The sequence below is a fragment of the Adiantum capillus-veneris genome, chromosome 11 (assembly GCF_014529385.1).
Source record: "Adiantum capillus-veneris isolate H3 chromosome 11, ASM1452938v2, whole genome shotgun sequence".
NCBI lineage: Eukaryota > Viridiplantae > Streptophyta > Polypodiopsida > Polypodiales > Pteridaceae > Adiantum > Adiantum capillus-veneris.
The window spans coordinates 112,501,994-112,574,082 of NC_140941.1; the positions used below are offsets into that span (position 1 = coordinate 112,501,994).

At 40.8% G+C, this 72,089-nt stretch overlaps 1 protein-coding gene across 2 annotated transcripts; it reads right to left on the reverse strand.

The window, feature by feature from the left end:
- Positions 1-20,118: 20,118 nt before the first annotated feature.
- Positions 20,119-35,180, reverse strand: LSM2 (Small nuclear ribonucleoprotein family protein). Of its 2 annotated transcripts, XM_086523645.1 has the most exons (5): positions 35,001-35,180; positions 21,679-21,749; positions 21,424-21,582; positions 20,734-20,893; positions 20,119-20,645 (listed from the first exon to the last, which is right to left on the reverse strand). In XM_086523645.1, the coding sequence occupies exons 2-4, from the start codon at positions 21,679-21,681 to the stop codon at positions 20,774-20,776; spliced, it is 282 nt and encodes a 93-aa protein (XP_086379771.1). In that variant the 5' UTR covers positions 21,682-21,749; positions 35,001-35,180; the 3' UTR covers positions 20,119-20,645; positions 20,734-20,773. The 2 variants fall into 2 exon arrangements, with proteins under 2 accessions (XP_086379771.1, XP_086379770.1); XM_086523644.1 differs by having other exon boundaries at positions 20,119-20,893; positions 35,001-35,178.
- Between the last annotated feature and the right edge of the window lie 36,909 nt (positions 35,181-72,089).

A 72,089-nucleotide genomic window follows, 5' to 3' on the forward strand; every position in this document is an offset into this window, starting at 1 on the left:
CAAGGAGTGCCCTCGATCAAAAATTGAAACTGAAGGAAAACAATCAGAATGAACTCCTAGACTGTGTACAAACTTTAAAATAACCAAAATTTCCTTTAAAAAAAAGTTATTGCTAAAAATTTGAAAATAGACCACCCTTAGACTTCCCACAATGATAGAAATCAAAAGGTTCAAGGAGAGGTCTGGTGTCACAAGTGCATGGTAGGAATCTAATCGAGGCTTATTCCGTCAAGATCTCTTATACTTTATTATGTCTTCTCATGTACAATCTTACCAAACAAAAACAAACTTACACTTTAAATGACAAAAAAAAAAATATTTAACTTATCAAACAATCTAAAATATGGTAGACCTAGAGTGCTCTTACACATCAACAAACAAAAAAGTCCAAATTTCTTCTCATTAACTTTGATAAACATACATCTGTGAACACTTTACAAGGAGTAGTGTGGTCATAGTTCTTACATCCATTCCATGACATGGTATGCTCCTGGAGTGACCTATCACATAAAAATATCTTTGGTAGGAGTGCCCTCATGTTAGGAAAGAGTGTGTTGCTGCTGATGAAAAGTTTTTGCATTGTCCTACTAGGGATCTCTTCATGTCAGCATAATGATTTTTGGTGTAGTGGGAGCCACATTGCCGCTGAGGAGAGCTTTGTGCCACCGTAAAAGCTTCATGTTATGCCAGTTCCTTGAGCCATTCTTGCAAACAACGCCACTCAACTAGCATAGCAAGAGGTCACCTTGTAACAAAAACATGTATGAATTCAACATTTGCCAGCTATATAATGAAGACACTTGTTAAGTATATGTTGTACAAATTTGCAAGTATTTCTATCTAGCTGGGAATAAACAATATAAAAATATACATTAGGATGAGACTACCACCCCTAATAAGCATGGATTTGAAGCACCTACCTGCAAGATGTAACAAAGAAGACTGTTTTAGAGGAAAAGTGGTGACACTTGGCCTCTCTAACCTGCAGCCTTTCACTATTTGTGCATAAAAGAAACCTTTGTGCCAAGCACTACAAAACAAGTAGAGGCAACACCTTAGACTTCAAAGTTTATGATAAGAAGAACACAATCAAAAGTAAGAAGTATATTGTTACCTTGCATAAAGGGGTGTTTTATTCAAATATGTGATGATATTGGCAAGATATTGAAGAATCGTCAACATTCATCTCACTGATGCTACGACGTTCCTGAGATGACCTCTGCTCACCCTCACATGCGGCCTTCGATGCAAACGTTGCGAACAAGCAAATATGTATGTATACGATTTGTGATGTCCTTGAGCACCATGGTAGTTGTTGTATGAGGAAGCAAAGGATGAAAAGAGAGAGGGGGGAGGGAGAGAGAGGAACATGGGAGAAGACAAGGGGGTAGTGGGGGAGAGAGAGAGAGAGAGAGAGAGAGAGTGGAGAAGGAGGAGAGAAGGGGGCAGGGAGGGAGAGGGAGGAACATGGGAGGAGAGAAGGGGACAGTGGGAGAGAGGGAGAGAGGGGAGGAGGAGGAGAGAAGGGGCAAGGAGGGAGAGGAGAGAGAGAAAGGAGGGAGAAGGAAGAGGGAAGAAAGGTTTTTTTTTTTTGGGGGAGTTTTTTTTAAAAAAAAATTGGACTTTTAGTGCTTGTAAGTTTTAAAAAAATGTCAAAAAATACTTTTTTGATATGGATATATGTTGGGGGGGAGTTTTAAGTCAAAAATAAGTAAAAATAAATTTTTTTTAAAAAAGTCAAATTTTGGCTCTTAGTGATCCACGTTTTTGATGATATGGCCACACCTCTTTACTCCCTTCACTTTCAAAAAGCTAGAGAGAGAAGGTGACCTCTTAGGTCCACATCCTACATGTGTCTAAAAAAAAAGCTAGAAAAGCCTACTCAAAACTAGCTTCTTGAATGCCCTTGTCCCCTTAACCCTACACACCATTAGCCTTAATCCCTAAAAATTAGGATTCCTTACAAAGCCCATGCAAGGTTCATATTTCTCCTAATGTCGCATTGACTCTTTGTCGTCCAAGTTGCTTCACTGAGTAAAAAAGTCTATGAAAGATTAGAGGTTGAGAACAAAGTTCCACCCGTGCAGCGTGCACGGATTGTTGATGATTGAAAGAAGGAACGTGAGCTTGAAGTGGATGCTCTTCTCGAGCCAATGCCTGAACTTGAAGATGAGCGATCAAATACTGAGAAGATATAGAGATGGATGGAGCCGTGGAGTTTGATGACAAAGATACCAAAGTTCACATAGATATAGATGTATTTGGTGCATCATCTCTCATAGAAGATGCCAAAGTTCACATAGATATAGATGTATTTGGTGCATCATCTCTCATAGAAGATGAGAGATTGACTAGTGAAATTTGTTAAGAACTCTCTTGTAATGTCTACTTTTGATTAATGGATTTTAGTTACTGTCCAAGAGTGAATTCCTAGTAATGAACTGTGGTTTATTTGTGTTGCTTGAGATGTTTATTTATGTTTAAGTGAACTAATGTATTGTATATATGTTTCCAAATTAGTTTTTCCAATCACGGCAGATGACGAGGAGCCATACTCGTCGAGTTTTAGTTTTCCAATTACTCTAGCCGGCATGTCACCGGAGTAGATGCGTACTTTCTTCTCAAAGTTTTTCCGAAAGTAGTGTGCATACGCATAGCAGTTTAGGCAGCATGTCCTTCTAGACTAGCTACAAATCCAACCCCTCAGACGAGAGTCACACCTCACACTAGCATCCCAGTTACATCATTGGAGACTGCTCTCTCTTGTCGTTTAGGTGGTGGTGTGGTGGTGGCTATTGTGGTAGTGGTGCTATTGATGCATCCACACCTCCATGAGAGCATCCACCTCTCTCTTCAGTAGATAGCTCACCCACAAGTATACCAAGTACATCTTGGGGATCACGTATACAAGACCAGGGGATGGGACACCAATTATGGATAGGGCAAGAAAATCCATGCATCAGAGGGTTCGCCAGCTTTGTACAATGCAGTTTGGGCACTCTGATGGAGCGTTGGGATGCTCAAGATATGTGGAGAGAACGAATTACATCATTGATGCCATTCACAGAGAGTACATACTAGTAGAGGAATATGATCCAATCTCTAGTGACTGGATCATGGACATGGCTATGCAATGATGTCACATTGTCGATCTGAAGCATGAGACAAATACAAATCTGGCAAGCCAAAGCCAGCATGGTTGGATGGAGAGGAGTGAGCCAAAGCCACCATGGTTGGATGGAGAGAAGTGGGAGCGAGATGCAGCAAGAGCATACCAGGAGTGGAGGATCTTCTCATCTTGGGAATGGAGGCTACGAGACTCTTTGACATGAGTTTGTAAATGTCATATGCTATTTAAATATATATATGTTTTTCTAATGTTTATCTTATGGTTAAGTGTTTATATTACAAGAGCTTGTCATGAAGTGTCCTCCGACGGGTAGAGAGGAGAAGCATGGACTATCAGTTCTTCTTTTGCAGCTTCAGGATGAGGAAGAGGCCATCGATTGGGAGGCCTTGCCTTGATCAATATGGTCAATGATGTATAGCTAGTTATGTTTTGGTTCATATATACTTTTATACGACAGCCATGGTTTTAGATAGATTCATGTATGTTCAAGTTTGGTATAATATGGTCAATGTATTCATTTTTACATGTTGATGTATAGCTAGTTATGTTTTGGTTCATATATACTTTTATATGACAGCCACGGTTTTAGATATATTCATGTATGTTCAGTTTTGGTTATGGTTATGGTTATGGTTATGGTTATGGTTTGGTAATCTGGTCAACGTTATGGTTATGGTTATGGTTATGGTTATAGAATTTGGTTATGGTTATGGTTTTGTATTTTGCTTATGGTTATTTTTTATAGTATGGTTTTATAATTTGCTTAAGTTCATAGTTATGGTTATGGTTATAGAATTTGGTTATGGTTATGGTTTTGTATTTTGCTTACGGTTATTTTTTAAAGTATGATTTTATAATTTGCTTAAGTTCATAGTTATGGTTATGGTTATGGTTATGGTTATGGTTATGGTTAGGGTTAGGGTTAGAGTTATGGTTATGGTTATGGTTTTGTAATCTACTTAAGATTATGGTTATGGTTTGAGAATTTGGTTATGTTTATGGTTTTGTAATCTACTTAAGATTATGGTTATGGTTTGAGAATTTGGTTATGTTTATGGTTTTGAAATTCACTTAAGGTTATGGTTACGGTTTGAGAATTTGGTTATGGTTATGGTTTTGGAATCCACTTAAGGTATGGTTATGGTTATGCTTTTGGAATTTACTTAAGGTTATGTATCTAATAATAGTAAAGATAATGGTGATGGTATAACTCACTCTTTATAGAACATGGGTGTATGTGCATGTTCGTGTGTGCACGCATGTATTATTATGTATGAGGTATTTTTTAGTTTATTTGTGTGTGTGTGTGTGTGTGTGTGTGTGTGTGTGTGTGTGTGTGTGTGTGTGTGTGAGAGAGAGAGAGAGAGAGAGAGAGAGAGAGAGAGAGCGAGAGGTCCTCAACCTATAGACGTTAAAGTCATGATGGGGTCCTTGACATGTCTCTAAGCCTAATAAAAATTAGAGTCTCTAAGTAAGAAAAATCTAGAGAATAGGCCCTTACCATTGGCAATGTCTTGAGACTATAGCCCTAGAAACAAACCTAGTGTTGTCTCGCAAGAGAAAATGGGACAAAATCTATAATACCTAAAACATTTTTGGCCCTATAACCTCCACAAATCGGCTAAGGAATTATCTTCCAATGCCTTTTCCCCTCTACGCAACTGAGGGAACAATCACACAGAGAGATAAGATTTGGTTGTGATATCGAAGTAATAATTCTTCTATAAAGGTATATTTACAAAGTTGTTTGAAATTTTTTCTATGAATGTATATTACAAATTTATTTGAATTTCTAATGTTATTGCTTAAATTTAATGTACTCGGTCTCGTACTTTTAGGTATCTGCGTAAAGCAACATGTGGGCATGTGGAAAACATCTTCGAGTCAATAAAATTGATCAAGATGCGTCACTCAAGATTCTTGCATTGTTTCATCACGCACAAGCGCTTGTACACACACGTATGTGTATGCATGCACACACAGCTATACACTAACCTATCATGCTCATTGAAGGATTGAAACCAAATATCAAAGACAAGATCTTGTAAGGAAGAGGATAAAGGTGTGTGGGATAGAGAGAGGACTATTGTGTTCCACATTAAGAAGAATTGGCACCTTCCCTTATGGTGAAAATAAAGATGCTCAATAGGATGAGGGATGCATGAGCTTGCATTCTCATTTTCTCAAAGCTCAAGAGCTTGAACTTGTATATAATGTGCGTTTAGAGGGTACTTTAAGAACGCCTCTTTTAATGCCTTTTAATTGGTTTTATTTTTGAGATTTTATCATATCACCTTAAACTTGTAAGAAAATACTAAACTCGGGATCTCGAGTTTAGTTTCAGTAGATCGATGGTGTAGATCGATATTTCACTTGGGACCATTGATCCCATGGTGAAGACCCCGTGGCACTTAAAGGGGAGGATGATGTGCATGCATCAATCCAATACAGACCGTGTTGACAGAGTCAGTTTGGCACCAATGCATGGGTAGTAGCATAGCCCCTATCTTTTTTTGTGATTGCTAAAACATCTTCCATAATTTTATTTTAGGTTGAAACTCAAAGCCAAAGAGGCCAAGCCTTCATCAAGATTTTTACAAACAAGAGAATAGACAAAACTTAATATGTGAAAGAAAAATGGATTTTAACTGTCTGAAGACAATCATGTCGACACGAGAGGTTTGGAACATGTGAGAGGCCATTGAAAGAAAATGAATAAAACTAATTATACTTAGAATAAAATTGAGCCTCCAATTGTCTGAAACTCTTATGCATAACGATGGGCATACCCATGGGCGAGATTTTTATAGCTAGTTTATTTCCATCAGTACGAGCGCCGATATGCACGCGATGTGTTGTAGTGTTTCCAACATCTTTTGAAAGTACCCTAATGAGAAACTAACTTTATAATTGCATCGTAGTTCAAAGTTAAGCAACCCACTTCTCTTATCTAATCATAGAGCCGCTAGAGCAAGGATTCAAATACACCATAAACATTAAAGATCTAAAATCATCAATAGTTTAGTTTGGCTGTAAATACACCATAGTGTAAGTGAATGGTACCAATTTTGAGTCCAAAATAGAAAAAAGTGTGATTTCCTAAGACCGCAAAAGTAAGTAAGGCCTTCCCTTTGTGTTATGTTTTTATCAAAACAATACATGCTAGTAAAATATTATTGCCAGACAAACCTTTTGAACTAAGTGCAATTAGAAATTAGTGTAACAAGTAAATAACTATGAGGAAGATCCTTCCAGCTAATTCCTTGATGTGAAGAGAGGGGAAGAGCCCATGGTACATTAGCTACCAAATTATTTCCCATGCCCTCTTCTTCTCAAGGCAAAGACATGAGTGAAGTCCAATAGTTTTTAGCATGGCAAAACCTCAAAAGTATCTCTTTATAATAAGCAGGGGAAGAATTCATCCTCTCCATTCACTCTCTCAATCTTTGGCAAACTAGTAATACCACAATTTGTGCCTAACTATGAGACAGAGGGCATAGCTAGTTTGAGCCTAACTATGAGACGGAGGGCGCAAACCGTCAATGAGGTACAATGACAAAAATCCCAACCAGCTATTAGAATGGGTGCTCTACCCTGAACACGAGTGTGAGATTGTCTACAAAGGGTGGAGCCTCAACTTGACCAAGGTGTTAGGGTTAGTATTAGAGCAACTAGAATCAGGATTAGGCTAGTGCTTAGAGGAAGAGTATTAGGTAAATCATAGATGGAATGATAGTAGAATCAAAGTGAAAGTTCCTCATTTTGATAGCCCTCTTAATTAGGCTTTCAACTTTACATCCATTGGCTAGTGTCATGGCACCCATTGGCCCAACTCATCATCTATATAATTCTAGTAGGCTAGGGGATTTTCCCATAAGCTCATACTTGATAAGTTGGGTGGGATTAACCCCAAGAAACTCCCCCTTGATCCAAACTTGGGGAGTTTTTACAATAATTTTTATAACACTCATGGCTCCTGGTAGTATCATGGGTAGTGTACTCCTAGGATATTGTCGATACATCTAAGCATGAACACGGATTCATCATGATGGTACTACATAGATTCATCACCATGGTTCACAAGGTTTTTTTAATGTTTTATGCTAGGTTCAAAACGTTGTTCCTTTTGTGGAATACAAACTTAGTGTGCATATCATTCGGTCATGGTGATCACCGTTGTGGAGTTGATGAAGAATCATTGATCTTTGTTGTCATTGATTCTTCATGTTCATGATGAGTAGTGCTTGTTCAAACTTCTTTAGATAAATTCTTATCAAAAATATGCTTTGATGATGCTAGATTGGGTCATCCAATGGTGCAATTGCATAGACATGAATGTGATTCACATAAACATATCATTTTTTGTGTGGTGTGTGTGATTGTGAAGAAAGTGTTCATGTGCATGATTGTATGTTATGTCGCGTACGAACGTGTATGGGCAATGTCTATAACCTTGACAATGCATGTACAAGTGTCGAGGGAGGTGCAAGAAAGGATTTAGACTTTGCAGAAAGGGACTCTTAGGAGGATGAATTTAGAGAATTTAAAATTCTTCCCTTTTTAAAAAAAATATGAGAGGATGATTGACCAGGAATTTTGCTAGGGAGGCAAGTTGCCAGGCTGAAAATAAGGTGGCAGATGTTGCACTACAAAAGCCGGTGTTTACAAGTCCGTATTAGTCAAGGGTGTGGATATGTTTGACCCAGTGAGAGAAGAAGGGTGGTGCTAGCAATTGACATCAATGTGATGCAACGGGGAGTTGACATCAAGGTGCAGCCAATGGGCCTGCGAGAGCATGCGTTTGATATGGATTGGTAGTGGGTGTGTGGGTAGCATGCTTCTTGCAAAGCAGGTAGGGCCGGACAGTCTAGTGCATGGGCAAGCAAAAGTTCTAAATATGCTCAAAACAAAGGGCAAGGGCTCATGCAAAAAGGGAAAATAGTAGGCAACCTCTTGACCTTTTGTAGGGCATGGCTCCCACCACAAAGGTGCACGTGTGCATACGCACGCACATGCACGCACCCAAGTAAAAGATTAGGATTAATGGCTCTATTGAAAACTAAGGCAAAGGGCTCTTTTGAGAGCTCAATGGGAGAGTCAAATGACATGCAATTTAGGCTCTTGAGAACTCCATGGAATGGCCTAAACAAGCACTCCACACACACACACACACACAACTTTCTTAATGAGATGACAACTATAATGAAAAGGCGAAAGTGGTGCAAAGTAGTTTTTGAACATGATGAGATGCAAAAAGATGGTAGGAATTAATCCAACCACTAATCTCACTTGCAACCATCAATTTTCCATGGACTAGTGAAATCCAAAGGGAAAATTTTTTACGGTGAATGCAAGCTTGATTAGCAAAAGGGAATTATGAGAATGCAACCTAATTAGAAATCTACATACATGCAATAATGGAATTTCACTAATCACAAGCTCACTAATTAAGAAGGGTAGCGGCTCATTGGTATTGCCAAAAGTGTGTCCAAGCTTAACTAATTACACTAGTAATTAGGGAGAGTGGGCAAGACAAAATTAGGATAATAGATTAGGATATATGGTGATTCTGGGGGTAATAGCCCACAAATGCCAAAAACCAACAAGAAGACACCATCTCAAAGCATTCTTCCTTTCCCTTTGCCTCCTCCTAACTTGAAATAAACCCATAGCAAGACAATCAAAAGCTAAGTCGAGGATAAACAATTCCCTCACCTTAAATAGAAGTTGGCAGCCATGTTGGGTGCAAGCATTCACTACCCACCCATGTCAAGCAAGTCTAGCTCAATTGTCACCATGTAGTAGTCATACGGAACAAAAATTGAGCACCTAGCCAAGGACAAGCTAGTCAAGACCATGAAGATATCTCAATATTAAATCCAATTTGATCACGAACCGATTTGATTTAACAAGTGGTTATAGGTCAGCATACCTTGAATTTCTCGGGAGTATTGGTAAGAGACATGATGCAAAGGGTAGGCGTCACAGATTGAGAGCCTAAGAAAACACTTCATGGTGAAGTAGATCAATAAAAGCCTCAACCCACCAAGGACAGCTCATCCAGACTATGGGGGCTCAGAGCCATGGAGAAAATGCACATATTTTTAATGGTAAGAGCAATCCTTAGCAAATGTAGTATATCATTAAGACAAGAATAGAACCGTACATGTCTAACCTTCAATGAGAGAACCTATCAACGAGTGATGTAACTAGTCTAGAGTAAGCGCGGGCATTCTTATGGGGAGCCTTTCATCATAAGGTTGGGGTTTTGTTTTTATAATTGCATATAGTTTGTCTATTACCCCAAGAAAATTATTGAATTAGTCCATGGGGAGGGAGAAACTTTTCACCCAAGAACTGGTCAAGGTTGCAAGCAAAGAACAATAATCAAAAATAGGCAAAGCATGGAATTGAAGCTAGCTAAGCCGCCTTAGGATGAGAGTGCTAGAGTGAAACAAAAATATTACAAATGACAAAGGATGGTATATGGACCAGGACCAGGTTAGGCCTTAAATTTGGAGGCCATTTTGGGCGTCATTGGCATTTTGGGCATCAAATGAAGGCTAGAATGGTCCACAAAGGCTTCATCGTGAAGCTTTCTTACTAGGGGCAAGGTGTCATTAGACTCCCAAGTATAAGGAGTAGGGTGTCATATACATATATATATATATATATATATATAAGTTACAACACATAATATATAATGTGTTGTAACTTGTGTATTCTTATTATCTCAAGGTTAGATACTTCAAAATACTGTGCAATTTTGAATATGAGCTCTCTCATGTTTCAAATGTTTATTATGAATGCATGCATGTGTGGAGGTGTCACTTGTTATATTGTAGTGACATAGTATCGTACAATGTTAAGCGTCATTTGAATTGCACAACTCAAAAATCGATTGACGCCCAATTTTTATAGGCTAAGTGTAATTTGAAGCTCGATAAATGTAGACTAGGAGTCGTATATATTTAACCAAAATCTAAGGGAGGGAGTCAACTTTAAGGCCTGTATATGGTTTTAGTACTATAATCTAAAAGGTTTTCTAGATCAAGTACAATCATAGTCTGATAAAAAAATGAATTTTATCTATGACTCAAGATCCTTCAATATTTTTTTGAATAGTGTCCATCTAGGAAGAGGAAGGAAGGAGAAGGAGAAGGAGAGAGAGAGAGAGAGAGAGAGAGAGAGAGAGAGAGAGAGAGATCATCATCTACATCCATACAACAAAAGTAACCCAAGGTTTAAACCAAAGTTTAATACCACTTGCCTTATATACCTACAACATTTTGGTAAACTTATTGATTGATACAAATTTAATTAATTGTTTATTTGAGTATTATTCAAACATACATTATTATTTTTTGATAAAATGATTTAATATCACTATTTGTTCAGGAGACAAACACCAACCCCCTCTCACTCTTTTCAAGCTAAATAAAACAATTTCAATGCTAAGTGAGAGAGAATCTCCTCACCTTTATGAAGGAAATGGGAGGAGAAGGTACTCCATGGACATCCACCACCTCAATGCAAGGTCATATGCATCCGAGTAGTATGCTATCAACTGAGCTCCTTGAGTAGGTCTTGTGGACAATAAAAGGGAACAAGGAGGATGCATATGTATGGTAATGCAAGCATCTCATAAAGTCAAACCATACCTTTGAGAGAACATATATTATTCCATCCAAAGGTGGTATTGGACATATGCAATGAGGTGCCAAGGGATCCATACTCATAGATGAGTACCTAGCAAGTTTTGTCAGAGTTGGAGAATGATACCTCCCCTCATGCAGAGTGCTTGTGAGAGCACTAATTCCAACAATGGGAGAGTCCCTATTGAGAAGTGGTCAGGGTGCTTCAAAGATCAGTCTGAGTGTCCCAAACTGGATATTAACTATCATTGTGTTACCTCCAAGTGAGGACAGGCCAAGAATTTTTGGGTGGCATCCCCATAGGAAGAACAAAAGTGGATTTCTCAAAGAGTTTTACCAAAATAAGCCAATCAAAAAACCACTATTCGTCCAAATTTATCAAGGAGGTTTCCCATTGATAAAAATTCTTTTTAAATTTCAATAACAGGCAATAGAAGACTAAAACAAGCTCCTTCAAGATAAAGAAAAAATGGTGGAGAAGAATGTAACCAATGGGTATATTCAAGTGCGGGATAGAAAGATACTTATACATTTAGTTCCCAACAAAATGCCAAGCTAACCTGGTCAGATTCCAAATTGCATGGCTCGGAAGAAAAGTGTGTTTAACTAACACTTGAAGCCAAGAGTACTTTAATAGACTCACACTTTTTAGCTTTGAATATTTCTGATAGATAGTTAGCTTGACAAAACAGAAAGTCGGATCAAGATGAGGCTAAAAGTACATTTTTTCAAATGAAATGTACAAGAAAAACACGAGACATTAAATGTTGTGTATGTGTGTGTGCCAGTGCGCATGCATGCCATAGCATGCTTTTAGGAGTCCTAGTGCTTGTAAACAATAGTGTCTAGCTACACTTAAGTTGTGGGAAATTGTAATCACTTCCGGTAGGGACCATACGAAAACACACAGATAATCGCCATCTACAGACTCAGCAACACTTTAGTACTTCAAAACAATTGTAAAAGAGAACTAGAGTGCTTCGTTAGCCGCAGAGTCTGAGGGTAAGAGAAAACAAGAAGACAAAAAGGGGGGGGGGGGGGGGGGGGGATGAGAGAGAGAGAGAGAGAGAGAGAGAGAGAGAATTTTTTATTATCTCCACATAGGTCTCCAGCTATCATGGGCAAGCAGAGTCATGATGAGATTGTTAGGTAGGGGCTGTTACAAAAAGATGTCGTGCTTGGCAATGCTTTGGTTGACATGTATGCCAAGTGTGGTGTACTTTTTAAGCCCATGTCGACATTCTTTGCATTTGCTGGAAACATTGTAAATCTTTTTGGCACTTCTCTTATTGCACATATCACGCAATTAGTGAATTCCAAGAGGCGACATCCCGGACAGAGCACTTTTTGTGCTTTGTCAAGCGCTCCACATTTGGCATACATATCGATCAAGGTAGTACAAAGCACGACATATCGGCATCTTGCGTACATCGACATGCCTTCAAGATGCACGCTTATGTGACTGCATCTGGAGAGAGGCACTCGCTTCGCATTTGCTCAAAACAAACTAGAGCTTTCTAGCCTTGCCATAGTGGGAAACCTTGCAATCAGTGCATTCCAAGAGTCCACACTCCGGACAAGAAGCTCCTCAAGCAAATATTGCGTAGAGCCACATGCCTTCAAGATGAAAGCATAGCTTGCAAGACAAAAGTATATGTGGCTGAATTTGGAGAGTAGACGTGCTTTGCATCCTGCAACAATCGATGCATTCCAAGAGGTGACGTTCCGGTCAGAGCACTTTTTGTGCTTTCTCAAGCACTCGACATTTGGCTTACATATCGAGCAAGGTAGTGCCAATCACAACATATTGGCATCTTGCGTACAGCCAAATGCCTTCAAGATGCATGCTTATGTGATTGCATCTGGAGAGAGGCCGTCCTTTTGCATTTGTTGAAAACAGACTAAAGCTTTTTGGTCGTGCCATAGAGCAAATCTTGCAATCAGTGCATTCCAAGAGTCCACACTCCGGACAAGAAGCTCCTCGTGCAATTGCGTAGAGCCACATGCCTTCAAGATCTAAGCATAGCCTGCAAACAAAATTATATATGGCTGAATTTGGAGAGATACACGTGCTTTGCATCCCGCAAGTAGTGCATTCTAAGAGGCGACATTCCGCACAAAGCACTTTTTGTGCTTTCTCAAGCGCTCGACATTTGGCATACGTATTGACCAAGGTAGTGCCAAGCACGACATATCTGCATCTTGCTTACAACCACATGTCTTCAAGATGCACGCTTATGTGATTGCATCTAGAGAGAGGCCCTCGCTTCACATTTGCTAAAAACAGACTAGAGCTTTCTGGCCTTGCTATAGGGGGAAATCTTTCAATCAATGCATTCCAACAGTCCACACTCCGAACAGGAAGCTCCTTGAGCAATTGTGTGGAGCCATGTGCCTTCAAGATGTAAGCATAGCATGCAAGACATAGGTGGCATACATAGGTGGTTGCATTTGTTGGAAATAGACTAGAGCTTTCTCTTGTGGCAAACCATGCAATCACTGCATTCCAAGAGTCGATAGTCTGGATAGGCAGTTGAAAACAACCTAGAGCTTTTTGGCCCTACTCCTGTTACGCATATCCCGCAACGAGTGCATTCCAAGAGTCCACACCCCGGACAGGACGCTCCTCGAGCACTCGCGTAGGGCCACATGCCTTCAAGGTCTAAGCATAGCCTTCAACACGAAAGTATAGGTGATTGAATTGGGAGAGATGCACTTGCTTTGTATTTGCTGAAAATAGCCTAGAGCTTTCTTGCCCTGCTCTTGTTACGCATATCCCACAATTAATGCATTCCAAGTGGCGACATTCCGTGCACAAGAAGTCCTCAAGTACTTTTTGTGCTATTGTATAGGAAAGAGAGGCAACATGTGTGTATAGGAAGGTGCAATCCAAGAAGAGGAGCAGCATAGGAAAGGAGATCACCATCCGAATGTGGAAAAGGCGTGAGTTTGTTGGAGTTGTCTCAATAAACTCCACCCACTTCTGAGCAAGCCAATGAAATGCCTTGATGAAGAGTAAAACAATCACCATAGCCACAAAGGGCACATTGAATTCGTCTCTGAAGATGATTATGGCAAAGAGGATCTCCATAAGCTCGCGCCAAAATTGTTCATTGAGTCGCTCAACTTTAGCTTCCTTGAGGCGACCAAGAAAGAGGAGATTCAAAGTCTGCCAAGCAGCACACATGAGGACGAGGGCCATGTTGGAGAGGAGAACAAGGCTGATCTCAGAGGTAGCATTCAAAAACTTCACAATGCCCGCTCAAGCAGCCGAACCTAGCAGTGCTCCTGCCATGGCGTCACTGTTGCCCAAAGAGCCAGTCATGGCATCTTGTTGCCTTTGCATCAAAGCCGCATAATATGCCTTTGCATACTCTTCGTGCCAAAAAAACCCCAAAATAAGATTTGCATTCCCGGACCTATGTGAAAAAATGTTGTCTGGCCACTTGTAACTTCCTTTGCTTTGCTTCCTTGTCGTCCTCAAGCACTTTTGAATCTATACTTGCTGCATTGGTTGCCAAGCCATATGCGAGTTTCAGGTCTTCAGACTTCGCCTCTGGCTTAACATCACCGCGTTGATCTGCAGTTAAGTTCATTCCATCTCGAATCATCCATGGGGGCAGTACTTTCATGGGGCCCCCAGCTACGTTCTCTTTGGTATCTTCCTCTTTGCTCCTACCATGCATAGTTTTGATCAATAGTATTAAGGCTCGCTTCAGGCTGCCTGGAGCCTATGGGAGATGCTAAAGCGATTGAGCGCAAAAGACAACCTGTGGAGACGAGCCGACGAGCTGCTGCAGCGAGCGTGCCTGCGATTGAAAAAGCGAGGTTCGTTAAAAATAACGAGGGAGCCGTTAGAAAATGCCGGACACGTGGGTTCACGAGAGGGCAGCATTGCGATTTTGCCCTCTACGCTAATGAAGTAAAGAGAGATAGATAAACCACGCCAGACACGAAGGACGGCAATGGCCCCAAAGATTGGTGCCCCTTTCAGTATTTCTTTATTATTGATTTGACAAGGTACAACTCTCGAGGGTCTGACTGTCTTCGAGACTTTGCATCCAGATGCTCCCGAGTAGTGCCTCCTACGACACTTATAAACACTACAAGGGATGCCAAAAGTAGCAACCCAAAAGCATCATGTCCGGAACCACTTAATCTTAAAAGCATCAGCTCTCAAAGGCTAGCGCTAAAAACTGAAAAGTTTTGCCATTGCGAATTGTGGCGGTACATCAGTACCACGTGGCAAGTCAACACATTTTATGAAAATTACTTCTCGAGTCTAAGCTTTTGATTTTTGGGTTTTAGGCCCTTCGACCAGTGCTCCATAAGTTGGTAGGGGTTAGGGTTAATAATTCCTAATCCCTTATTTATTTTAGGCCACTTGGGAGAACTTAGTAAGTTCGAATTTCTTCTTTTCTTTTGCTCTTTCAGGCCTCTTGGCTAGTTCTTGCAAAACTCTTAGTCAACTTAGTTTGAAACCTGAAGGTCACTCAGATGTCTTGGCCCCATGCAGATGACATATAGATGCAAATACCACATAGAGAGATTTGATCATGGCACAGAGGATTCCGGCTCTAACCAAGAAATTGGCATGGACCGCCTTCCTAGGGAGAGTGAGTCTGAGGCGGGTCAAACGAAGGCATTTATCTGATGCGTCTATGACCTCGATGCAAAAACCCTAGCCCTAAAACCTGTCACATACCCCCTTCTAAATCAAACAAATCGTGCCCGATTGCAGCATACAAAATGTTCACACTTCAGACATTCATGCAACTTAAAAACTCACAATCAATTATGCGTTCGTGTGTCATGATGGTCATGCACACATAAAAGCTAACTGCAGACACCTCGGGTGCGTCTAAAAATCGATCTTATGGCCAGCTTTTTAGTCAATGCCTTAAAGAGATCATTGGTTCCTGCTTGTGGTGCCGATCACACACCCAAGATCATAGACTTAGCTAATGCCTATGAAAAGTTGTTGGCACGTGCTCGTGGTGTTGTGCACACACCCAAGATCATAGTCTTAATCATAATCCTAATAATTATTCATCATCATTCCTCCTCACAATTTCATTAAACGAAACAAAATTCATGGTTCTTATCATTAATCAAAAAATTATCGGATTCATTCTTAACCCACCATTGCTCCCAGTTGATTTTAGATGCAAATTCCTCGTTATTTTGTCTCGATTGTCCAATTCCATGCTTCCAAATGCTTTCATAAGCATGCTCCTCGCTCCTATCACCTATTATCTGTACACAAATAATAAGAGCTTCCAAAAAACATTAATTTTACACATGCTGAAATTTTTTGAAAACCCTAATTTTCAAAGTTATTGGAATCCAAAATCCGTTTATATCAATGCATAGAGCTTGTTCCCAGGATCAACTTTGACTTCTATTGCATATCCAAATTCTCAACTAATCAAGAAATTTTTAGAGGCTTCGTCAACATAGAAAACATCAAGAAGCATATTTTTAGAGCTTTTTAGGGCAAAAACAAACTCCTGTTTCTTCTTCTCCTCCTTCTCTTGTCGTTTTTTCTTTAGACCCCTCATAGCTTCTATCTACAGGTTGATATAGAGTCGGTTTCTTTCCTAAAAAAAGAACATATATTAATAAATTATGTAGAATCTCCATGTTCTCCGTTCATGTTGTCAGGATTGTGCTTCTGTTTGCAGAGGGCAAGGAAGCAAGTTGAGCTCTAATACCACTGTAATCACTTCCAATGAGGTGCCAAACGGAAACACAAAGATAACCGCCATCTACACACCTAGCAACACTTTAGTACTGAAAAAAAGAAAAAGAGAGGAATCCCCGCGAGATAGAGTGGCAGAGTTCCACCCCTAGATAGCCATGGCCCCAAACACCGGTGCCCCTAATTCATAGCTAAAAAATGCAAAAATCTTCCACGCAAATTGTGGAATTTCCTACAGAATTGCCACGTTGTAGGTTAGCACGATTTACAAAAATCACCTCCAAAGTTCAAGCTTTTGACTTTTAGGTTTTAGGCCCTTGAGCCAGTGCTTCGTAAGTTGGTAGTGGTTAGGGTTGATAAACCCTAACCCCTTATTTACTTTAGGCCACTCGGTAGGACTTCGTAAGTTAAGATTTCTTCTTTTTTTTTTCTTCCTATCTTTAGGCATCTTAGTCAGTGCCTGCAAAACTCTTAATCAAGTTAGTTCAAAATACAAAGGTCACTCAAATGTCCTGGCACCAGGTAGTTGACAATCAGATGCAAATGCCACATAGAGAGATTTGATCACGGCATGGAGGATTCAAGCTCTGAGCAAGAGATAGGCATGAACCACCTTCCTAGGGAGAGTGATTCTAGGGTGGGGTAAACGATTCGTCTATGATCTCGATGCAAAAACCCTAACCCTAAATCTTGGCAAAAATATATATATTTTTTCAATCTGGAGACTAGCTAATAAGAACAAAACCTACTTTGCATGTGACTTCTTGTGGGAATTGCCCCTACTCATACCAAACTCCTCAAGAGGAGATTTTTTTATGTAGACGAGAACTTTGTCCATGTGACAAGCTCCTGAGTGGGACCCAAATGCAATCTTAAGTGCATACCAAACTCCTCAAGAGGAGATTTTTTAATGTAGACTAGAACTTTATCCATGTGACGAGCTCCTAAGTGGGACCCAAATGCAATCTTAAGTGCAATTGATCGGCAATTTAAAACTTGACCACCTTCCCCCCTTTGACTAAGGGTTTACGGAACCAACTATGTGGGAGCGATTGAAACTTTCGCTCAACTTCCAAAATAAAAAACACCCAAATGGTGTTGTTTCTTGAGGAGACTAAGATAGAGAATGAATTTCTTTGTTGAGCAAAGATTCAAGCCCAATGCAAGGACCTCTTGGAATAAATTAATTGAAAGCACATTTGATGAAACTTGTTCACTGCGAATAAGAATTGATTATTATAGAGATTAAGTGTGCCACCACTAATCTTAAGCCTCACAAACCATCAAGTTAACTTATGATCCATCAATGAATTGCCCAATTATTGTAGGAGAGAGAGAGAGAGAGAGAGAGAGAGAGAGAGAGTAGGATTGAGGTTTATTGGATCATCTCTAATGAAAACAAATCAAAAAGTTCATCCGAATGGCACATGGAATTGCCAATACTAATTCTACAGCAAGGTCATCAAGGAGGGTAGCAATTGCCGAGGAGCTTATCTACACTTCAATAGCGTAGGAAGTCTTTGCACTACTTATGAAAGGGGCTAGTGGCATAATGATGATATTAGGAGATTAGAAAATAATATTTTAAATTTAATTTGAAAGCAATTGTGTTGATTTGGTTGGATAACACAATGAAGCATTAATAATAGGAAGAGAGAAAGCATGACTTTGCGTTATTGAAGAAGAGTACAAAGAGCCTTGCTTCTCCTTGTATAGGAGACGCTTCGGCATTGAGGGCTAACACACTACATGAAATCATCTTGCAAGTGTCTATAACTAAGTTGAGTTATGAGATTAAAAAGATCAAAAAATTGTTCACTATAGTAAGAGATTTAAGATAATTTTTCACCAAAACTTTAAATTGTTTAAAAATGTTTAAAATTGCCTACCTCCTCTTGTAGGAATTACACTTCATACGTTTACCCATCCATATCAGCAATAATTGATCATTGATAAAGAAAAAAAGACATGATAAAACAAGCATCAAAGAGGTGTTCTAACTTTGCATGTCTTACATTGGGTGCAAGTTTCCCTGCCTTGCATTGAGTGTAGAAAGGTAAAGATACATAATTTTGTGTCCTTTGATTTAGAACAAATCGCAGAAAGCAATTCTCAATTTGTGTGATTTATAGAATCATAAATCCTCACCATGCAACCATGTAAATGAAAGCATACAGGTCCCAAAGACCATAGATACCTCGATCTTTCTCTTGTCAAGAAATTAGCTATATTTTTTTGAATATTCAAAAAGTTACTCAAACACATGCCCAAACTTTGGCAACGTAAGAAGATCTCCCAATATTTTGACAAGGCATCAAGATTGCAAGCATGTATATGTAACATGAGGCAATTGGAAATCACGTACAAATCATAATTTACTTTTGTTTGATGTGATGCATGAAATTTGTGTATTGACTTAGGCTAGTATAAAAATTCTCAAAAAAAATTACGTGAAGCAAACCCGTACAGATACATGGCGTTGACATGAATAAGTATTTCACAAATTCCTAACTCTACTTTCTTCTCCAAGTTACTTGTTTTTAGGAAAAAAACACACCACTTATTATTGCATATTGCAGGGGCTCAATTCTATATCAAGGCAAGCTCAAAAGACTGATGAGACACATTTTTGAAAATATTTTGCCACAAAACACATCCCCCCCAATCTAATTCATTCAGGGACAAAAGTGATTTGAGCATTGACGGTCGGGAATTGACTAGTACATTCAAGGCATATAATGCCTCCCAGGCAAAAGAGAGCCTCATCTCTAAGAATGTATTGAATGTCAAGGATGTCATTTAGTGAAACATACAAAACAGGACCGATTAGGTCCCCACCATTTCTGAAAAACGAATGACTTCGCAAAACACTCGAATGCAGAAGTGGCGGTGTCGCAAATGAAGAGCCTCTAGGTAGTGGAAAGTCAAGACTTTATTATAAAGAAGTTTGATGCCAGCATGCCTCATTTCTTTTCATTGTAGTTCCTTCCTTAGCATTTCTCGCCTTTCTTCCTCCTCAGAAGAGTTTCACAACACTCTCGATCTTTTTTTTTTTTTGGTAGCCAATAGGAGATACATGGCAAATTTTAAAATTTTAAAATTGGCAGACATATAATTAGGACTAATAAAGTGAGGTTACATCTGGAGGTCTATGACATTAAAACCGAATTTCTTTGTGAATCAACCACTCTTCACTCAAATTGACCCTTTTCATACTCTGCTTCCTTGTCCTAGAAGAGTAAAGACCTAATGGACCATACCAAATTGCTGACTTCTTTTTCTGAGAGGAGAGACACTTAGTAAATAAACCATCCAGTGGAGAGCCATGAATATGCCTGAATGTGGCAGATAGAGCCATATTAGAGCCAGAAGCATTGGTCATTTCAGCTTTCAACACCACAAAATTTACAACCGTGCAGCAAGTCTAGTTGAACAAACAACACCCAAGACAAAACTATCCAGCCAATACCAGGTGCAAGCTAACAAGGCGACTGTCTCCAGACAACGGCATTGCCCTTCACTCCGGTTGGAGAGAGAGAGAGAGAGAGAGGAGAGAGAGAGAGAGAGAGAGAATAAAACATACCTTAACAAATTTCAAGAGTACTCTATTGTACACAGGCTCGGCATACACGTCCCAACAAAAAAAATCCTTTCATTATATATATACTGATGGTACTAAGAATGCTGGCAATTGCAGCAACACCCAATACAAAACTTTTCGATCAATACAAAAACATTTGGCGTTTTATCTATACCTCAATACGAGCTAAGCTGCGCTTTGAAGGCAGTTCCCTATATTAGAAAAATGTTTAAAGGTCCTAAAATGGTTGTTATTACAACAAACACTTCCATTCTTTAAGCAGGACTAAGACTTGATGCACACCTGCATGGGACAAACCTACATAGAGTAGAAAAAAGACATTTCATGCAGACTTGATGCTTTCATGTTAGCACACCTGAAGAGGAGAGTCAAAAATCCCAAGCAAGATCTCCAACCAGTCCTGCTTAACAAAGTTGGTGACTATTGTGAAGCAGAGGAGATAGAGTGTCTTTTTTGATGAACTCTCTCTCATGAAAGCCTTCTCAGTTGTAACAAAAGCAGAACAATATCAACAATATAAATCCATTTTGGTGTTCTGCACAATTGACCCTTCGAATACTGCGCAAGATTGAATACAAAATATCGCATTACCTCTTAAGTGTCTAACATCAATGCAAAATTAACAATCAACCCCTCGTTCACGTACTATAAGAAAGTAAGTGGAATGGATGAGAATGTCGAAGCTCTCAACCTCCACGTGCCTCTCGACGCGTTGCATCGTGCAGAACTTCGACGTCCACACCGTCGGGCGGAAGCTGCACATATCGAACAACTGATCCTCTGATGAAGCAATTCTTCACTGAAAGCTAAAAAGAATACCCAAGTGTTAGTTGAAAAATCAACTGTCGAAATCATACAAATAAGGGAAAATTTACAAGAGTACCCTCCTACTTTATGGAAATTGCCATGATACCCCTGAAATTTCCAGAAATTGAAAATACCGTTATACCAATTTAGGATAATATGCTCAAGTTTTCACAAGTTATAATCCAACTCTTATCTATAAGTGCCTTAACAAAACTTCCCACCCAGATGCATTCACAAACAGTGACATTTGTCGCAGCAAATAGTGAACTATTTCATGAATTCAGCAACACAACACTCTCAAAAATCCTATTCCTAATATCTTCTATTGAGGGAGAACGGATCGTATGAAAGGTTGCCAAATTTATGTCTGTAGCAATGTTTGTGAGATGGTCGAGGGGCATTTTGGGGATTTTGGTAAATCTTAATGGCATTTTGACAGACTTTGCCAAATATGCAGAAAATTTGGAGATTTGAGGGGCATTCTGATACTTGTACCTTAAAAAAATTTGCAAGCAGTTAACGAACTCACCATGTGTGGATACTTGACTTGGTCAACCACTCTTGTATTCTCAAGCTTGATATTTAAATACTGGTCAACTGAATGCAGAGTTCCTCGAATAGCAAGGTCATTCTTTAGCTCTACAGTAACCTCTTTGCCAACCAGCTCTTTGAAATATGAAAAAAACAACTGCAAAAAGCACCAGGAAACAGAGTAACCAGACGGATTGTGAAATTGATTATACGCAGTCGCATGAAAATAATCTGTCCAATTTAAATATGTTACCATTCTCAAAAGCTAGCAATTTAGGAGTTGATTATAATCACGTCCTCTGATTTGACTTCACCTTCAAACTCCTGTAAGAAACCATGTAAATTGGAATTAGCTGATACTTTTAAGCAAATACCCCACGTCTACATGCCACTATAATCCAAGCATGCAAATAACAATTAGGAGGTAACCTCATTATTCAAAGCTGAAATAAAATAAATAGACAATTAGGAAATGACGTCACAAGAAAACGAGGGTTTTACACACCTGCATCCCGCTCATTATATAGTTACAAAACAAGTTGAGGGATTTACATCAAGTGCATGGTGAGATGAAGACTCTTAAGACCACTCAAGACAAATACCCCATCGAACCACATCCATAATCCAAGTTTTTGCAAGCTTCCCCCACCCTCATCCTCCCCATCCACATCCCTCCCTCATGCATCCTTCTCCCCTGCACTCTCAACCCCTCTCTCTCCCTTTCCTAAGACTGCATTTACCTCTTCTCCATCGTTTTCTTCAGCCATCCACGTCAGCACTGACAACATAGGCTTAAACCGTTCTACCCCTGTCTTTCTTCTACTCGCATCGTGCACTGCTGTGTGCAACCAGAGGATATGCATCTACACTAAGTGCCTGGGCATGCACGGTCTGCGAACAGACTCACAAAAGTGCCAGAACACTCCTAAATCTGGACTGACTGGATTGACTGAACCCTTGTCGTGCTACAGCTTGTCCACAGACACATAGGGTTGGATGTGTCACGTGACATTCAATCATGCTGATCTCCGGGATCTTTCGGAATACACAAAGCTTAGACCGAAAATATCAAGGTAAAGTTCCAGTATCCGAGGAGTATCTGCTAGGTCCTCCTCCTCCATCCATTTCACAGTTAATGCTGGATGGTTCTTAGCTAAGAGCCACCGTTCACTTTACCTTTCTCTTTCCTGTCGTGGAAAGCCAATATCGGTTCCGGAACGAGTATCTCCTTGCTGTCTATTACTACTAATTCATTCGGGAGTTGTCACTGCTCCAAAATCATCATCTCATTCTTTCGTTGTTCTTTTTTCGTTTACGAAGGCGTGCCTTTTCATATTGGAAGAGCACCCAAATCATGTTCGAGCAATTGCAAGACATGTCGAATCATGTCGGCTGGCTTCTGAAGCCGTGCTTGAGACTTCTCAAGAGCCTTGTGCACCTTGGCAAAAGCAGTATCCAGTATCCAAATCTAGATCATACTAGTCTACTTCAAAAATCTTATCTTGGGTCTAGAGAATGTTCTGATCTACCAGTTGATTCCCTTTTTTCCTTTCTTTCCTTGTGCCCTAGACCTGCGGGTAGCGTCTTTCACTTCCCCTATCCATTGGCACGTCAGTGTCAATCATTGGAACCCTAAGACGCACTATTATCTGATTCCTCGTCTCTAGAATCCTTTGATGAACTTGCATCTAGTTTCCTTAGTTCATCAGAACCCTTTGATTCTCCAAAGTCCAGTGATGAGCTGTCATCCGGTTCCCTTGATTCATTCTCTTCACTGGCAAACACTTGCCTTGTTGAGAGCGATACTATCCTGTCCGTCGCATAAGTCAATGAGCCGGCATGCATTCCAAGTCGTTGCTTAGTCATGTTCCATAAGTCTCTGAATGGAGTCAGACTTTTGGATTAGAGCATAGTCTTGAATCTCTTTAGCAAACCGCAACAAAACCGCTCAATCTGGTCATTCAAAGTAATCTTTCGAAACGAAGACACTAGCAAACAAGTATCCCAAAACCTCTTGCAGTAGTCATCCAATGTATCTTTCTCAATCATCGTGATGACATCTCTTGCGTATTCATCTAATATGCAAGTTGACGTGAAGAAAAAAATAATAACCACGTTGCATGAGTTTCTATGCATAACAACAGAGTAGATCACCATGCATGCACCCTTTCTTTGAAGTAAGATGCTGCCTTTCGCTCCCTGAAATGTTCTGAGAACCGCTCTCCAAAGAAGGCGATGTCAAACTGTTGTACAAACTCAACGACTCGATGGGTGTCCTGGTAGCCTGAAAAACGTCTGAAACGTGACGGCCTAACTCTCTTCCTTGAACTCCTTGGTTTTCTTGTTAATATGGTCATTGTCAAAAGAGAACGATCTCTCAGCATGCCTTCTACACTTTGTTTCAAAAATCTACTTCAAAAGAATCTTGTCTTAGGTGCTTTAGAAATTTAAAAACCTTCTTAGCACCCTCGAATTCTTCAAATGGCGCCTTCTCCAGGTGTTGTTCTAGGCAAACTCCACAAAGCGCAAAAACTTTTCCCATTAAGTCTTCTGATCCGGAAAATGAGACTGCAACAAGGTCAAAACCATTGAATTGCTAACTCAAATTGCCCATCTATCTTCGGGTGGAACGAGGATGAGAACTGCAACCACGTGCCAATGTTCTCTCAGATTGCCCTTCAAAACAACCTAGTAAACCGGGGATCTCTATCCAAAGCAATGGACTCAGGCATGCCATATATTCGGAAAATCTGTGAGACAAACAGTTTCGCCAAATGATAAGGCTTAACTGTCTTCTTTATCGGAATGAAGTGGACCTGTTTATTGAATTTGTCGATGACTATTCAAATGCCATCATGCCCACTTTGAATCTTGGGGAGATCAAAGATGAAATTCATCGCAATGCTTTCCAAGGGGCGGATCGGAATGGGTAAAGGTTGTAGTAATCCTTGTGCCTAATGCTTGTCAAACTTGACCTTTTGGCACTAAACAACTACGAACAAAGTCGTCCACATCCTTCTTGTATCTCGGCCAAAAGAAATAACGCTCCACCGCCTTCAAGGTGGTGTCAATGCCGCAGTGACCCGTAAATGGTGGACAGTGGCACTCTGTCAAAACCTTTTCCCTCAACGGCTGTGTAGCACACAACATTGTTTTCTTCATCAAGTAGCCATCCCGTATGGAATATCCTGGCACTATCTCCCCGTTCTGTATCCGAGTAAAAACATCGAAAAAATCCGGATCGATGGCGTACTGGTGAACCATATTTTCGAAGCTTCTATGATGGATCGCGGAAAATAGCCAAGACAAGGGACTTCCGAAACAATACATTTGCCACTAAGTTTTTCTGTCCCTGAACATGGACAATCTAAGAAGTGAAACTGTGACAAGATGTTAGCCTACCGCATTTGCTTTTGCGAAAGTGGTTCTGTGACAACAAGTAGCGTAGACTCTGATGATCAGTAAAGACCATGAAATCGGCTCGAAGTAGATAATGTCACCACTGTGTAAGAGCATGGATCACTGCCAATAGCTCTTTCTCATCAATCGCTACCAAGTCTGGCCTTGAAAACATTCTGCTTTCATAAGCAATCACATGGCCTTCTTGCATCAAGTCCGCTCCCAGACTACGACCACAAGCATCACAAAAAACTTCAAATGGCTTTTGCAAGTCTGATAAGCCAACATTGGTCCAGTAATCAATTTTTCCTTAAGGGTCTGAAAAACAGTCAGTCCCCACAAGAAAGGGACTCCTTTCTAAGTCAATAAGTAAAAAGGCAAAGCTATCTCTGCAAACTTCCGAATGAATCGCCAGTAGTAAAAACACAAGCCCAAAAAGCTTCCAACTTCATAAACATTCTTTAAGTCAGGCCAATCGTGGATAGTCTTAATTTTGGCCGGGTTTATTTGTACTTCTGCTGTAAAACTCTCTGGAAATCCCAAAAGTCGTCCTAAAAGTTGTCTTGTAGATGTCTCCTGTAACAAGCTGCTGACGTGTCAAAGCCTAAAGAATGGAGCCAACTTACAGATGCTGGCCGAGGGGCCTAAACCCTAAGAAGAACAAGTAACAGAAGAAGTGTCACAAAGTGATGACGTGGTTGCCCGAGAGCAAAAACCCTAACCCTAATTTTTGCAAGAAACCCTAAAACCTGGAAACCCTAATTTTGGAAACCCTAACCCTAAAACCTGCAAACCCTAATTCTAGAAACCCTCACCCTAAAATTGCAAAAAGCCTAACCCTAACCCTAAGGACAGCAAGGAGATTTCCGAAAATTGCGTTGGTTGATGACGTGGCAGGCTATACAGATTTTCGTGATTTACGTTGGAAGCTTTTTGGCTTTGCTTTTGGACCAGATGCTTTTAATTTTGAAGGCTTTTCACTGTAATTGCTTTTTAGGCCAAGGGCCTTTAAATATGAGGTTAGGGCTCATTCTCTGGCATGCTTCCTGGAGAAGGTGCAGAGTACCGGCTTGTACTATGTTGCTGCAATATAAAGAAATACCGAAAGGGGCACCAAGGTTTGGGGCCAATACTCTCTGGGGTGGAATTCCACCACTCTGTGTCGCATGTCGTCTCTCTCTTTCAGTTCAGTTGTTATTGAAGTGTTAAAAGTCTGTTCAGTCTGTTCTTTTCTATTGGCACGTGGTGCCCGTCTTGTGACATCTCCAAAAGCCATTGAGATCTGATGATAACCACTCTCCATATCAATTGGCAAATAGAATTATGAAGTCTGTCGAGTATATCATCGATCCTCGTAATGTGGAAATCTATTTTGGTTCATTCTTTCTTTATTTTGGCCTCGTCTAACTCTATAAGATGGCCGGTTCAGTGGTGTACTATCAGGAATCAATCATGTGATCTTCAGGACATGAAGGAGGCAACTCGTTTTATACGCCTTCAGAGAAACAGTCAGCCTCTATTGCAAAAAATCTTCTCGTTCCTTTTTGAGGTCAAACATATTCGACCTTCAATCATCATTCAGTTCTTTCAAGAAAATCGAGAAAAGAAAACTGGACTTTGAAACAGGCCCGTGGGGCGGTAGGCGTTGGCTTTCACCCGAAATTCTTTACTTTAAACGCACACACAAAGCACTTTGCAAAGGAAACCTGCGACGGGAATTAACACTTGAATACACACACGGCTCGGAAGCTAGAATGCCCTGAGCAGACGCCGACAACCTGTAGGCCCCAAAATTGGCGCCCCTTTCGGTATTTCTTTATTCTTTGAGAGGGTAAATTACAAAATAGAGTCTTGGGAATCCTTTACCTGTATCCCGCTAGATACTACCTGCTTTGGCCAAATTGCGGCAACATAACAGCCCCAAAACTTGCGCGAAATCAATTCCCCTGCTGGATCTCACTTGCACTGGCGTAAACCCTCTGATTCCTGCCCAAAAACAGTAAATTCAGCTCGCTGTATTTACTGGTTTTTGCCCTGTTTTCAGCCCCAAACAGTTCCCTAGCTGTCCTCTGCCAGTGGGGCACGATTCCCAAGTGTTCTAGCGTCCGTATGGCTGAAAAACAGTGAATTTTCTGCGCACACAGAGCGCTGAATTTGCACCTCTACGGTGAGGTTATGACCCTCACCGGTGCTTGCTTTGGAGTAGCAGTTAGCTACCCCTGTTCCTGCTCAAGGAGGCTCTCGCCTCAACACAAAAGCATGAACCCACACAGTTGTACATCAGTCAAATGAAGAGCCCTCTTGTGGGGCATCACATAATTGCACGTAGGGGAGAGAGAGCAGTGTGTAGTGTAGTGTGCAGGGCATCACTCCTAGCACCACATTGTACATGGGAGGGAAAGAAAGCACTCCAAAGCTCTTAACCTCTGACAGGAAACTCAAAAATGAGCCTCCCAGCTATAAATTCAGCGCCACTTCTTGATGCATGAGGCAAGTGCACAGAAATGTGCCACTTGGCGCATTTACAAGCATTTTCCCGTTTCGGGTTTGCCGCCTAAAAATCTCCCGACTGGTTGCTTAGTTGACTTCGCGGCAAAGTTGTAAAATGTTCCCCTAGTCATACCGGAGGTACACATTTCACATCCCAAAATAGCAGTTCCCTAAATTTTAGGAAATGATTCCATTGGGCTCCCAATGGTCTTCTAACCATCTATCCTCATTGGGACCGCATCCAAAAGTGCAATGTGGCCCAACTATCGGATACTTTCAGTTGGTAGTCCCACCTTGACTGTATGCCTTTATTGAGTTCACTTCCTAGTATCCACCAACTTGCTAAGTGCGACGGGGGGACCTATATGATCTTGCTTTGAGCCTAGACATCCTCTTACTATAGGAAATTCCAGTGCCGACCACTTCCCGTCTGCGGGTAAAACTACCGTTTACATTGACCATACAACGTCCGACCGTTTGCTACTTCAAAAAGAGGGTCTCAAAAATGAAAGAAAACCCATTGGAAAGAAACCAACAACTAAAGTTAGAAGTTGCCACGTCCTCGTGACATAGTTACCAGCTGCCACGTCCTCGTGACAGACTTCATCAAGTACAATCTCTTTGCCCTTCTCATTTGTCAAAGTGGCTTTCTTAACCCGATAGTCAACCTCAGCGTTGTTCTTGTGATACCAAGGGATTCCTTGGAGGACATCACACCCTTCCAAAGGCATGATATAAAAGTCCTCGTGCCCTAAACACCCCTGACATTGCAAACGAAGTTTGCCAATGATCGGTGTAATGGCAACATCCTGTCCGGGTGCTGCTAGAACTGCCTCAACCTATGGCCTCAGCCTGTCGAGCGTAATTCCAAGTCGAGCCACCAATTCAAGTGAAAAGAAGTTGGTCTTAGCTCCTCCATCAAAGAAAATGAGGGCTTTTTTATCTCACTTTGCCCCATGTGCAGTAAAGTTTTGTGCTTTCGTTCATCTGATTCGGGTCAGTCCTTTGGTTTATCTTCTTTTCAAGAGTTCTTGTCCATCTCTTTCTACGAGTATAGCTTCCGCTTTTTTACACTCGTCGATCCTTTCGGCTTTCCTCCCGACCTGAGAGGAGAAGCAATGGCCACACGCCATCTCAAGTAAATCTTATCAATCGGGTAATTCTTCACATGTTTCGCAAGTCTCGGGTCTCTAGAGTACTTAAACAATTTGTTCACACATATGCCAATACGTTTGTACTCCGTTGTGGCAAACTTTTCCGCATAAAAATTTGCCCAAATCTTCATTGTTTCTTCAGTTCCCGCTCCGGATTTTCAACTTTTCTTTGCCTTCCCATTGAGAGGTGTTATCTCTATCAGATTCTCCACGAGAACCCATGTGTAATATGGGATTCCTTATGGCTTTATGCCTTGTAAGACAGAGCGATGCAGATGGGTCCTGGGAGCGCACCCAATGTGCGATGTATGAAGGGCGGGAGTGGCTAATAAGTTCGGGGTCGGGACAAGAAGATTCTTTCACAAAAACATGTCTGGGCTACAAAAAGGATCGGATCCTCCGTAGTAGGCGAAGAATCTTTCTGTGCTCTAATACCATTGTAACCGGCTTGGACACTCCAAACAAGAAATCAATAGCAACACACGAACAGAGACTTCATAATCACTAAACTTTAATACAGAGAGAGAGAGAGAGAGAGTCGACACGGCCCGCAGAGTTTCGCGCCCAGAGGTATTGGCCCCAGAGTCTCTCGCTCCTTTCAATATTTCTTTTTCATTAATAATTGCAAAGTACAACTCCCGAGAGACCTTTGCTCTCGGACTCTGCGTCCAAATGCTTTGCAGAGTGAGGCCCCAAGGGCTCTTAAACATTTACAAGGGATGCCAAAAGCAGAGCCCAAAGTACCGCCGCACTAGAGAACACAAATCTAGCACTTGTACAAAGACGGCAATCACATCACTGCACATGACATCACATGACAAATCAAATCAATCACAAACAAATTCATTCCAAATCTCAGACCATGACTGCCAGCAACATATTTAGGAATCGCATCTAGATCCATGTCACAAGACGAGCACCACGTGCCAATAGAAAAGAACAGACTGAACAGACTTTTAGCACTTCAATAACAACTGAACTAAAAGAGAGGCGACAAGAGACACGGAGTGGCGGAATTCCACCTCAGAGAGTAGTGGCCCTATACCTTGGTGCCCCTTTCGGTATCTTTATATTGCATCAACACAGTACAAGCCGGTACTCTAGACTCTGCACCTTCTCCAAGAAGCATGCCAGAGAATGAGCCCTTAGCACATATTTAAAAGCCCACGGCCTATGAAAAGCAGTTTACATGAAAAGCCTTCAAACTCAAAAGCTTCTTGTCTAAAAGCAATGCCAAAAAGCTCCCAGCGTAAATCACGGAATTCCGTACAGTAGTCAATGCAAAACGCGGAAATCTGTACAATCTGCCACGTCATCATATCAGTGCAATTTTCGGAATCTTCGTACAACTACCACGTCCTCAATTACAACGCAATTCTGTGTGTGTGTGGGTCCTGCTTTATTTTAATCCTTTATGTCGCTTAGGACCCCATCGCACGGGTCCCCATAAGTTGGTAGGACTTCTTCTTCTGTTACTTGTTCTTCTTAGGGAGGCTCCATTCTTCAGGGCTTTGACATGTCAACAGTTTGTGACATCCTCCTTCTTGAAAGAAAGCAATCGTCCACGATTACAGCATACTCAAAACAACTCAAGTTAGCTCAAAAATTTCCGAGGGTCATTCCGAGGAACAATCACTTTGCTCTTTTTGTTAAGGAGTTAGCTTCTCCTTTCAATTCGTTTGATCAAGGAGTTAGCTTCTCCTTTCGGCTCTTTTGATCAAGGAGTTAGCTTCTCCTTTCGTCCAGATCGGAACTCTTGATAATCCGGCGTAGTAAAATTAGCCATCACACCCAAACCGTATTAATCTTCCACGGGTGTCTTGATGCACTAAAATTACATACCCAAGCAATCTCAACCAATTAGGAATATTCAGTGGTTGGCACATCACAATGCAACACAAATGCTCACATATGCATGTTACAAGACATAGAAACATAAAGCCACCGATGAACACTCCCCCCGCAAATAACCATCCAAGTCCGCGCCATGAGTTGTTCAACCACTCCCTCAACACTCCTCCCGCAAATGACCTAAAACGGTCCGGGCCATGAGATATAGAGGCCTTTTACAACCAAACGCACTCCCAAACAGCAGCCTGCATCGTTTGGAGGTGCTGAGAGTAACCACTGCTCAATCTTCTTAATACTCCCCTCGTAAATAACCATGTAGGTCTGGGCCATGAGTAAAAAAAACAGCACTTTTCAATCATTCAATACTCCCCCCGCAAATAACCACAAGGGTCCGGGCTATGAGTATGAACAAGCATTCCCAAACATCATTTCTTACCCTCCACCTGGGAGTAAAATCACCAATCATTGAAACCAGTATTAAAACCAGAGTCAAACATTTCAAGTCGGCACCAAAACAAGTTCAAAACAGATTCCATCCATTTCAAACAAACCCCAACAGGATCACCAAACAAGTTCTCAAACAGATTTCAAACTTAAAAAGCAATCTCGACATCGATCGAGCTTGAAAAATTCGACGCTCTATCCTGAAACCTGCACCAAAAATTAGGGTTAGATTTCTTCCATAAGGTCGTAGCTGACCACAACATGGTCCATCAGCTCTTGGACAGATAGTGTTCCTATGGCGACGATGGTAGTCCCAAGATAGCAATCGCACTAGACCTCCAAGGTCATCAGCTCGTGAAGAGACATCTACTAAGAGATGTCGAGAAATTTCAAGTTATAATCTGCTAGGGTTTCCATGGCAAGCATTTCAAGATTCCCCACACTGCTAGAAGTTGCACTCCGAAGGAAGATGTCAAAAACCATATAACTTTGGGCAAAAATTTTATTGAAAGCTTGCCAAGTCTTTAAAAGTGTGCGGCTTGGTAGCTATAGACATCAACATCTACATGGCACTGCTTTTGAGAAAAAACAGTGACTCGAAACAAATCTTGGATCCTTCTCTTGCAAGTGATCTTTTTGGCTTATGCCCTGTAAGACATGAGCGGAGAAGACGGGAGCGCATCCGATGCGCGATGAAGCAAGGGTGGGAGTGGCTAATAAGTCCGAGATTGGAGCACGAAGCTAAAATTTCCAATGGAGTGGCTAATAAGTCCGGGGCCCGAGCACGAAGCTAAACTTTCCAATGAATTTTGGAAGTGCGATCTTGCTCCGTCAACTCTTTGGTAGGACCGGTATGCTTTCAGAAAAGCACACGCCTGATGCTCTAATACCACTGTCACAAGACGGGCACCACGTGCAAATAGAAAAGAACAGACTGGACAGACTTTTAGCACTTCAATAACAACTGAACTGAAAGAGAGAGACGACACGTGATACGGAGTCGTGGAATTCCACCCCAGAGAGTATTGGCCCCAAACCTTGGCGCCCCTTTCGGCATTTCTTTATATTGCATCAACACAGTACAAGCCCGTACTCCAGACTCTGCACCTTCTCCAAGAAGCATGCCAGAGAATGAGCCCTTAGCACATATTTAAAGGCCCAAGGCCTATGAAAAGCAGTTTACATGAAAAGCCTTCAAACCCAAAAGCTTCTGGTCTAAAAGCAATGCCAAAAAGCTGCCAGTGTAAATCACGGAATTCTGTACAGTAGTCAATGCAAAACGCGAAAATCTGCACAATCTGCCACGTCATCATGTCAATGCAATTTTCGGAATCTTCGTACAACTGCCACGTCATCAGCTACTACGCAATTCTCCCTGTGTGTGGGTCCTGCTTTATTTTAATCCTTTGTCACTTGGGGCCCCATCGGACAGGTCCCCATAAGTTGGTAGGACTTCTTCTTCTGTTACTTGTTCTTTTTAGGGTTTAGGGCCTAGGCCCCTCGGCCGGCATCTGTAAGTTGCCTCCATTCTTCAAGGATTTGACACGACAGCAGTTTGTGACAATCCATCACGAACCTCATTGATGTCGGATTAACTAATCCCATATTGAGATCATGTCTATAGAGATTTTCGACTCAAGCACTGTAGTGTGCGTAATCATTCGCCTCAAGCATTGTTGTGTGAGAGAAATCGTTTTCGAGGATCCCATGTCGAAGTACTTCTCTCATAAAGCCATCGAGCAAAATACTAACCAACCGTTATGTATCCCTGAAATTCAAAAGAAAATCAGTGACTTTAATCATATCTAGGTAATCTGTGACAGAGGAGTGGAGTGACTCCCCTCTTGGGCGATCCCACTGCACCAAATTCAACCCTCCTGATCTTCGAGAAGTAAATAGTCTCCAAAAGCAACTTGTTCCAAAACTGTCAGAACAAGCAGCCAGCGTGATTACGTACATATGCCACGTCATCAATCAGTCAGCGCAATCTGCGGACAGTCCGTACAATAAGTCACGTTATCATTTTGTATGTGTTGTCCTCTGCTCTCGAGTGGTCATCCGACATCATCAACTGACCTGTCCGCGGGTGGTCATGACACGTCATCATTTTGTGACATACCCCCCTCTCAAAAGAATTGTAATTGCCCTCGATTACGCCTGCAAAACAGACAGAGGCCATAAACCGATTCGATAGACACAGACACCGACTCTTAAGAACCGCCCCACTACACGACACAAATCTAGAACTTGTAAAAAGACGGCAGTCACATGACAAATCAAATCAATCACAAAAAAATTCATTCCACATCTCAAAGAATGACTGCCAGCAATGTATCTAGTAATCGCATCTAGATCCATCCTGGACCTCATTGATGTCGGATTAACTAATTCCATATTGCGATCATGTCTATAGAGATTTTTGAGTCAAGCACTGTCATGTGCGAGCAATTAGTCGCCTCAAGCACTGTCGTGTGCGAGAAATTGTTTTTGGGGATCCCATGTCGAAGTACTTCTCTCATAAAGTCATCAAGCAAAATACTAACCAGCAAATATATATCCCTGAAATTCAAAAGAAAATCAGTGACTTTAATCATATCTAAGTAATCTATGACAAAGGAGTGGAGTAACTCCCCTCTTGGGCGATCCCACTGCACCAAATTGAACCCTCCAATCTCCGGGAAGCAAATAGTCTCCAAAAGCAACTTGTTCCAAAACTGCCAAAAAAAGCAGCTAGCGTGATTTGCAGAAATCTGTACAGCTGCCACGTCTGCATGTCAACGCGAAATGCGGACATCCATACAAATGCCACATTATCAATCAGCCCGTGCGATATGCGGACAATCAGTACAGTCAACCACGTCATCACTTTGTCTATAATGTCCACTGCTCTCAAGTGGTCATCCCACATCATACATCATCATTTTGTGACAGTTTGCATGTAAGTGTTCAGTGTAAACTATATGAATATAAATCGCAAATCCAATGTAGATTAGGTGTACTACGAATTAAAAAAGTACTCTTAAGGATACTTGACTTAGGGGCCAATGCCTCTGGGACTGGAACTCTTCCACGGACTCTGCTTCCGGCCAGTCTTCTGAACTGTCGGAATTGAAGGAAAAGAAGTAGCAAGGGAATACGTGTCTCTTGGCTATTGTGTAATGCTCATGTAATGTGTTGCAGAAGTGATTTATGGTGATAACTCAGGATGAGTGCTCAATGTGTACTCAAGGTTCCCTTTATTTCATGAGAGAGATGTGCAATCGACTAGAGAGAGGAGATACTGTGAGTGAAGGTTCTGTGAGTGATAAGAGAGAGAAAGAAGACTAACACAGGATGGGGTCCCAAAACCCCCTCCAAGGGCCCCCGTCTCTATTGCTAGAGAGGTATTTGCTTTAGATCGCAAAAACGTTCATACAATGGTCCTGGATGTTGAGATACTGATGGGATCTTGCTACCGATGCTTAAATCTGAGAGGCTAAGGGCTGAAAATGCAAAATGCTAGGGAAATTGTTGGGGCTCTACAACTGCGACCAGGTACTAGGCTGATCTCCTAATGCCGATGTCGAGGGTGTTGATGAGGATGAGAATAACGGCTGTTATTTATGGCCTGCCCAATGGGATCTGTAAGAAGTCTCACTCTGAGGTTCTAAACCAGGAGTCTAGTGCAAGCTCATGTATGACCCATACTCGGGCACAATTTATGGACCCTTGGGTGAGTTCACTCAAGAGTCCTCTCAAACATAACCACCAATGTCGTCTTACTCCAACATCCACCCAAAAGTCAACCTCACACCTCAAGTCTTCCTTCTCATCTCTGTTTCTTCCTCCTCCATAGATAACTCTCATACACCCCTGTCACCTAAGGCACCATACCCTAGCCCTCCAACTCCTTCGCAAGATGGCTTGATGAACAGGGGTCAAGGCACGGCTTCTAGGGTGAGCTGAAACAGTCCCGTTTTTGGGGGGTCTCATGATGTGCCTTTTTGCAATCGCGATCACATCCTTGCCACTGAACTTATTTACCAACTGCATCTGAGATCTTGATTACTGTTCTCCAATCAAAGAAAGCCTGAGCTACAGACTCCTCAAAATTATCAAGCTCGAGACTAAACCCAGCAGCAACAGCGCTCTCTCTCTCTCTCTCTCTCTCTCTCTCTCTCTCTCTCTCTCTCTCTCTCTCTCAGTATTGCTATATAATCTTACACATTGAGTATTACACGTTGAAAGCGTTAATTACCTGGTCTCCGCCGCAGATGACTTAGGAGATACAGCAGCCTGTGTAGGAGAACAAGAGATTGCACTACCGCCTCGCCATCTCTGAACTATCCGTGCACCTTCGCCCTCTCGAGCTGCACCCTGCCCTCGCGCCAATGTCAAGAGGTTGCAGGTTATTGCTGACCTAGGTGTAGCAGGGTGAAAAAGTTCAACCTGGGGGGTGGGGGGCGGGAATCATTTTTAATACGATATTAGAGTGAGTTCACGTGGATGTCGAGTTGCAAACACGTGCAAGGAACTCTGTGCAGTGCAGCGAGCTTTATTTAGCATGCAAGACTTGGTTCTGAGAGTTGATTGGCTAGAAACCGCAGAAATTGCGAGTGCAGGCACTTTATTCAGAGCTCACTCTTTGTCGTATCTGTGGTTGCGACTCCGCTCCTCCCCACGCACATGAAGACGGACTGCAACTCCTTGGCAACCAGTTCGCAGTTTTTTTTTTGGAACCAAAAAGGTTGGCAACTAGTTGCGAACCAACCTCCATGTGAACTAGCTCTTAGATAGCCTACGCACATGCGGAGTCTCGGCTATTCCTCACACCAAGGAATCTATAACAGTCGAAAACATCATCTCGCGCACATGCAGGGTGGCAGCAGCCATACCGACTGCCAGCAGTTGCCTATTAGCGCACATGCGGGCCAGCAGGAGAGCAAACGACGCAGGGGAGCTGCAGGTCGCTGACGACTGATGACGCACTTGCTAAACATAGGACGCCACCATCTAAGCACCATTGCAAACGGCTAGGGGAGATGAGTGACTTTCCGTAGAAAGCAGCGGCTGCATGGTGGGCTGGCAATTCAGTGCAATCCAAAAACGTGGTGGGACAGCATGAAATCTCCACCATTCGGGGTCCTCTTCTTGGTGCATGTGCCCACCCTAAGAGAGTGGGACACTTCAAGCATGTGATGCTATTCAAAACAAAGGTTGAAGCAGTTCTCTGAAATAGGTGTGCCAAACGGGTTCATGAAGGGGTATCTCACGGAATACCGTTTGGAAACGGAAGTGAAAGGCGATGCTAGTGACGTGGAAGAGAGAGAGAGAGAGAGAGAGAGAGACGCAAGGGTAATATGATTGTAGAGGCTTTCACCATATGTCGAATGACTGCACGCGCAGTATTGAAGTTGTTTTAATAGAGGGGATCTTGCCGGGGGACAGCAACGAGCGCTGGCTGCAATGGCTTAGGCCAATGCTTGAGAAAGCGGGTGAAAAGAATCTGCTAGAAGGAAGAAGGTAAGATACCATTTGGCATTTGAGGGAGGGAGCACATGAAAGAATGTTCTCAAAGGATGGAGGAGGTCTTGGAAGATCTCTCTCTCTCTCTCTCTCTCTCTCTCTCTCTCTCTCTCTCTCTCTCTCTCTCTCTCTCTCTCTCTCTCTCTCTCTCTCTCGCGACATCTTGCTTGGCCAACGCAACTTTGGTCGCATGGACTAATCGTTCAGTATGGGAGAAGTTATATCATAGTGATAGATAATGTAGTACACGCATGGCACGGTCGTTGGGGCATCCAATGGCAACATGATTGCCTTGTTGTTGGGGCACAGTCATTGGGGCATCTGAGGCAACATGAATGCGTCTCATTGATTGCCTTGTTGCGCATGTGAGCAACATTCTGCTGCATCCGCTACTACTTTTGCCTTGCTAACATCATGTTGATAATATGTTTGAAAGTTGGAAGGCATTGTAGACGTTGCCCCATGAGCCTGTGGAAGCTTTTGCAAGGTAGCTATGGAGTGAGGGCTCTTCCCGCCGGTTGAACATTGGCTCATTTGCTTCAATGCATGTGAAAGGAGGAGATTCATTACAATATGTTTGTTCACCCTCAAATGTTGAGAATGTACTAGGGCGTGGCAGGACATACTCCCCTATTTCGTCAAACAAGCTAGTGAACACCTCATGTGTGCACCCTATGAGTGAGCCACACAATGCACATGTGATTAGTAGGTAAAATTCAACAATTGTAGATTGTGATACAAGGGAAAGATATATTTGGAGGTGAAGATGGTACCAACCAATATTTTGTGTTGATAAAAAAAACAACTTACGGAATTATACAAAATTCGTGCTTCTTTCATAACCTACCTACACAATGTAGCAAACTCATCTCCTCGTGCTATGAGTGTTTAGGTGTGAGCGTTTTGCTCCCAATGTAATCCTTTGAGGCAATAATTATTGAAAAGAATATATTGGGTTTAATTAAAGCCATAATTTAAAGGGTTTGTATAGTTTTTAGACTACATAAGTAGTCCTTTGTAACCAATTGGATTTTCGTTGCATCTATGGACCATTGCTTGAGGATTAGTGCCACATGACATTTTTTAATTATTTCTTTTAGGCTCTTGTGAGAGGGTGTTTACATTCAGAGGGTGTTACATTTGTGTATCTCTTTCTTTAAAGAGGGGCATTGAGGATTGTGTCATATACAATCTTCGTCATCCTCTTTTAGTTTTTGTTGGGACTACATAAGGAGTCCTTAGTAAAGCTTTGGTTTTTTGGTGCAATTGTGGACCATTAGATAAAGCTTGCCGATTAATGCCACATAGCAAAAAAACTTTTTTAAAAGATTTTTCTAGGTCTTTGTGAAAGGTGTTGGCATTTGTGTACTTCTCTCTTTAAATAAGATCGTTGAAAAATAGATCACATACAATCTTTCTCATCAGAGATTTCATTAACGTAATCACGATCGGGTGATTATGTCAATAACTTTAATATTTACACAGAAAAATCACGTGATCACGTTAATTGTTAACGTGACTTTGATTTTGACCTACAAAAACCTATAGAGCCGGTTAGCCCTCCGGGGTTTCCATTTTTTCCTACGGGGCTCGTCGGGCTTTTTCATTTTTTCGACGGACCCGTCGAGTATATGCAATAGCTCGGCTGTCCCACCGGGAAAATGGAAAAGCACGGCGGGAGTAATTATATATAGTAAATAGTTTGCTAATCGCGGTCTTTTAGCTAGGCAAATCCTTGAGGAGTGTATCCGAGTGCCGGGTATAGTCATCTCCTTGTGAATTGACCTAACGTTACAAAGTCATAGATCCTTTTTTTGGGCTGAACGTGATTCTTAATTCGATAACCACTTCTAAAAATTTTTGATTCGTTCACCGACATAAAGGTACGAAACCAAAACAACTGAAAACTTGGAGAATCATGCTCATTGCGAAGAAGCCATTGGTCCAAATGAGGGTTGTAATTGGTTTTAGAAGATGAGCATATGTAAATGACGAGTCGATAGTCAAGGATCCGATATACTAGTGTACCGGGTATATAAAGATCTTTGAAGTCTTGCATTTGAGTTGATTTACACTTGTCACTCCTCAATATAAGAGCTATAATCCTTGATTGAGTTAAAATATTAGCTTTTATATATTGAATTGGTTGCATGGGTGGGCTACAATCCTTCACTGGGTACAAGTAGTCCTCAATTGAGTAATTATATTGAAGATTTATTTACGTTAGTTCATGCATTGGTTTATACACAGAGTGCATTATGTATTACGATAGATTATTAGTGCATGAGATGACCAATCATATAGTTTATTGCTTTCGTTTGTTTTTTGTAGAAAATGAAATTAGATGTGTCTTATTGTTTGCAAATCAAAGTGGACATATAAATAATCATTATAATAATAATTGCATAGAAAGATTCATAGCATTGTTATAGTTTTTATGTCATGCATAAACTACATTGCAATGTGTATGGTTGCTCACAATATAGGTGATCGATATGTGGATTGACTAGCATGCATTCAAAATCTCATATTGTGCATCATGGTTATTTTCATACTGAATGGTTTTTAAATTATAATATATACTGAAAATAAGAAAAATGTTTCAAAAATTAAACATCTTATTCTTTTGTCTTCAGTTTTAATTTAAAAGCAATGGAGCAAAATGTGGGCACAAGTGGTACGAAGAAGCCAAAGAATAAAAAAGCTCCTAGCAAAGAGTGGGATTATGCTCACAACATATGCAACCGATGAATGGAGTGGCAATGTAAATTTTGGCACACAACAAAATCAGGCGGTGCACCACGTATTAGGGATCATTTTTTGGGTAGCGCTAAAAACAGTTGTAAGAAATGTGAACATCCTTAAGCACCTGCAGTTGCAAAGCGTTTGAGAGAAGAGCTCGCCAAAAAGGGTGGCAAGAGACAACAGATATATAGCTCTGTGGCTTCGAGTTAAGAGTTCCCAGAGCCAAATATTAACTCCACAAATCCTGTAGTGACGCCAACTAACCTTGGAGAACAACCTGCGCAAGGAGAGGAAATTCAAGGCAGTGTTCCTTTTAAACGTCACAATGAAGGTGGACTTTGTCAAATGCGTCAAAAATCATTACATCAAAGCTTTCGAATGCAGTCTCTAGAAGAAGCACAAACTTCACTTGCCAAAGCAATATTCTTTACTCGAAGTGCTTTGGTCATGGTACACAGCAATCATTGGAAGGCTGCTTGGAAGAAAATCGGTGAGTTTGGTCTAGGATTTTCAGCTCCTTCTTGTCACACGATAAGAAATGTTTTTTTGGACAAATGTTACATCGAGTCAAAGAACGTGTTGGCAAAATAATACTTGGGAATATTTCGCTTTCAAGATGTACGATTGTGAGTGATGGCTGGTCAAATGTTCAGAGAAGACCGCTGATCAATGTAACGTTGGTTTGTCCAAGGGGAGAAACGTTATAAAGGCGATTGATAGTTTTGGTGCAATTAAAAGTGGCAAATACATTTTTGAGGTCTTGATTAATGTCGTTCAAGTAGTCATGGACAACACAAAGAATTGTAAAAATGCCAGTAAATTAAAAAAGAAGTGCTTTCCACACATTTTTGCCAATGGTTGTAATACGCACAGCTTAAACTTGGTGCTGAAAGATTGGTACACTAGCGACGAATGAAAGAGCGAAGAAAGAGGAACACAATATATGCAAGTTTTGGAATTGAAAATGGATTACCCAATCATTAGTTACGATCATTACAAGTTGGAGTAGCTGCATAGCGTGAGCGTACGTACAACAGAATTTCTTCTTCTTCTAAAGAAAACCCACCTTTCACATTAAGATTATTGACATTTATACCTAGGGCATTCTAAATGGCCAGTGGCCGGTTCACATGGATCTTTACAACCATCATGACATAATTACAACTCAGGGAATTGACCTCCTACTCTACAATTAGGATTTACATAGAGTATCACTACACTAGCTTAGCAAAATAATAAACTACAAATGTGGTGTCTGGCTACGTGTCCGACCACATGGACGCCCGTTCGATCAATTTTCAAACATTCCAATGTTAGCGGGTCGCCACGACAGACGTCTGTAGCATAGCGATCTTGCACTAACATAATGCCAATACTAAGGGAAGTGACTCCGATGGGGCATGGAAACTCTTTAAAATCTTCCATCTCAAGAAGTGAACCTTAACAAGCAAACCAACACTCAATGATCAAGAAAATCTGTCTATATCCTTTCTCACAGCTGTAGGTCATCACGCCATTTCGGCACTCGAACAGACTCAAAATGCAACTAAACTTTAGGAGGAGGTCTAAGACATCTAGGGACACTATCCTACCAACTCTAGTCGCAATCTAACATGGTACCAAAATCACAATCCATCATGAAAAAGGTCTTGAAAACTACAACAAAATATACCAAAAATTGTCGCCCTATGCTATAAGAACACTCGTCTAAGGTCAAAATGACTAAAAACAGTGATTTAAGCACTCAAATCTAAAGGTTAGGCTCACTAACGGTATTTGCGAACCTTAACAAAATTGACTATGCTTACACTTGAATGAAAGAGCAAAGAAAGAGGAACACAATGCAAGTTTTGAATTGAAAGTAGATTGCCAAATCATTATTTGCGATGATTAAAAATTGAAGCAGCTTCGTAGCTTGAGCGTACGTACAACAGAACTCCTTCTTCTTCTTCTAAAGATAATCCTCCTTTCACATTAAGGTTATTGAAATTTATACCTAGGGCATTCTAAATGGCTAGTGGCCGGTTCACATGTACCGTTACAATTGTCATGAAAGGATTACAACTCAGGGAATTGACCTGCTACTCTAGAATTAGGATTTACGTAGAGTATCACTACACTAGCTCGACAAAATGATAAACTACAAATGTGGTGTCCAGCTACGTGTCTGACAAGTGGACGCAAGTTCGGTCAATCCTCAAACATTTCAATGTTAGCGGGTTGCTACGACGGACGTCTGTAGCATAGCGATCTGGCACTAACATAATGTCAATACTCAGGGAAGTGACTTGGATGGGACACAGAGACTCTTTGAAATCGTCCATATCAAGAAGTAAACCTTAATAAGCAAACTCAACAAAGAAACCAACACTCAATGATAAGGGAAATCTGCTTATGTCCTTTTTCACAGCTCTAGGTCATCACGCCATTTTGGCACTCGAACGGATTCGAAATGCAGCAAAACTTTAAGAGGAGGTTTAAGACACCTAGGGACACTTTCCTACCAACTCTGGTTGCAATCCAACAAGATAGCAAAATCACGATCCATCATAAAAAAGGTCCTGAAAACTCCAATAGAACATACCAAAATTGTCGCCCTATGGTCTAAGAACACTCTTCTAAGGTCAAAACGACTAAAAACAATGATTTAAGCACTTAAATCTCAAGATTATGCTCACTAACGTGTATTTGTGAACCTCAATACAATTGACAATGCTTACACTTGAATGAAAGAGCAAAGAAAGAGGAACACGACGCAAGTTTCGGAATTGAAAATGGATTATCCAATTATTAGCTGCGATGCTTGCAAGTTGGAGCAACTTCGTAGCTTGAGCGTACGTACAACATAACTAAAGATAACCGTTCTTTCACATTAAGGTTATTGACATTTATACCTAGGGCATTCTAAATGGCCAGTGGTTGGTTCACATGGACCTTTACAATTGTCATGACATAATTACAACAACTCAGGGAGTTGACTTGCTACTCTGGAATTAGGATTTACATAGAGTATCACTACATTAGCTTGACAAATAATAAACTACAAATGTGGTGTCCGACTACGTGTCCAGCGAGGTGGATGTTCGTTCGATCAATTCTTAAAAATTCCAATGATAGCGGGTCGCCATGACGGATGTGGCACTAATATGATGTCAATACTTAGGAAAGTGACTCGAATGGGGCACGGAGACTCTTTGAGATCGTCCGTCTCAAGAAGCAAACCTTAACAAGCAAACTCACCAACTCAACAAGCAAACCAACACTCAATGATTAAGAAAATTTTTCCTGCGTTCTTTCACAGCTCTAGGTCATTACGCCATTTTGGCACTCGAACGAACTTGAAATGCATTGAAACTTTAGGATTAGGTTTAAGACACCTAGGGACGCTATCCTATCAACTCTGGTCGCAATCCAACAAGGTACGAAAATCACGATCCATCATAAAAAAAGGTCCTGAAAACTCCAACAGAACATACCAAAAATGTCGCCCTATGGTCTAAGAATACACTCATGTGGTCAAAACGACTAAAAACAGTTATTTAAGCACTCAAATCTCAAGATTAGGCTCAATAACGTGTATTTGCAAACCTCACTAACACTGAAAATGCTTACACTTGAATGAAAGAGCAAAGAAAGAGGAACACAATGCAAGTTTTGAAATTGAAAATGGATTACCCAATTATTAAGGGAGTTGCGTTGCTACTCTAGAATTAGGATTTACATAGAGTATCACTACACTAGCTCGGTAAAATACTAACCTACAAATGTGTTGTTCGGCTACGTGTGTGGCCACGTGGAGCTCCATTCGATCAATCCTTTAAAATTCCAATGTCAGTGGGTCGCCATGATGGGCGTCTATAGCATAGTGATCTGGCACTAACATGATGTCAATACTCAGGGAAGTGACTTGGATAGGGCACGAAGACTCTTTGAGATTGTCCATCTCATGAAGTGAACCTTAACAAGCAAAAAAACCAACTCAATAAGCAAACCAACACTCAATGATAGGGAAAATTCTGTCCATGTCCTTTCTCACAACTCTAGCTCATGACGTCATTTCGCCACTCGAACGGACTCGAAATATTAGGAGGAGGTCTAAGATATCTAGGGACACTATCCTACCAACTCTGGTTGCAATCCAACAAGGTACCAAAATCACGATCCGTCGTGAAAAAGGTCCTGAAAACTCCAACAGAACTTACCAAAAATGCCGCCCTATGGTCTAGGAACACTCTCTTATATTCAAAACGACTAGAAACAGTGATTTCAGCACTCAAATCTAAAGATTAGGCTCACTAACACGTATTTGCAAACCTCAACAAAACTGAAAATGCTTACACTTGAATGAAAGATCAAAGAAAGAGGACAACACAATGCAAGTTCCAAAATTGAAAATGGATTACCCAATTATTAGTTGTGATGATTACAAGTTGGAGCAGCTTTATAGCTTGAGCATACGTACAACATAACTCCTTCTTCTTCTAAAGATAACCCTCCTTTCACATTAAGGTTATTGACATTTATAACTAGGGAATTTCTAAATGGCCAGTGGCTGGTTCACATGGAGCTTTACAATTGTCATGATAGAATTACAACTCAAGAAGTTGACATGCTACTCTAGAATTAGGATCTACATAGAGTATCACTACACTAGCTCGATAAAATAATAAACTACAAATGTGGTGTCCGGCTACATGTCTGGCGACGTGGAGGTTTGTTCGATCAATCCTCAAAAATTGCAATGTTGGCTGGTTGCCACGGCGAACGTTTGTAGCATAGCGATTTGGCACTAACACATGATGTTAATACTTAGGGAAGTGACTCGGATAGGACATGGAGACTCTTTGAGATCGTCTATCTTAAGAAATGAACCTTAACAAGCGAACACACCAACTCAACAAGCAAACCAACACTCAATGATCAGGGAAATCTGCTATGTCTCACAGCTCTAGGTCATCATGCCATTTTGGCACTCGAACAGACTTGAAATGCAACGAAACTTTAGGAAGAGGTTTCAGACACCTAGAGACACTATCCTACCAACTCTGGTCGCAATCCAACAAGGTACCAAAATCACGATCCATCATGAAAAAGGTCTTGAAAACTGCAACAAAACATACCAGAAATGTCGCCCTATGGTATAAGAACACTCTCCTATGGCAAAATGACTCAAAACAATGATTTAGGCATTTAAACCTAAAGAATAGGCTCACTTACGCGTATTTGTAAACCTCAACAAAACTGCAAATGATTACACTTGAATGAAAGAGCAAAGAAAGAGGAACACAATGCAAGTTTCAAATTGAAAATGGGTTGTCCAATCATTAGTTGCGATGATTAAAAATTGAAGCAGCTTCGTAGCTTGAGCGTACGTAGTACAACATAACTCCTTCTTGTTCTTGTAAATATAACCCTACTTTGATTTTTATACTTAGGGCATTTTAAATGGCCAGTCGACGGTTCACATGCACCTTTACAAATTGTCGTGACGGGATTACAACTCAGGGAATTGACCTGCTACTCCAGAATTAGGATTTACATAGAGTATCACTACACTAGCTCGACAACATAACTAACTACAAATGTGGTGTCCGGCTACGTGTTCGACCAAGTGGATGCACGTTCGGTCAATCTTCAAACATTCCATTTTTAGCGGGTTGCAATGACGGACGTCTGTAGGATAGCGATCTGACACTAACATAATGTCAATACTAAGGGAAGTGACTAGGATGGGACACAGAGACTCTTTGAAATCGTCCATCTCAAGAAGTGAACCTTAACAAGCAAACCCATCAACTCAACAAGCAAACCAACACTCAACGATCAGGGAAATCTGCCTATGTCCTTTCTCACAGCTCTAGGTCATCACACCATTTCTCCACTTGAACAAACTCGAAATGCAACGAAACTTTAGGAGGATGTCTAAGACACCGAGGGACACTATCCTATCAACTCGGATTGCAATCCAACAAGGTACCAAAATCACGATCCATCGTGAAAAAGGTCCTAGAAACTCCAATAGAACATACCAAAAATGTCGCCCTATGGTCTAAGAACACTCTTCTAAGGTCAAAACGACTAAAAACAATGATTTAAGCACTTAAATCTCAAGATTAGGCTCACTAACGTGTATTTGTGAACCTCAACAAAATCAACGATGCTTACACTTGAATGAAAGAGCAAAGAAAGAGAAACACAATGCAAGTTTCGAAATTCAAAATGGATTACCCAATTATCAGTTGCGATGATTACAAGTTACCAACTTCATAGCTTGAGCGTACGTACAACATAACTCCTTCTTCTTCTAAAGCTCTCCTTTCACATTAAAGTTATTGACATTTATACCTAAGGCATTCTAAATGGCCAGTGGCCGGTTCACATTGACATTTACAATTTTAATGAGAGGATGACAACTCAGGTAATTGACCTGCTGCTCTAGAATTAGGATTTACATAGAATATCACTACACTAGCTCGACAAAATAATCAACTAAAAATGTGGTGTATGGCTACGTGTCCGACCAAGTGGACGTCCGTTCTATCAATCCTCAAACATTTCAATGTTAGCGGGTCGCCACGACGGACCTCTGTAGCATAGCGATCTGGCACTAACCTAATATCAATACTCAAGGAAGTGACTTGGATGGGACACAAAGACTCTTTGAGATCGTCCATCTCACGTAGCAAACCTTAACAAGCAAACACACCAACTCAACAAGCAAACCAACACTTAATGATTAAGAAAAATTTCCTATGTCCTTTCTCACAGCTCTAGGTCATCATGCCATTTTGGCACTCGAAATGCAACGAAACTTTAGGAGGAGGTCTAAGACACCTAGGGACACTATCCTACCAACTTTGGTCGCAATCCAACAAGATACCAAAATCACGATCCATCATGAAAAAGGTCCTGAAAACTCCAACAGAACATATCAAAAATGTCGCCCTATGGTCTAAGAACACTCTTATATGTTCAAAATGACTAAAAACGGTGATTTAAGCACTCAAATCTCAAGATTAGGCTCACTAACGCGTATTTGAGAACCTCAACAAAATTCACAATGCTTACACTTGAATAAAAGAGCAAAGAAAGAGAAACACAATGTAAGTTTTTGAATTGAAAATAGATTACTCAATTATTAGTTGCGATGATTACAAGTTGGAGCAGCTTCGTAGCTTGAGTGTACGTACAATGGAACTCCTTCTTCTTCTAAAGATAACCCTCCTTTCACATTAAGGTTATTGACATTTATACCTAGGGCATTCTAAATGGCCAGTGATCGGTTCATATGGACCTTTATAATTTTCATGACAGAAATACTACTCAGGGAGTTGACCTGCTACTTTAGAATTAGGATTTACATAGAGTATCACTACACTAGTTCGACAAAATAATTAACTATAAATATGGTGTTCTGATACGTGTCCGACCTGGTGGACGCTCGTTCGATCAATCCTCAAAACTTCTAATGTTAGCGGGTCGCCATGACGGACGTCTCTACCATAGCGATCTGGCACTAACATGATGTCAATACTCAGGGAAGTGACTTGGATGGAGCATAGAGACTCTTTGAGATCGTCCATCTCAAGGAGTGAACCTTAACAAGCAAACACACCACCTCAACAAGCAAACCAATACTCAATGATCAAGGAAATCTGCCTATGTCCTTTCTCACAGGTCACGCCATTTCGGCACTCGAACGGACTCGAAATGCATCAAAACTTTAAGAGGGGGTCTAAGACACTTAGGGACACTATCCTACCAACTCTGGTCGCAATCCAACAAGGTACCAAAATCACGACCCATCATGAAAAAGGTCTTGAAAACTCCAACAAAACATATAAGAAATGTCGCCCTATGGTCTAAGAACACTCTCCTACGGTCAAAACAACTAAAAGCAGTAATTTAAGCTCTCAAATATAAAGATTGGACTCACTAATACTATTTGCGAACCTCAACAAAACTAACAATGCTTACACTTGAATAAAAGACAAAGAAAGAAGAACACAATGCAAGTTTCAAATTTGAAAATGGATTACTCAATTATAAGTTGCGATGATTACAAGTTGGAGCAACTTCGTAGCTTGAGCGTATGTACAACAAAACTCCTTCTTCTTTTAAAGATAACCCTTTTTTCACATTAAGGTTGTCAAATTTTTTACCTAGGACATTCTAAATGGCCAGTGGCCGGTTCACATGGACCTTTACAATTGTCATGATAGGATGACAACTCAGAGAATTGACCTGCTGCTCTAGAATTAGGATTTACATAGAGTATCATTACACTAGCTCGACAAAATAATAAACTACAAATGTGGTGTCTTGCTACGTGTATGATCAGGTGGATGCCCGTTTGGTCAATCCTCAAACGATCCAATGTTAGCGGGTCACCACGACGGACGTCTCTAACATAGCGATCTAGCACTAACATAATATCAATACTTAGGGAAGTGACTCGGATGGGACAAAGAGACTCTTTGAGATCGTCCATCTCAAGAAGTGAACGTTAACAAGAAAACACACCAACTCAACAAGCAAACCAATACTCAATCATTAGGGAAATTTTTCTACGTCTTTTCTCACAGCTCTGGGTCATCACGCCATTTTGGCACTGGAGCGGACTTGAAATGCAATGAAACTTTAGGAGGAGGTCTAAGACACCTAGGGACACTATCCTACCAACTCTGATTACAACCCAACAAGGTACCAAAATCATGATCCATCATGAAAAAGGTCGTGAAAACTTCAACAGAACATACCAAAAATGTCGCCCTATGGTCTAAGAACACTCTCCTATGGTCAAAATGACTAAAAACAGTGATTTAAGCGCTCAAATCTCAAGATTAAGCTCATTAATGCGTATTTGTGAACCTCAACAAAACTGACAATGCTTACACTTGATTGAAAGAGCAAAGAAAGAGGAACACAATACACATTTTTGAATTGAAAATGGATTACCAATTATTAGTTGCAATGATTACAAGCTGGAGGAGCTTTGTAACTTGAGCGTATGTACAACATAACTCCTTCTTCTTCTAAAGATAACCCTCCTTTCACATTAAGGTTATTGACATTTATACCTAGGGCATTCTAAATGGCTAGTGGCCGGTTTATATGGAGCTTTACAATTGGCATGACAGAATTACTACTCAAGGAGTTGACTTGCTACTATGGAATTAGGATTTACATAGAGTATCACTACACTAGCTCGACAAAATAATAAACAACAAATGTGGTGTTCGGATACGTGTCTGGCTAGTGTTCAAATCCTCAAAACTCTGATGTTAGCAGGTCGCCACGATGGACGTTTGTAGCATAGCAATCTGGCACTAGAATGATGTCAATACTCAGAGAAGTGACTCGAATGGGGCACAGAGACTCTTTGAGATCATTCATCTCAAGAAGTGAACCTTAACAAGCAAACACACCAACTCAACAAGCAAACCAACACTCAATGATCAGAGAAATCTATTATGTCCTTTCTCACAACTCTAGGTCATCACATGATTTTGGCACTCGAACGAATTCGAAATGCATCGAAACTTTAACAGGAGGTCTAAGACACTTAGAGACACTATCCTACCAACTCTGGTCGCAATCCAACAAGGTACCAAAATCACGACCCATCATGAAAAAGGTCCTGAAAACTCCAATAGAACATATCAAAAATCTCGCCCTATGGTCTAAGAACACTCTCCTATGGTCGAAACGACTAAAAGCAGTGATTTAAGCACTCAAATATGAAGATTAGGCTCACTAACGCATATTTGCGAACCTCAACAAAATTGACAATGCTTACACTTGAATAAAAGAGCAAAGAAAGAGGAACACAATGCAAGTTTCAAAATTGAAAACGGATTACCCAAGTTGGAGCAGCTTCGTAGCTTGATAGTACGTACAACAGAACTCCTTCTTCTTCTAAAGATAATCCTTTTTTCACATTAATGTTATTGAAATTTGTACCTAGGACATTCTAAATGGCCAGTGGGTCGATTCACATGGACCTTTAAAATTGTCATGATAGGATGACAACTTAGAGAATTGACATGCTGTTCTAGAATTAGGATTTACATAGAGTATCACTACACTAGTTCGACAAAATAATTAACTATAAATGTGGTGTTCTGATACGTGTCCGACCAGGTGGATGCCCGTTTGGTCAATCCTCAAACGATCCAATGTTAGCGGGTCACCACGACAGACGTTTGTAACATAGCAATCTAGCACTAACATAATATCAATACTTAGGGAAGTGACTTGGATGGGACACGGAGACTCTTTAAGATCGTCCATCTCAAGAAGTGAACGTTAACAAGCCAACACACCAACTCAACAAGCAAACCAATACTCAATATTAAGAAAATTTTCCTATGTCTTTTCTCATAGCTCTGGGTCATCACGCCATTTTGGCACTGGAACAGACTTGAAATGCAAAGAAACTTTAGGAGGAGGTTTAAGACACCTAGGGATACTATCCTACCAACTCTGGTCGCAACCCAACAAGGTACCAAAATCATGATCCATCATGAAAAAACTCGTGAAAACTTCAACAGAACATACCAAAAATGTCGGCCTAAGAACACTCTCCTATGGTCAAAATGACTAAAAACAACGATTTCAACGCTCAAATCTCAAGATTAGGCTCACAAACACGTATTTGTGAACCTCAACAAAACTGACAATGCTTACACTTGATTCAAAAGAGCAAAGAAAGAGGAACACATTACATGTTATTGAATTGAAAATGGATTACCTAATTATTAGTTGCAATGATTACAAGTTGGAGCAGCTTTCTAACTTGAGCGTATGGACAACAGAACTCCTTCTTCTTCTAAAGATGACCCTCCTTGACATTAAGGTTATTGACATTTATACCTAGGGCATTCTAAATGCCCAGTGGCCAGTTCACATGAAACTTTACAATTGTCATGACAAAATTACTACTCAGGGAGTTGACCTGCTACTCTGGAATTAGGATTTACATAGAGTATCACTATACTAGCTTGGCAAAATAATAAACAACAAATGTGGTGTCCGGATACGTGTCCGGCTAGGTGGATGCCTGTTCCATCAATCCTCACAATTTCTAATGTTAGCAGGTTGCCATGATGGACGTCTGTAGCATAGCGATCTGGCACTAGAATGATGTTAATACTCAAGGAAGTGACTTGGATGGGGCAGGGAGACTCTTTGAGATCATTCATCTCAAGAAGTGAACCTTAACAAGCAAACACAACAACTCAACAAGCAAACCAACACTCAATGATCATGGAAATCTGCTATGTCCTTTCTCATAGCTCTAGGTCATCACGCGATTTTGGCACTTGAACGAACTCGAAATGCATAGAACTGTAAGAGGAGGTCTAAGACACTTAGGTACATTATCCTACGAACTCTGGTTGCAATCCAACAAGGTACCAAAATCACGACCCATCATGAAAAAGGTCCTGAAAACTCCAATAGAACATATTAGAAATCTCGCCCTATGGTCTAAGAACACTCTCCTATGGTCGAAACGACTAAAAGCAGCGATTTAAACACTCAAATCTGAAGATTAGGCTCACTAACGCATATTTGTGAACCTCAACAAAAATGACAATGCTTACACTTGATTGAAAGAGTAAAGAAAGAGGAACACAATACATGTTTTGGAATTGAAAATGGATTACCCAATTATTAGTTGCGATGATTACAAGTTGGAGTAGCTTTGTAACTTGAGCGTATGTACAACAGAACTCCTTCTTCTTCTAAAGATAACCCTCCTTTCACATTAAGGTTATTGACATTAATACCTAGGGCATTCTAAATGGCCAGTGGCCGGTTCACATGGAATTTTACAATTGTCATGACAGAATTACTACTCAGGGAGTTGACCTGCTACTCTGAAATTAGGATTTACATAGAGTATCACTACACTAGCTCGGCAAAATAATAAACAATAAATGTGGTGTCCGGATACGTGTCCAGCCAGGTGGACGCCCGTTCAATCAATCCTCAGAACTTCTAATGTTAGCGGGTCGCCACGATGGCCATCTGTAGCATAGAGATTTGGCACTAGAATGATGTCAATACTCAAGGATGTGACTCGGATGGGGTAAGGAGACTCTTTGAGATCATCCATCTCAAGAAGTGAACCTTAACAAGAAAACACACCAACTCAATAAGCAAACCAACACTCAACGATCAAGGAAATCTACTATGTCCTTTCTCACAGCTCTAGGTCATCCGCGATTTTGGCACTCGAATGGACTCGAAATGCAACAAAACTTTAAGAGGAGGTCTAATACACTTAGGGACACTATCCTACCAACTCTAGTCACAATCCAACAAGGTACCAAAATCACGATCCATCATGAAAAAATGTCATAAAAACTCCAACAAAACATACCAAAAATGTCACCCTATGGTCTAAGGACACTCCCCTATGGTCGAAACGACTAAATACAGTGATTTAAGCACTCAAATATGAAGATTAGGCTCACTAACGCATATTTGCGAGCCTCAACAAAATTGACAATGCTTACACTTGAAAAAAAAGCAAAGAATTAAGGAACACAATGCAAGTTTTGGAATTGAAATTGGATTACACAATCATTAGTTGCGATGATTACAAGTTGGAGTAGCTTTGTAGCTTGAGCGTACGCATAACAGAACTCCTTCTTCTTCTTCTAAAGATAACCCTCCTTTCACATTAAGGTTATTGATATTTATACCTAGGGCATTCTAATTGGCCAGCGGCCGGTTCACATGGACCTTTACAAATTCCATGACAAGATGACAACTTAGGGAATTGCTGCTCTAGAATTAGTATTTACATAGAGTATCGCTACACTAGCTCGGCAAAATAATAAACTACAAATGTAGTGTCTAGCTACGTGTCCGGCCACATGGATGCCCGTTCGGTCAATCCTCAAACATTCCAATGTTAGCGGGTCGCCACGACGGACGTCTGTAGCATAGTGATCTGACACTAATATATTGTCAATACTCAGGGAAGTGACTCCTATGGGGGACGAAGACTCTTTTGAGATTGTCCCTCTCAAGAAGTGAACCTTAACAAGAAAACACACCAACTCAACAACCAAACCAACACTCAATGATTAGGAAAATTTTCCTTTGTCCTTTCTCACAGCTCCAGGTCATCACGCCATTTCGGTACTCGAACGGACTCAAAATACAATGAAACTTTAGGATGGGGTCTAAGAAACCTAGGAACATTATCCTACCAACTCAGTCGCAATCCAACGAGGTACCAAAATCATAATCCATCATGAAAAAGGTCCTGAAAACTCCAATAGAACATACCAAAAATTTCGCCCTATGGTCTAAGAACACTCTCCTATGGTGAAAACGATTAAAAACAGTGATTTAAGCACTCAAATCTCAAGATTAGACTCACTAACTTGCATTTGCAAACCTCCACAAAACTGACAATGCTTACACTTGAATGAAATAGCAAAAAAAGAGGAACACAATGCAAGTTATGGAATTGAAAATGGATTACCCAATTACGAGTTGCGATGATTACAAGTTGGAGCAGCTTTGTAGCTTGAGCGTACGTATAACATAACTCCTTCTTCTTCTAAAGATAACCCTTCTTTTACATTAAGGTTATTATTACTTATACCTGAGGCATTCTAAACGTCCATTGGCTGGTTCACATGGACCTTTACAATTGTCATGACAGAATTACAACTCAAGGAGTTGACCTGCTACTCTGGAATTAGGATTTACATAGAGTATCACTACACTAGCTTGGCAAAATAACAAACTATAAATATGGTGTCCGGTTATGTGTCTGGCCAGGTGGACGTCCATTCGATCAATCCTTAGAAATTCCAATGTAAGTGGCTCGCCATGACGGATGTTTGTAGCATAGCGATCTGGCACTAACATAATGTCAATACTCAGGGAAGTGACTCCAATGGGGTATGGAGACTCTTTGAGATCGTCCATCTCAAGAAGTGAACCTTAACAAGGAAACACACCAACTCAACAAGAAACAACACTCAATGATCATGAAAATTTGCCTATGTCCTTTCTCAGAGCTTGAGGTCATCATGCCATTTCTGCAAGTGAACGGACTCGAAATGCAACAAAACTTTAAGAAGAGGTCTAAGACACCTAGGAACACTATCCAACAGAACTGACAATTCTTATACTTGAATGAAAGAGCAAAGAAAGAGGAACACAATGCAAGTTTCAAAATTTAAAATGGATTACCCAATCATTAGTTGTGATGATTACAAGTTGGAGCAGCTTTGTAACTTGAGCATATGTACAACAAAACTCCTTCTTGTTCTAAAGATAACCGTCCTTTCACATTAAGGTTATTAAATTTATACCTAGGGTATTCTAAATGGCTAGTGGCCGGTTCACATGGACCTTTACAATTGTTTTGTAGCTTGAGCGTACTTATAACAGAACTCCTTCTTCTTATAAAAGATAATCCTCCTTTCACATTAAGGTAATCAATATTTATACCTAGGGAATTCTAAATGGCCAGTGGCCAATTCACATGCACCTTTTCAATTGTCATGACAAGATTACAACTTAGTGAATTGACCTGCTACTCTAGAATTAGGATTTATATAGAGCATCACTACACTAGCTCGGCAAAATAATAAACTACAAATGTGGTGCTTGGCTACGTGTCCGGCCAGGTGGATGCACGTTCGGTCAATCCTCAAACATTCTAATGTTAGCGGGTCGCCACGATGGACGTCTGTAGCATAGCGATCTGGCACTAACATAATGTCAATACTCAGGGAAGTGACTCGGATGGGACACGAAGACTCTTTGAGATCGTCCATCTCAAGAAGTGAACCTTAACAAGAAAACACAAACCAACACTCAACGATTAGGGAAATCTGCCTATGTCATTTCTTGTAGCTCTAGGCCATCACACCATTTCAGCACTTGAACAGACTCAAAATGCAACAAAACTTCAAGAGGAGGTTAAAAACACCTAGGGACACTATCCTACCAACTCTAGTCGCAATCGAACAAGGTACCAAAATCACGATCCATCATGAAAACGTTCATGAAAACTACAACAAAACATACCAAGAATGTCGCCTTATGGTTTAAGAACACTCTCCTATAATCAAAACGAATAAAAACAGTGATTTAAGCACTCAGATTTGAAGATTAGGCTCACTAACGTATATTTGCAAACCTCAATAAAACTTACAATGCTTACACTTGAATGAAAGAGCAAATAAAGAGGAACACAATGCAAGTTTTGGAAATAAAAATGGATTACCCAATCATTAGTTGCGATGACAAGTTGGAGCAGCTTCATAGCTTGAGCATACATACAACAGAACTCCCTCTTCTTCTTCTAAAGATAACCCTCCTTTCACATTAAGGTTATTGATATTTATACCTAGGGCATTCTAAATGGCTAGTGGCCGGATCACATGGACCTTTATAATTGTCTCATGACAGGATTATAACTCAAGGAATTGACCTGCTACTCTAGAAAGTATCACTATATTAGCTCGGCAAAATAATAAAGTACAAATGTGGTGTCCGGCTACGTGTCTAACAAGGTGGACACCCGTTCGGTCAATCCTCAAACATTCCAATGTTAGCGGGTCGCCACGGCAGACGTCTGTAGCATAGCGATCTGGCACTAACATGATGTCAATACTCAGAGAAGTGACCATTAGGGAAAGTATGGACTCAAATTTGGTCCTTTTAGCACTATGCAACGCGACCAATGGACTTATCGAGTTTCCCAAGCTCAACAAGAGGAGATCATGAGGCAAGTACAAGAATTGGTAGACAAAGGGATGGTGAGGCCTAGCTCCTCTTCCTTTTGTTCTCCGATTCTTTTACTGCAAAAGAAAGATGGTACATATCGTATGTGCGTGGACTATCGAGCACTAAATCATATCACTATCAAAAATAGATTTCCTCTGCCTCGGGTAGAAGGTCTATTTGATAAACTACAAGGCTCTACCTACTTCACTAGGATTGACCTTAAAAGTGGCTATCATCAAATAAGGATAGTGGATGAAGATATCCTAAAGACCGCGTTTCGTACAACATTTTTGCTATATGAATATCTAGTCATACCTTTGGCACCAGTGCACCTGCCACATTCAATCATTTGATGGACAAAATATTTAGACCCTACCGCAAGTTCACTGGAGTGTTCTTTGATGATACCATTATCTACTCCAAGTCCTTGGAGGAACACAAGCAACATCTCCAAGTGATTTTTCAAGCATTGAGGGAGAACAAGCTTTTTCTCAACCAAAAGAAAAGCAAATTTTACATTCAAGAGATTCAATACTTAGGTCATATTATCTCTCAAGATGGTATCTATATGGATCCATCAAAGTTAGAGGTAATAAAAGCATGGCCTAATCCAAGGAATCTACATGAGCTAAGAAGTTTTATTGGTATGTGTGCATACTATAGACACTTCATAACAAAATTTTCTCAAATAGCAAGACCATTACATGACTCAACAAAGAAGAACGTTAAGTATTCATGGACTGCTAAAGAGCAAAAATCTTTTGACAAGCTCAAAGAGAAGCTTACCTCTCAACCAGTCCTCATGCTTTCGTATGTATTAAAGCCATTTGAGATCAAATGTGATGCTTCTGGTGATTGCCTTAGAGCAGTCTTGCTTCAAGAAGGGCATGCCATAGCATATGAGAGCCGAAGGCTCAATACGGATGAACAGGTCTTGGGCATTTATGAGAAAGAGCTTTTAGCTGTTCTACGTGCCCTAGACACATGGAAGTACTATTTATTGGGGATTCCATTCATTTTACGAACAGACCACCAAAGTCTCAAGTACTTCATGACGCAAACCAAGCTTTTAACAAACAAATGAGATGGGCAAATTTTCTTTTGTAATTTTATTTTCATATTGCTCACATTGCTGGTAAGCACAATCAAGTGGCCGATGCACTTTCATAACGACCAAAAGTCAATGTGGTGTCTATAGCAACTCACAATGATCTATCTTCTATGATAGATGAGTATGCTACTGACCCTGACTTTCAAGATGTAATGTCGGTCCTTGCTTTGGGAAAGAAAGAGGAACCATTCACCTTGTAGAATGGTTATCTTCTCCATGGCAATAGGCTATGTGTTACCCACTCCTTTTGTGAGAAAGTCATGTATGAATCACATGCTCCTCCCTATGCGGGGCATACAGGCATTCAGCCTACTCTTTCAAGAGTAGAGATATACTTCTATTGGCCTACCATGAAAGTGGATATACAAGAGTATGTTTCAAAATGTGTGGTATGCCAAAAGACTAAGTATGATAGAGGGAAGAAACCTAGATTACTCTAGCCATTGCCCACCCTAATTCACCATGGGAGAGTATATCCATGGATTTTATCTTTAGATTATCCAAGTCTATCCATGGGAATATGGGAATATGGACAATAGTCGGCATGTTTAGCAAGCAAGCACACTTTATTGTTGTCAAAAAGACTATTAAGGCACACCAAATGGCAACCATCTTCATATCTCAGATTTTCAAACATCATGGATTACCAACATCTATCGTATTAGATAGAGATCCTAGAATGACCAGTAATTTTTGGAAAGGTCTCTTTGAAAATCTAGGTACAAGATTGAATTTCTCTTCAGCCTATCACCCACAAACGGATGACCAAAGTGAGATAGCTAATCTTACAATACTCGATCTACTAAATACTTATGTTACAGAAGTAGATCAATGATCACAATGGGAGAAGTACTTACCCCTTGTAGAGTATGCGTACAATAATCCTGTCCATACTACTATGGGAAAAGCACCTTTCGAGATCATAGAGGGAAGACCTAAAAGTCCCTTGCTACTTAAAGTACATGGGAAGATCTTTGTTGTGCTTATGAGTATAGCCATGACCTACAAGCCTATCTTTTCAAAAGGTTAAGGAGGCTATATCCATCTCTCAACAAAGAAAAAAAGCTGATGTTGACAAGCATAGAAGGGCCTTAACATTCAAATAAAATGATTGGGTCTTACTTAAGTTTCCCAAGGCTTGATTGAGGCAAACGATTAGCAAAAATCCTACGGGCCATAAAAAATATTATGCTAAATTAGCAAAAAGATACTATGGTCCTTTTCAAATCTTGAAGCCAATCAATGACATGGCTTATCAACTCAAGTTGCCCAACCATTGGCCCATACACAATGCTTTTTATGTGAGCCTACTTAAGCCCTACAAAGGAGAGCCACCAATAGAACCAATTATTGAAGACCCTCCAGAAATCGAAGACCAAGAAGAGGTGCTACAACCTGAAGCTATCCTTCGGCATGAAGACAAGGTACTAGGGAATGGTAAGATTATCTGACAGTATCTTATTAAGTTCAAAAAATATCCTTTTGGAGATGCTAGATGGATGCAAGGAATACAGCTTAAGGATAGTATGAACCTTGTCAATGCTTACAATGCTGCACTAGAGTAAGCAAATGTAAATGCTTTCTAAATGAACAATGTTTTTGACTTATAAAACTAATCTTTTTTTGTGCACAAATTTAAAAAGTATGCATGCTTAGAATCATGTTTGTGATGACGACGTCACTCAAACACCAAGTAGAATTTGTCACTCTACTTTGGGAGTATGATATGGACTAAAGAGCAGACATGTTTGCGGCAGCTACGTCTCCCAAACACCAAATGGACTAGTCATCTACACCAAATGGACTAGTCATCTATTCTGGAATGATGTCCCAGGGTGAAAAGGGATCCTCTACCCGCTAAGAATGTAGACTAATGACTAAGACTTTATCTTCTACCTCATAGTCGAGGACGACTATGATTTCAAGAGGGAGGTAATGTCATAAAATCTAATATCTAACCAATCCAAATGATTTTGTCATATAAAACTGATCATTTAATGTGAGAGAATAAACGAGAACAAGGGCTAGAATACAGACATGTGCTTATGGATCTGTCTCAACAAGGGGCCAAGGTTAAAGGGGTCCAAATGAGAGATGGTATGTTAAAGAGAAATGCTACCTAATGGAGCTTAAAGACCTTAGGGTTAGCTTCAGCAAAGACCTCCATAAGTTAGTGTTCAAAAGTCCTTTGACCTTAGGCAAGCTAGGTCTGACCTTGGAGTGGGAATCCTACCCAAGCATGAGGTGCTTTTCGGCTTGCTAAGTGTTAGTGGGAATCTTGCCCAAAAGCTTGAGGTGCTTCTCTCATGCTTAAATGACTAAGTTCTTGAAGTGTTCAATTCGAAGATAAACTCTTAAGAGGCATCAGAGTTTCCATGCTTGTTTGCTAAGTGCTTGAAGTATTCAATTCAAACCAAATGACTTAATAAGCATAAAAGACACATGTTCAAATGATCCTTCACTTGTGGCCCTCATGATGTGCTTGAATGGTGTTGGATAGGTTTTAAAGGGATCCAATGAGAATTTAAATACCTAAAAATAAATAATTAAGTTCTTTCTCTCAAAGAGAAAAAAGAGGACACATTCCAAATAAAATAATTAAATAATACGAGAGAGAGAGAGAGGGGGGTGTGGACCAAGCATGAGAGGAGGTTATAATCTTCCACACACACACACACACACACACACACACACACACACACACACACATTCTCTCATTGTGTAGAGTGCAAAGTGCAAGAGCTCCATCTCCTTCTTCAAGCTTGTTGAGGAGTGGAGAGCCTACACCAACACTCTTGGCTATGGAATGCAAATCCAACCAAGAGACATGCTTCAATGCTTAAGCTTTCCATCTTCTTCATCTTCATTACTATGCTATTATGCTACGCTAAGCAAGAAGAGTGATGATAAGTAAGGAACTATTTCTTTTTCCTATGGATGATTCTTCTTCCTCTTTCCTACCCTCATTCCCCGCTAGTTCTCTCCACCTTCAAAGGTGTTTGATGCCTTGGGACTGAGGCTTGGATAGTTAATGCTTTTTGCAAAGTTTATGTTATGCTCGTGATGCATGAAGCTTTCCATCTTCATAGCATCACTAAGGTCACAAGGAACACAAAGATTGTATTGTAATACAAGTCTCTCTTGATGGGAGAATCTATAATACAAATGCCTTTTGGAGGGGGGACCGTGGAGGGGGGACCGGCTCCAAGTAAATCCGGTCCTCAACCATTGTCATGTTCTCTAATACTCTCTCTCTTGCAAAAGTATTGTTCATGCCAAGTTAATTAAGTACTACGTTCATGTTGTTACCATCAATTAAGTTCACCCTCTATGTTCTCAAAGTAATCTCACAAAAAATGCTCACTCTAATTTTCTTAATTCCGTTATTCTCAAAGTTCATAGGCCATTTCCATTACAAAGAGTCTTCGTGCCCCATCTGAGTCACTTTCCTAAGTATTGACATCATGTCAGTGCGAGATCGCTATGCTATAGACATCCGTCGTGGCGAACCGCTAACATTGGAATGCTTAAGGATTGATCGAACGGGCGTCCACCTAGCCGGACACGTAGCCGAGCACCACATTATTAATTTAATATTTTTCCGAGCTAGTGAAAGTGATACTCTATATAAATACTAATTTTAGAGTAGCAGGTCAATTCCCTAAGTTGTTATTTTTTCATGACAATTGTAAAGATCCATGTAAACCGGCCACTTGCCATTTAGAATGCCCTAGGTATAAATGTCAATAACCTTAATGTGAAAATAAGGTTATCTTTAGAAGAAGAAGAAGGAGTTCTGTTGTACGTACGCTCAAGCTACGAAGCTGCTCCAACTTGTAATCATCGCAACTAATGATTGGCTAATCCATTTTCAATTCCGAAACTTGCATTGTGTTCCTCTTCCTTTGCTCTTTCATTCAAGTGTCAGCATTGTAAGTTTTGTTGATGTTTGCAAATAGGTGTTAGTGAGCCTAACCTTCAAATTTGAGTGCTTAAATCACTGTATTTAGTCGTTTTGACCATAGGAGAGTGTTCTTAGACCATTGGGCGACATTTTTGGTATGTTCTGCTGTAGTTTTTAGGACCTCTTTCATGATGGATTGTGATTTTGGTACCTTGTTGGATTGCAACCAGAGTTGATAGGATAGTGTCCCTAGGTGTTTTAAACCTCCTGCTAAAGTTTCCTTGCATTTCGAATCCGTTTGAGTGCCAAAATGGCGTGATGACCTACAGATGTGAGAAAGGACATAGGCATATTTTCCTGATCATTGAGTGTTGGTTTGTTTGTTGAGTTGGAGTGTTTGCTTGTTAAGGTTCACTTCTTGAGATGGACGATCTCAAAGAGTCTCCGTGCACCATCCGAGTCACTTTCCTGAGTATTGACATTATCTTAGTGCAAGATCGCTATGCTACAAATGTCCGTTGTGGCGACCCGCTAACATTGGAATATTTGAGGATTGATCAAACGGGCGTCCTATACCACATTTGTAGTTTATTATTTTGCCAAGCTAGTGTAGTGATACTCTATGTAAATCCTACTTCTAGAGTAGCAAGTCAATTCCCTGAGTTGTAATTCTGTCATGACAATTGTAAAGGTCCATGTAAACCGGCTACTGGCCATTTAGAATGACCTAGGTATAAATGTCAATAACCTTAATGTGAAAGGAGGGTTATCTTTAGAAGAAGAAGAAGGAGTTTTGTTGTACATACGCTCAAGCTACGAAGCTGCTCCATCTTGTAATCATCGCAGCTAATGATTGGGTAATCCATCTTCAATTCCAAAACTTGCGTTGTGTTCGTCTTTCTTTGCTCTTTTATTCAAATATAAGCATTGTTAGTTTTGTTGAGGTTCGCAAATATGCATCAATGATCCTAATCTTCAAACTTGAGTGCTTGAATCACTGTTTTTAGTTGTTTTGACCATATGAGAGTGTTCTTAGACCATAGGGCGACATTTTTAGTATGTTCTATTGCAATTTTCAGGACCTTTTTCATGATGGGTCGTCATTTTGGTACCTTGTTGGATTACGGCCAGAGTTGGTGGTATAGTGTCCCTAGGTGTCTTTGACCTCCTCCTAAAGTTTCGTTGTATTTCGAGTCCGTTTGAGTGCTGAAATGTCATGATGACCTAGAGTTGTGAGAAAGGACATAGGCAGATTTCCCTGATCATTAAGTGTTGGTTTGCTTGTTAAGGTTTAGTTCTTGAGATGGACAATTTCAAAGAGTCTCCATGCCCCATCCGAGTCACTTTCATGAGTATTGACATTATGTTAGTGCGAGATCACTATCCACATGGCCGGACACCACGTTTGTAGTTTATTATTTTACCGAGCTAGTGTAGTGATACTCTATGTAAATTGTAATTCTAGAGTAGGAGGTCAATTCCCTGAGTTGTACTTGTATCATGACAATTATAAAGGTCCATTAGAACCGTCCACTAGCCATTTAGAATGCCCTATATATAAATGTCAATAACCTTAATGTGAAAGGAGGGTTATCTTTAGAATAAGAAAGAGTTTTGTTGTACGTACGCTCAAGCTATGAAGCTGCTCCAACTTGTAATCATCGTAACTAATGATTGGGTAATCCATTTTCAATTCCAAAACTTGCATTGTGTTCCTCTTTCTTTGATCTTTTAGTTAAGTGTAAGGATTGTCAGTTTTGTTGAGGTTCGCAACTATGTGTTAATGAGCCTAATCTTTAAAATGAGTGTCAGCTTTCTCATACCAAGTACGAGGAGATTGCTTCAACCCATACAAAGCCTTGTTACATTTGCACACTTTGTCCTCTTGTCCTTTCTTAACAAAACCATGAGGCTGCGTTACATAAACTTTCTCAAATATGCCACCATTCAAGAATGCAATAACAATGTCTGATTGATGTACATCCCAACCAAAATGAGCTGCCAATGCACATAGAAAACGCATAGTAGTCATACAAAGAGTGGGAGAAAAAGTCTCTTCATAATCTATGCCTTTTTATTGTGCATAACCCTTTGTAACAAGTCGACCCTTATGGCGATCAATCTCACCATCCGGCTTGCGTTTCAACTTGTAAACCCACTTTGTACCAATGGCCTTATTGCTAGGAGGCAAATCACATAAAGTCCCTGTGTCATTTTCTATAAGTGCAGCATATTCTGATTGCATGGCAGCCATCCAATCTTTTGAATATTGTGCTTCATCAAAAGACAGAGGTTCCTCAACATCATGTAAGCTAGACACAACCAAAGCATAACAATCTGATGCATAAGATGCATGGCGAGAGTCTGAATGAGTACGACTAGACAGAGGTGCATCCAATTTATTGTCATGCAATGTATGCACCAGCCATTTTGGCATACCTCTAGCCTGCTCATTTTCAGCCCTTTCCTCATCAAGTACATCATGTACATCTACGTCAGTAATAGGTTGATCTATAACATTTTCAGAAACCCCCATAGGCTGTACATTTTCCTCATTGGAAATTACATTCGTATTTCCACCATTGAAAAGAGGCAATAAAGTTTCATAAATGTCCTGTGAGCTTACATTACTGTCTCTAGTACATGACATCAAGGGCGAACAGAATCTTTCACAAACACTACATCCTATGAAACCAGAATACGCTTTGTTTGCAGATGATACAACCTGTAACCTTTGCTTTCAGCACTATAGCCAACAAAAATACATTTGACAGCCTTATCATCGAATTTTGTGCGCTGTGTTTGAGGCACCAAAGCATATGCCAAACATCCAAAAACATGCATGTGCTCAATAGAAGGCTTTCTATCATGACATGCTTCATATGGAGTAATAGACTACAAAGCTTTTGTAGAACACCTGTTTAGTACATAAGTGGCACACATGATGGCCTCAAGCAAAAAAGAATGCGGCAAAGCTTGACTTTTGACCATACATCGTGCCATTTCTGTAAGTGACTTGTTTTTCCTCTCAGCAACACCATTTTGCTGAGGTGTATAAGGCACTATACATTGGTGTTTTATCCCACGACTAGCCAGAAATGCATTAAATTCATGAGACATATGCTCCCCCCCTCGATCGGGACGGAGGGTGTCCATAGTACATTTTGAGATATTTTCAGCCATAGCCAGAAATTGTTTGAAGCACATAAAAACTTCAGACTTTTCTTTAAGCAGAAACACCCATGCATGCCTGGAGTAATCATCAATGAAAGTCACGAAGTAAAGGTAATTGCCCAAGGACGGAGTTTGCATGGGTCCACAAACGTCACTATGCACAAGCTGCAACCTGCATGTGGCCCTAACAAAACAATACTTTGGAAACTTAGAACGCTGGATTTTACCCAAAATACAGCCTTCACAAACATGTTTGACAGGTGCTTCAAGAGGCGGCAAAGAAGAAACCATATGAGATTTTTGCAAACGCAACAAATTGGAAAAATTCAGATGACCAAAACGTGCATGCCAAAGTTTTGCATCTAAAATAGCCCTTTAATCTACAACTACATTTGCAAAATTTTGTCCACACTTGTCATACAAAGTGAGCTTATACAGCCCATGGCACAAAAGCCCAGATGCAAGAATTTCATCACCAAAATTGAGATCATGAATTGTACATCTGTCATCCACAAATTTGACTACAAGTCCAAGTCTAGCAAGTGCAGATACAGACAAAAGATTCTTGTTGATCCCAGGTACGTAAAGTGCATCAACAAGTGTGAAAGAACTACCATTAGCAGTAGTAAGCACAATCTTTCCAACTCCCTAAACCGGATAAGAGGCATTGTTGGCACAAGTGACTGAATTCCCATGAGGGACACTCTCGATAGAGGTGAACAATTCACGATGTTAGGTTATGTGCGTTGTAGCACCACTGTCGAAATACCACACATGTGAATCTACAACAACTGACATGCATGCATCATGGACAACAGGATTGTAAGTGCACTCTGCACTAAAAGCCCATTTTGCATCAACATCAGCATTACAGTCTCCCTTAAAGAAGACTCAACAATGGCTGCATTTGTAGTGGAACCAGCATTTGCAGTGGAACCACCCTCTTTCTTCTTAGCCTCTTTTACCTTCAACTTAGGACAATGCTTAATCAAGTGATCATTAGCTTTACAATAATGGCAACGCATCTTCTTTTTGCCCTTATCACCAGAATTGCCAGACGAAGATCTGCCAGCAGAAGCATTGGGACCAGAAGTTTTGCCACTCGTATAACAGAACCATAAGAAGTGGCTGCATTGCTGTTACCACCCTTTCTTTGAGAAGCAATAAAAGCCTGTTCAACTGCATGTTGTCTAGTCCTCTTTTTTTTGGAAAGTGACTCTTGCAACAACAATGTGCATAATGCATCAAACTTGACAACTTCTGGATTTCCTTGGGTCATAAGTCTCCAAGTACTAGCAAAAGTCTGGTAAGAATCTGGTAAGGCATCAAGAACAATCTACACAAGGGAATTGTTTGAAATGACTTCACCTGCAGAAATAAGTTGCTCATTGATATCCTTGACACCAGTAAGAAAAGTGTCCATATAATCTTCCTCATGCATAATCTTCGACTCCAGCTCTTTCTGCAGCAAAGCAATTTTAGCCTCATTGTGGCTTGCATAAAGACCATCCAAAATATCCCAAGCCTGTTTTGCAGATTTTGCCAAACGAATGTGAGGAACAATGGTGCGCTTCGAGACAACGAAATCAATGCATGAGCCTGCGCATACTTTACATCCCAACGAGCTTGTTCAGCCATAGGCAAAACAAATCTAATAGCGGCAATCCTTGCAGCAAGACCTGCAACATCTCAACATCACCTGCATCCTCAGAACCAAGACGTACATCAATGCCCTGCACAATATTCTAGACGCCCTTTGACACAAGAACATGTTGCATCATGTAAGCCCACATAGGGTAATTATCCCCATCCAACCTGTCCTCAGCAAAACAAGCATCTTGAACACATCTGTGTTGTTGTCAACCATGGTAAATGCTGCAACTGATGTGAAAACTGCCCGAAAAGAGGAGAAACGGAGCGGGAACAACACGTACTATATAGCACAAATTGTAGAAGACTGTAAGGCACCTGTTATGCAAAAAGTGGTACTGAGAAAAATTATGCACAAAATGATTAAATAGCCTGTGCAGTAATGCTTGTAGTGGAAACGGAGGCCGAAATGAGCCCGAATAAAAAATCTAAGCAGACCTAGCACTACGACCTTTCCCAAAATATTTTTCGACCTGCGAATGCTCGCCAAACCTCAATGAAATTGGAGAAAGTGAGCAGGCGTGTGCTGGAGCAGCTAGCGACTAAGCCCGGGAGGACGCAACCTGCTCTGATACCAATTGTTGGAATTAGGGTTGTAGAGAAACGCACACAGCTTGGAGAAGATGAAGGAAGCTCAAGGCACACAATAGAGAGCGTGTTACTTAGTGTGCAATGGAAAGATAGATAGCCCTAGAGTGATGGGTGTATATACAATGCACAGGGGAAAAAACATCCTAAAGAGGGAAAAAATGCCCCGGCGGTCCTAGTGTATTCACACACATCACTGCCACTCGTATATGATAACACTATAGACGTACATCGTGGAGAACCGCTAACATTGGAATGTTTGAGGATTGACCGAACTCCATCTAAACAAACAGGTAGCCGGACACCAGATTTGTAGTTTATTATTTTGCCGAGCTAGTGTAGTGATACTCTATGTAAATCCTAATTCTAGACTAGCACGTCAAGTCCCTGAGTTGTAACTCTATCATGACAATTGTAAAGGTCCATGTGAATCGTCCACTGGCCATTAGAATGCCCTAGGTATAAATGTCAATAACCTTAATATGAAAGGAAGATTATCTTTAGAAGAAGAAGGAGGAGTTCTGTTGTACGTACGCTCAAGCTACGAAGCTGCTCCAACTTGTAATCATCGCAACTAATGATTGGGTAATCCATTTTCAATTCCAAAACTTGCATTGTGTTCTTCTTTATTTGCTCTTTCATTCAAGTGTAAGAATTGTCAGTTTTGTTGAGGTTCAGAAATACGCGTTAGAGAGCCTAATCTTCTAATTTGAGTGCTTAAATCATCGTTTTTAGTCGTTTTGACCATAATAGAGTGTTCTCAGACCATAGGGTGACATTTCTAGTATGTTCTGTTGTAGTTTTCAGGACCTTATTCATGATGGATCGTCATTTTGGTACCTTGTTGAATTGCGACCAATGTTGGTAGGATAGTGTCCCTAGGTGTTTTAGACCTCCTCCTAAAGTTTCGTCGCATTTTGAGTCCGTTTGAGTGTCGAAATGGCGTGACGACCTAGAGCTGTGAGAGAGAACATAGGCAGATTTACATGATCATTGAGTGTTTATTTGCTTCTTGAGTTGGTGTGATTGCTTGTTAAGGTGCACTTCTTGAGATGGATGATCTCAAAGAGTCTCCGTGCCCATTCGAGTCATTTCCCTGAGTATTGAACTCAGCTTAGTGCCAGATCGCTATGCTACAGACATCCATAGTGGCGACCCGCTAACATTGAAATGTTTCAGGATTGGACCGAACGGGTGTTCACCTGGCCGGACACCCGTTCGGTCAGGTGGAAGAGGTAGTGTATTGATACTCTATGTAAATCCAAATTCTAGAGTAGCAAGTTAATTCCTTGAGTTGTAATTCTGTCATGACAATTGTAAAGGTCCATGTGAACTGACCACTGGCCATTTGGAATACCCTAGCTATAAATGTCAATAACCTTAATGTGAAAGGAGGGTTATCTTTAGAAGAAGAAGAAGAAGTTATGTTGTACGTACACTCAAGCTACGAAGCTGCTCCAACTTGTAATCATCGCAACTAATGATTGGGTAATCCATTTTCAATTCCGAAACTTGCATTGTATTCCTCTTTCTTTGCTCTTTCATTCAAGTGTAAGCATTGTCAGTTTTATTGAGGTTCGCAAATACCTGTTAGTGAGCCTAATCTTCAGATTTGAGTGCTTAAATCACTCTTTTTTAGTCGTTTTGACCATAGGAGAGTGTTCTTAGATCATAAGGCGACATTCTGCTATGTTTTGTTACAATTTTCAAGACCTTTTTTTTATGATGGATTGTGATTTTGGTACCTTGTTGCATTCTGACCAGAGTTGGTAGGATAGTGTCCCTAGGTGTCTTAGACCTCCGTCAAAAGTTTTGTTGCATTTCGAGTCAGTTCGAGTGCTGAAATGGCGTGATGACTTAGAGCTGTGAGAAATTACATAGGAAAATTTTTCTCATCATTGAGTATTGGTTTGCTTGTTGAGTTGGCGTGTTTGCTTATTAAGGTTCACTTCTTGAGTTGGACGATCTCAAAGAGTCTCCATGTCCATCTGAGTCATTTCCCTGAGTATTGACATTATGTTAGTGCCAGATTGGTATGCTACACACATGCATCGTGGTGACTCGCTAACATTGGAGGATTGATCGAACAGGCGTCCACCTATCCGGACACGTAGCCAGACACCACATTTGTAGATTATTATTTTGCCAAGTTAGTGTAGTGATACTCTATGTAAATATTAATTCTAGAGTAGTAGATCAATTCCGTGAGTTGTAATTCTGTCATGACAACATGTGAACCGACCACTGGCCATTTAGAATTCCCTAGGTATAAATGTCAATAACCTTCATGTGAAAGGAGGGTTATCTTTAGAAGAAGAAGGAGTTGTCTTGTGCGTACACTCAAGCTACGAAGCTGCTTCAACTTATAATCATCTCAACTAGTGATTGGGTAATCCATTTTCAATTTCGAAACTTGCATTATGTTCCTATTTCTTGCTCTTTCATTCAAGTGTAAGCATTATCAGTTTTGTTCAGGTTCTCAAATACGCATTAACGAGCCTAATCTTCAGATTTGAGTGCTTAAGTCATTGTTTTTAGTCATTTTGACCACATGAGAGTGTTCTTAGACCATAGGACGACATTTTTGGTATGTTATGTTACAAGATTCATGACCTTTTTCTTGATGGATCGTGATTTTAGTACCTTGTTGGATTGCAACCAGAGTTGGTAGTATAGTGCGCTAGGTTTCTTAGACCTTCTTCTAAAGTTTCGTTGCATTTCGAGTCCATTCCAATGCCAAATAGTGTGATGACCTAGAGTTATGAGAAAGGATATTGGCAGATTTCCCTCATCATTGAGTGTTGGTTTGCTTGTTGAGTTGGTGTGTTTTCTTGTTAAGGTTCACTTCTTGAGATGGACGATCTCAAAGAGTCTACGTGCCGCATCCGAGTCACTTCCCTGAGTATTGACATTATGTTAATGCCATATTGCTATGCTACAGACGTTCGTTGCTCGCGGGGAGACCCACTAACATTGACGTCGTTTGCCGGGGATATGATCTTTAGATGGTGAGCGACCTAGTGCATATTTAGAGCGTTCTTTTTTGAAGATTTGTATTCCATTTCATTTACACTTTTGTAGTGAAGCAGATAGACACGGGGTTTAGTCCTTGGTAGAGTCTAGAAGTCGAGGACTTGCTAGATCTATTCTCGAGAGGTAAAGAGGGTTGGAGTGAGATAGCCAAAAGAATTTCATTATTCGATTTTCTTTGTGCTTACAGTGCTGTATCATTTTTTGTTTTGACTTTATTTTGTACCATTTTGTTTGTTTTTGTTTCATGGTTTATTTTAGTACTTAGGAGTATGTTAAATAACAACTACCACCGTCAAATTTGGGCTAAAGGATTGAGGGAAAAAAGGGCGAAAACTATATTTTGGCCAAAATGACCATAACTCTAAAATTTTGAAAATTTGATGGTAAAGACCTCAAAAGTGATACATATTCAAAAATTTGTGGATCAAGGCCACCAGCAAACTCTCTAGAAGCAATCTGGAAAGTTTGGCCAAATTTGACATTGTGCATCAGTGGAACACTGCTCTCATCAAGTTTGCTTGAAAAAAAAACTCAGAAATCACATTAGAATTGGCTGTTAGGGCAAAAACAGCAAAACAGGCATTATAGACACAAAATTTGGGATTTTTTAACTTTTTGGGATCCAAAATAAAAAAGGGGTGAGATTTGACTTCTAAAGGGGATAGAGAACCAACATAACAAAATTCATGAAAAAATGCTGCCAAACATGGATCGTGATCCATGTACCTTTTAACATTTGGAGCTGATATTTGACAAGTACATCCTGATAAATAGTGAAACAACTTTGCCAAAAGGGACCATGTCAAAAAACTGAAAAAAGTTGGTCAAAATAGCCAAATACAAAAACTAGTCAAAAACCACAAGGCAGACATAAAAACTCACTTTTGAATGGGAAAAAGTTATCCAAATTCAAAAAGAAGTGGTGGAGTAGACTATTGACACTGCAGGTAATCATCAAGACAAATTTAGTGTTCAATTATGATGGAACAGGGATTGCGATCCATGTACGTCATGAAAAAAAATTAATTTTTTTTTGGCTGGGATTTGAGCAATAGGTAGTTGAGACATAGATAAACACTTTTGAGCCAAAAATAGAACATTGTCAAAATTATCACAGTAGATCTGGCTGGCTGTGATCGTGTGAATCCGGCTGTCTTGCTTCCGTGTAAGTCCATACACCACCAGACGTACCGCACACGTACTGCAAGTATGTACGCAATACCTGCATATCTCCCTCGCACACTATGCCATCATCAGTCAACAAACGACTGACAACCCCAACTGCAAATGCTTCCACTGTAGCTGCGATATCCGGTCTCAAGATCAACATCTCATACATGAGACCACCGAATATCGATGCAATGCTAGCGGGCCCTACTAGCTCTACAGAGCATGCATCAACATATATATCCTTGGCAATAGGCATCTCTGACTGACAAGGCATGTCAGCCACATGCATCTCTTGACTGTCCGCAAAAGACGCATCCACCTGTCGTGCAACCTCAGAGCAAACCAGCTGCTCTAGGTGTCTGCTGGAAGACATATCCTGCACAACTATATCCCCATGCTCACTGTCGATCATAGAAAGGAATGACTGCATAATTGCTGACATCTCAGCCTCCTCTACAATCATCCACTGCAAACATGACCAGTCAATCTGCTGTGACTCACTAGAGCTCTCATGCTCTAACTCCGTATGCATAGACTCTTGCACAACGTCCTCCTGTCGTGACTCACTAGAGGAAGACCGCTCTACCTGTCTATCCTGCATAGAAGTATCTCGCACAACTGACTCTCTGCTTTGCTCAGTCACTAGCAAAGCATGCATGTATGACTTTGTCGCCTCTCTGTGTGACTGCTCAAGTCGTGCCCCAACTGTGTGCACAACGAGCTCACTACTCTGCACTCCATGCAAAGCATCCTGCAACCCACAAGCAAAAGAGACTCGCCTGCTCTCTCGCTGTCTACCTAGCTGTATGGTCATAGAGACAACGCCGTCTCTCGCGTGATCCACATGCAATGGGTAACCTGTACCACTCCTGGCACCTCTCGCGATCACTAGCGAACCCAAATGCATCACAAAATCTCGCTTTCGTAGCGAAATCTGACATCCACAATCTCTAAGTTGACCAATCAAGATCAAACTCACTGTCAAATCTGGTATATAGCGCACACGTCGTAACAAGTAAGATGCACCACTCGGTAATGACAGTCTCACATCTCCTGCACCTGTTATCGCATACACCGATCCATCGGTCAAACGTACACTGCCAAGCATCCCGCTAGAATAGCTACAAAACCATGCACGATGCGGCGTGACATGAAACATAGCATCTTCGTCTAGCAACCACTGCGAAGGGAGTGCACTATCCACATGTATAGCATCTCGTGCATAGCTCGAGGTAAAAGTAACATCCCCGTCACTAGTATACTCCGACACTACATGTGCCTCAACTGTCAAAGCAACTGAGTCCATGGCATCACTACATACATCTCTGAGACTGCCATGTCTCCTACGATGTCGCATATGACGAAAACAACGGCGTCTAACGTGTCCAGAATGACCACAATACCAACATGTCACCTGTTGGCGTGCTCGTGAATGTACATGTCTCACACGAGTCCGTGATGACTCAGATCTATCATACATATAATGTTATCTGCGCCAAAGTGCTCTCGAAGTAGTCTCATACATAACAAGAGCATATACAGATTCCGCAAGGTGCAAAGAGAGTGTAGATAGTGCCATCTCCTCTAGCTCCTGCCACTGATCGTCAGACATGTTTGAAGGTCTACCTGCATCACCACTCAATGGTCGATGCAACCCTCGCTGTGTCAATGCGTCAAGCATACACTCTCTCCATGCCGCAAAGTCTGACCCATCAAACATGCGCATCTGTGAGAGGTCACAATCTGATCGATCACCTGTCTCTGCCATGAGCACAATGTAGCAAACTAGAAAGCAAAACCACCTCACCAACAACACCTGAAAACTGTCTACCAATATGGCCAGAAACACAATGTAAAACCTGTGAGACACACTCCAAAATAGAGCTCCCGCAATGTCAATACAAGCCTCGCATGCTCTAGTATCACACTGCAATCTGTGAGCTAATCACCAAGCCCACACTTTGCGGTATCGATGCATACACACACACAAATCTCCCACCTGCAGAGAACACCGCACGCAAATACTGAGTGCAACCCACAATCTCTACCTAGATCGCATAAATGATGCGCATTAAACTCTTGGGAAAATTTCGCCAGAGTTTCGTCAGTAAAATGGCCACAAAACCAGTAACCAAACTGACAGCACGCTCAAAACCATGAGCAAAAAACTCAAGTACAATCTCTACCATAAACCATAACACTACTCAATGCCAATGAGTAGAAATGCCAAAATGGCTCCACATTTTCACATACAATGGCAATCCGCACTCAACGTACATCAACGGAGTGACCGCGCATAAGAAAGCGCCAAAAGATTTGCAATCCGGAAACTTATTCAATGCGAAAACAATGCTCTCAAGAGAGCTCACCGGCACTTGAAAGTGCTCGTCAAAATGCATGTATAATAGGCATCAACCATGCGCCATAACCATATGCAAACCATCCGCAAAGACCATGAATCCAAGCACAAAATCACTGCCAAAGTATCCTGTGAAAACCAGTGAAAGAAGCTCCACCTATGTGCTCCAAAAACCTGCGTCTCTCAAGAGACCGCTTCGGTGGTGTGTAAACGCCTCCGTACTTCGTTGCCCAAGTCTACCAAAAAACCCTCAAACCACAAGCTTAACACAAGCTGCAATTGCATCTTCAGCTCAGAATTTATGCACTCAACATCAAGC

Bases quoted from the DNA above. Each gene is read 5' to 3' on its own strand.
- LSM2 (XM_086523645.1), bottom strand. The intron at 20,894-21,423 runs GTGAGTTCGTTA...TATTCTTTTTAG, and splicing joins AAGTCAAGTATCCACACATG to CTTTCAGTGAAGAATTGCTT.